Source organism: Elgaria multicarinata, chromosome 2 (genome assembly GCF_023053635.1).
Source record: "Elgaria multicarinata webbii isolate HBS135686 ecotype San Diego chromosome 2, rElgMul1.1.pri, whole genome shotgun sequence".
In the NCBI taxonomy this organism is placed as follows: domain Eukaryota; kingdom Metazoa; phylum Chordata; class Lepidosauria; order Squamata; family Anguidae; genus Elgaria; species Elgaria multicarinata.
Window position 1 is genome coordinate 8,757,038 of NC_086172.1, and position 72,089 is coordinate 8,829,126.

At 44.6% G+C, this 72,089-nt stretch overlaps 2 protein-coding genes across 2 annotated transcripts in view; one reads left to right on the plus strand and one right to left on the minus strand.

The window, feature by feature from the left end:
- Window positions 1–7,689: 7,689 nt before the first annotated feature.
- Window positions 7,690–37,315, minus strand: LOC134392037 (uncharacterized). Its single transcript, XM_063115995.1, has 8 exons — window positions 37,076–37,315; window positions 28,137–28,250; window positions 23,732–23,876; window positions 16,133–16,246; window positions 15,429–15,573; window positions 13,899–14,047; window positions 12,239–12,378; window positions 7,690–10,065 (listed from the first exon to the last, which is right to left on the minus strand). Exons 2-8 carry the CDS (start codon window positions 28,240–28,242, stop codon window positions 9,953–9,955), a joined length of 912 nt encoding a protein of 303 aa, XP_062972065.1. The 5' UTR covers window positions 28,243–28,250; window positions 37,076–37,315; the 3' UTR covers window positions 7,690–9,952.
- A 29,866-nt stretch (window positions 37,316–67,181) lies between these two features.
- The window catches only part of LGALSL (galectin like), a 12,218-nt gene continuing 7,310 nt past the window's right edge, over window positions 67,182–72,089 (plus strand). The window contains exons 1-4 of the mRNA XM_063115985.1: window positions 67,182–67,334; window positions 67,958–68,029; window positions 68,149–68,237; window positions 68,771–68,948. Coding sequence (XP_062972055.1) covers window positions 67,302–67,334; window positions 67,958–68,029; window positions 68,149–68,237; window positions 68,771–68,948 — 372 coding nt within the window. The 5' untranslated portion in view covers window positions 67,182–67,301. The remainder of the gene's footprint in view (window positions 67,335–67,957; window positions 68,030–68,148; window positions 68,238–68,770; window positions 68,949–72,089) is intronic.

Below are 72,089 nucleotides of genomic sequence, written 5' to 3' on the forward strand. Positions count from 1 at the left end.
CATTTAGGTTTGTATATACTATAGGGTTTAGGTTTGCATACATTTAGGTTTGTATATAATATAGGGTTTAAGTTTGCATACACTTAGGTTTGTATATACTATAGGGTTTAGGTTTGCATACATTTAGGTTTGTATATAGGGTTTAGGTTTGCATACATTTAGGTTTGTATATAGGGTTTAGGTTTGCATACATTTAGGTTTGTATATAGCGTTTAGGTTTGCATACATTTAGGTTTGTATATAGGGTTTAGGTTTGCATACATTTAGGTTTGTATATAGCGTTTAGGTTTGCATACATTTAGGTTTGTATATAGCGTTTAGGTTTGCATACATTTAGGTTTGTATATAGCGTTTAGGTTTGCATACATTTAGGTTTGTATATAGGCTTTAAGTTTGCATACATTTAGGTTTGTATATACTATAGGGTTTAGGTTTGCATACATTTAGGTTTGTATATAAGGTTTAAGTTTGCATACATTTAGGTTTGTATATAGCGTTTAGGTTTGCATACATTTACCTCTTAGCACCTTAATGAGTGGCTATCCCATCCCATGGCACCTGATGCCAAAAAACAGTGTGGCTTGACCACTGTGGAAAAGACCTAGTTATACATTTACCATCAATACATAATGAAAGTGTTGAACTATACACTTGCCATCATTGCATTTTTCTCAAAAGAAAAAAAGAGGAAATATTGAAATAAAATATTGAAATAAAAGTTCTAAAATGAGGACTTTTGTGTATCATCCAGTGTATAAATCTTGCAATGAAATGCCCTTCTTCTGTTTTTCGGAGATAGGTTTTCATCCTTGTCAACAACATTTCCTTATCTTTTGGAAAGTTTGCTTGGGGACTTGTATGGCATGCTGCTAAACTAGGCGTTCTTGTTTGTGGAAGCTAGATGCTATCTGGTGTAGGTTTCTACATGCTTTAATCGTACCAATTAGCTAAAGTGGGTGTGCTTGTTTCCAGTCATTTGCAAAGGGCTCCCAAGTTTATAATAAGGTATTGAGTGCAGGTATATTATGATAGCACTCTTCAAATACTTGAAAGGTTGTCACACAGAGGAGGGCGGGATCTCTTCTCGATCCTCCCAGAGTGCAGGACACGGAATAACGGGCTCAAGTTAAAAGAAGCCAGATTCCAGCTGGACATCAGGAAAAACTTCCTGACTGTTAGAGCAGTATGACAGTGGAACCAGTTACCTAGGGAGGCCGTGGGCTCTCCCATACTAGAGGCCTTCAAGAGGCAGCTGGACAGCCATCTGTCAGGTATGCTTTAAGGTAGATTCCTGCAATGAGCAGGGGGTTGGACTCAATAGCCTTGTATGCCCCTTCCAACTCTACTATTCTATGATTCTATGATTCTAATAATCTGGATTAATAGAATTCCCCGAAATCAAATATGGCCAATTTGTGCACCATGCTCTAGTCTGGGATGTCTTGTGGCTTACTGATGCTGCTCCTCACTCTCTTTCTCTACATTGCTGACTTGCTTGATAGGCAGAGAGCCAATGAGCAAGTAGGCATCGGCATCATCATCATCATCATCATCATCATCATCATCATCGTCATCATGGTTGCCTGGGCCAGAGCGAGAGACAAGCAGGCTGTAATGGTGAAGAAGAGCCGCAAGTCCAGGGGGTTCTTGTCAGTGGGCCCCTGCTGGGGTGTGGGCCCTTGGCAGGTGACCAACCATACCTACTCTTGACGCCTTCCCTCACCAAATGGGAGAGCGCGCCATACAACACTTAGCCCCAGGCAGCATCATGCCTTCAGCTGCTGATGTTTGATAGGCAAACACTTCTGGCATTGGGAGAAGACAGGGCAGCACTGCTGTAGCAGCATTGGTACTGAATGGATTCCCAGCCACAATGGTCTCTATGTTCTGCTGCTGCCAAGCACCTGCAGCTGCTGGATCTGGCCTGGGGAATGGTGCCTAGTTGGATCAGGGAGTGCCAGACCATGGCCACTTTTTCCCAATGGGTAGCCACATCCCCACAACATGGCTTCTGTGTGTGTGTGTGTGTGTGTGTGTGTGTGTGTGTGTGTGTGTGTATATATATATATCAGATTACTTGTGTAATACAGATAATAATTTATTTATTTATTTATTTATTTATTACATTTCTATACCGCCCAATAGCCGGAGCTCTCTGGGCGGTTCACAAAAATCAAAACCATTCAAAGTATAAAACAACAGTATAAAAGCATAATATAAAATACAATATAAAAGCTCAACCAGATAAAAACAGCAGCAATGCAAAATTACAAATTTAAAACCATGTTATTTAAAATTTATAGATTGTTAAAATATTGGGAGAATAAAAAGGTCTTCACCTGGCGTCTAAAAGCATATAATGTAGGTGCCAAGCGAACCTCCTTAGGGAGCTCATTCCACAGCCGGGGTGCCACAGCAGAGAAGGCCCTCCTCCTGGTAGCCACCTGCCTCCCTTCCTTTGGCAGGGGCTCACGGAGAAGGAACCCTGAAGATGACCTTAGGGTCCGGGTAGGTACATATGGGAGGAGGCGTTCCTTCAGATAACCTAAAGTTAGTTATTATAAAGTTATAATAACATAAAGTGATGTGATGGATGTGAAGGAATGACAACTGATTGCATTCACTTTCCTGGCAACTCACCAGAGGATCATCAAACCTGGGTAAGCCTTCCTTCGCCCCCAGCCAGGGGGCAACTCAAATGGGACTATGTCTGAAGAGACATATTTAGGATCTTTCTCTTAGTAGCAATTTAAACGGTATGTATACTGTACAGAATGCTCTGCAATTTTATCTGCCTTTAAAGAAAAACCCAAATGCATTCAAAGACATGCTAAACTCTTAGCAGCCCCATTTGTGATTCAAACAGCAACCCCATTTTCATTAGTAGACACTTTTAAATATTCCATTTAAAACGTCCACAGGGCTCGGCTATGCTAGTGCCTTAATCTTCTGAAAGCTCTGTTGATTTCTGTTTGACATTCTCCGTCATGGATCGGTTTTAAATAGGTTAAAAATAAACCCTGTTTGTTCTGTTCAAAGATAATTCTTAATTCCATCTCATCTGCACAAGAATGTTGGTGGCGGCCCCTGTTGTTATCATGATATCTGAACCTGGGACAACCCAGAACTTAACCCACCATCACCCATGGTTTGTTGCTGAGTTAAAATCTGGGTTGGTTAACCCCTAAACAATCCAAGAATTGGTATGATATACAAACCATCCCAATATCTATATTCTTTCATTGTTATTTTTTTCAAATATGCAAATAAAAATGCGTTGTGTAAATGAGACAAACACTATTGGAAACATGAGTGTAATGAGCACACAGTGCTCAGCGAGGATTGTGTGCAGTGTCCACTGAGCGGTAAACCTGAGTTTGTTACCATGTCATTGGTGGAATGGCCCTTTGGAATAACTTATTTTCTATAGTAACAAAAATAAATGCTTTTTTTCTGGCCCTGAGAGATCAGAATTTATATTTCTTTCTCCTAATTGCCCCTCCATTAACATCTGGGACATCTGCCACACAGGCTCCTATTTTTATATATCCTGATATCAGATTTCATTTCAATCCTTCATACAATTTCAGAGGGAGGAATTTTGGCCTCTCTCTCTCTCCCCCCACCCTCCATTGAATAGAAGCATTGGCACTATGAGCTCCATCACATCTAGATAGAAACACGCGGCTCCTTTCGCTTCTCCGTCATCGCTTCGAGGTCGCTTCCTGAAAACAGGAAGTAACGAGGCCCATTCAGTCTGGCAGGAGAGAGCAGCAACTGGACTTTTTCTGGGGGGATTTGCGGCGTGAGAAAGGCCAGAAGGGGCGGAAGATGCACAAGAGGCAGACAACGTCATGTGAGCAATCAGTGAGTGCCCAGTAATGAGCGTGCAATAAAACGCTCGTTGGATGGAGCTCTACGTTTCTATACAGTGGAAGTGAAAGCAAAGGAGAAGAAGGTAATGCAAGAGCATATCTCCTGCAGTCTCTTTGTGAGATATGGAGCTCCACCCGACGAGTGTTTTATTGCACGCTCATTACTGGGCACTCATGGAGTTTGCTCAGGTCCCTCCCATGACATCGTCTGGCTTCCGCGCGCGTTCTGACCCTTTCTAGCCTTCCTTGTGTGACAAAAAAAAAACCTCACTAAGTCCAATGTATTTTTAAATACGGAATTACTGCTCTCTCCTGCTGTGTGCAGGAGAAGCAGTGCCATTAGAACAGCGGACTCTAGGGCTGTGCAGCCACCCCTCGATCTGCCTTGGAGGCCGATCCGGAGCCCCTGAAGCAGACCCGATCTGGCTCGGGGCTGTCTCGGGGGTGCCTGACCCACCTCGGCGCCTAAGCAGAGGCGAGATCTGGGCCCTCTGAGGTGACTCGGAGTTTTCTGGGTGCCGGCTGCACAGCTGGCACCCCAAAAAAGCTCCCCTCACACACCCCCCACCAGTCTCCTTACCTGCTGCCTCTGTCGTCGCCACCACCATCTTTCTTCTGGCGGCTTCCAGTGCTGCCAGCGGAAACTGTTTAGTACCTCTGTGGCCACAAACTACAGTGGCCATAGAGGTACTAATCACAGCTGAGTCCGTGTAATATCTTAAAATTGTGTGACCTACTCTCTTTCATTTCTGGCAGCTGCACCGGAAGCCACCAGAACCAAGATGGCGGTGGCGGCGGAGGCAGCAGGTAAGGAGACTGGTGGGGGGCTGTGGGGTGGGGCCAGCTGCGAAGCGCTGAGGTGGTCCAAAGCTTTGAAGCCAATTGGCTTTGGGCCGCCTCAGCCTTTGCCCAAACCACCTTGGATCCAGTTCAGTAGGGTCCAAATCAGATTCGGGGTTTGGATCTGAGGTGGTGCATAGCTCTACCGGACTCAATGGGCCTCGTGCTCATTGTGTGCTTCCTCTTTTGAAAGAGGAAGTAACTAAGGAACGAAAACACGGGTGGAGAAGCAACGGTAGGGAGCATGGTTCCCCCTGGTGTGATGGAGCTCATATATACCTCTTTTTTTTTGAATTGCTTACTTTTTCACCAAGGAACTGAGAGAGGTTTAAAAACATCACTAAGATTGCAAAAGTGTAGTCCCTTTTACTGAAACAGTGCAAACAGCAATCCCCAACACATATGAGCGTTTTAGGACCATCGCTGCAGAGAAACTGGTGGCTGTAGGCCCTTTCCACACATTTATTTATTATTATATATTTATTATTATTATTATTATTATTATTATTATTATTATTAATTACATTTGTATACTGCCTCATAGCGAAGCTCTCTGGGTGGTTTACAAAAGTTTAAAACAGTGAACATTAAAAACAAATATACAAAAATTTAAAACCATCAAAAGCATAAAAACAGCAATAACAACAACAACAACAACACATTACATAATAGCAAATTTAGGTTTGCCACCAATTAAGTACCCACTGAAGAAATCCATCCACTATCATGACAGTTTCTGTATCACACCCATTTTCCAAGTGCTTGTCTGTATCATGCACACATTATTCCATTAGGCTTTCATGTGTGAGGCCCATCAATACTTGAAATATGGGGTTGGGGGGGGGGGCTGGCAGAGGAATTCTGGCTCTCTCAACTTTTGGGGCAACCTCCTTAGCTGCTGATTTTAGAAGGTTACAGGCTATATGGTTTGGCTGACACAAGGGGGAAATCAGGAGTTGGGGCTTATGGAGTTTAATGAGCTCCCCCTGTCTTTCTGATCATAAATAAAGCCCTGGCTGGAACTTATTGATATATAATATATTGTGCCATCAGGTCTGTCTCCGCCTTTAAAAAAAATGTTCTACCTTGATAGTGGGTGCTTCTTTTTCTGCAATGGCAGCACACGCACCTCTGCCAAAACAGAAAAGTAAAAGTAATCTTGATACTGTGTTCCTGTTATGTAAATTTAGCTAATTTCCTATGATTTCCCTTCGTCCATTCTCCACTCCCCTTCTTCTGTCCAAGATCCTCCACTTCCCCACCCCAAAATGCCATCTTTTGGGTGATTTCTAAGTGATTTAGATGAGTAGAGTAGACCGTTTACTCCCAGGTAGAGAGGAAAACCCCATTTACCTAGTAGAGTAAGTCCGCTTACTCTCGTGCAAAGGGGGCAAGCTCATTTACAAGCAGTAGCGAAACCTGATCCGGCACCATGTTTTGGGACAATGGCTTAGTTCTAGGGTCTCCTCCTTCCTCCTTCTCTTTTCCCACGGTTCGGTGGGAATCAGTGAAGGAATGGTGAATTGGGATTGGTTAAGGACAGCTGAGGCAGGAAAACTTCTCTAGACAATGGGATACGTGAGTAATCTAAGATAGGTATGTCCCAGGATGCATTGCTGGAGGGATCAAACGGGGTTGGAGAACACACAAAGTTAACCGATCTTCTCCCCATCTGAGCATGTCAAGAATCCTGAGTGACACCAGTTGTGATGGGCTACCAGCCAATTGTAATCGTCTGAAGTTCGTCCCTTGTATAAAACTCAGAGTTAATATCTGATCGGGGTCTCTCTCTCAGTTTTGGTCTTGAGAGAGGGAACCCTTTGCACAAAGGTTTTCCATTTTTACCTGGAGTGTTGGAATAAAATCTTTTTCTTTGAAACCAAATCTTCTGCATCCGGATTGCTTTTATTGGATTTAAATCACAAATTGGTTCGTATTATTCCTATTTTTTATAACATTCCCCCGCAGCAAGCAAGGCTAAGCTTCCACAGCAAGGCTAAAAGCTGCCCTAACTCTCAAGGGAGAGAATCTTTGGTCTGGAAAAGTCATTGGGCTACTGGTATCTTCAAGTCCCCTTTTCCAAAAGGGTACAATACTATCACCCTCTGGACGATCTTCTATGATTCACAGCAAATACCCACGGCACATCTGGGGGGGATCTACACTACTGCTTTTAAAGCGCTTTGAAAACGTTTTGAAACCTGTATATGCAGTGTGTCCTGGGCCCCAACAGTTGTCAAAACTGTTATAAAGCGCTTTAAAGCAGTAGTGTAGATCCCCCCCCCAGGTTGCACGACTGGGTTCATTTGCCAGCTCCCGCCACCCAGGTAGGTACATGGCTGGCTGCGTAGCTCTTCTTTCATTGCTGCAGGACTATTTCATTTTCCTCCGGACATACTAGCTTCATGCAACCGTCACGTCTCTTGGACCATCAGTAAAAGGGCAGATGTAGGGAACTGAGCCAGCTGGCTTTGTCAGCAGTTCTGGAAAAGCACATCCACGGAGAAGCATTTTCCACCAAGTGCTCCTCATTGCTCCCTTCAGAATTGCAGACACGTGGCTTCTTACAGCGCAGATCGGTTTGCTTATGCAATAGCCTTTTGTAACTGGTGTGTGGGGTGAAGAACCAAATGAGAGGAATTAGCTGTGCATTTGTGCATGACTGCCCAAGAATGCTGATATGTATGTTAGTCCATGCCAGCGGAAGAAATCTGACATATCAACTTGCTTTCACCTGATGAAACACTCTACTTCTCCTGCTTTAGCTTTGTTGGTTGTCAGGTCCTCAGGAAAACAGGGGAAATGGGGCTTGCATTTTGCAAAGTCATTAATAGAAGAAGACAGTGGTTTTAAACCTCCTTGGGAGGTTTATCAGGGGAGAACATGAGTAATAGTGGACAATGTTCCCTGAAACAGACTTTGCTCACCATTCTTCTCATGCAATGTGGGGCTGTGGTAGTGTTGCATTGTTGTTTATTCGTTCAGTCGCTTCTGACTCTTCGTGTTGCATAAATTATGCCAAATCCAAGTGAACCAAAGTCCAACATCGAAACACTCGCGAAAGATCACAGACAAGGCGTTGGGCACCAAACATTTATTCTTGAGAATAGGTGATGACCTGGCGCTCACGCAGCAAAGGCAGGGTCACACGGAGCTGAGGCAAGACAATAGCTTATATACTTCCATGCAGTGGTCAGTTGGAGAATTGCAGCTGAGATTACTCGGCCGCCATCGCCATGTGCTCTCCCAGGTGTGCTTTGCACCTGTAGCCCTTCCCCTATTGGTGATGTGGCTAGGGGTCAGTCCTAAGGACGTGGCTGGGTTTGGCTATTCAGTGTCATTTGAAACTGACCTAGGGTGTTAAAGTGCACCTAAGCAATGTCTGGGCAGTTAGTCAGTGAAGTGGATTCGGCAGGATTAACTTAATCAGTGTCCCTTGAAGCTGACAAGGCTAAGGGATTTGATGTGTGCTTACGTGCTGCTTGCATGGGGGTAAATGGAGTTCTTACTGGGGCATCTGGCCACTCCCCCCTTCCTGACTTGTGCGCCTCTTTACCTTTTCTAGGTGTCCCCATGCGTGTTCCTGGAAGGGAAGCGGGGCTTGCGAAGGGGAAAATGTCAAGGGGAATGGACGTAGCTCTCAGCAGAATGTCCTGAGGGTGGGGGGGTGCAGGTGTGTATGCGAGTGTGTGCTTGTGCGTACACGTGTGCGGGTGCGAGTGTACACGCATGTCTGAATGTCAGGATGCGTGTCTTCGTGTCAGGATGCGTATTTGCATGTTTGCGTGTCAGGATGCGTGTCTGCATGTCAGGATGCATGTCTGCGTGATAGGGTGCGTGTTTGCATGTCAGGGTGCGTGTTTGCGTGTCAGGGGAAAATGGACATTCTAGATTTTACATCAGTAGGCTTTGTGATGTATTTTAGGCTATGCTTTTGTTTCATGTGGATGGATGGTAAGGCCCCACAGGCCTGCCTAGCACCCTGTTGATCTGAGGCCTCGTTCCCACTGAGATAATAGGACTGCATTTGGGCTTTCCTTCCCCCACCCTTCCTCTCCAGCCCTTTATAATGGGTGAGGCACAAGTCTGGCAATGTTCCCAGGAGCTTCTGTGCTACTCGTGTGTCCCAGCTTTACATCTGAGCAGAAGCAGCATCAGAAATGCCTCTGAGTTTTGGCACCATTTCACTTAAATCAATGGATCACTTTCCCCCCCTGGCATAAACGAGCCCAGGATCAAGATATTTAATTAGAAGAGTCTAAGCTCTCTATGTAAATACCATAGTATATGAAGAGCTACAGAATTGCTATTTAAGAATTTTAGCACAAATTTAAAAAGATATACCTTTGATGACAGTGCCCATTTATTATGAGGGGGCACTAAGCCAATAATGGGACCCCAGATTAAAATGTGTTATGGGGTGGGGGGGGGGCAAAATACCCTTGAGGTTCCTCTATTTCATTGGTTTTGGATACTCATCTTTATCCTTATGCACCCTGCACTTTTAAAGTGATTTTGCATAGGGCATTTCTGGCCTTGCCATACTTTTCCCCAGAACTTTTCCAGAAGATAACTGTGCAGGTGATAAACATGACCTACAAATGGTAGATATATGTAGTAGCTGTCACTTGATGTTCCAAAAAGTTCTGTGCGTAGGACACTTATTTTACTTCTCTGTTGAGTGAGGCTAGGTAAAAGAGGGGATTTTGTTTGATTTGCATTTTAGTGAAAACTTATTTAACTAAGAACTTTTAAATCTATACGTGCACCAAAATTCAGTTATCCTTCAAAATTTGCACTTCTTTGAATTTTGCATGGGAGTTCTCCAATAAAAAAGTGTACAAAATGCATATATACCAGGAAAGTGTGCAGAAAATGCATATATTACTGTGAATAAGTTCAAAAATGCATATTATGGAAAATGTCTTGCAAAATGCAGGCATTTAGCAAAATTGCATATAAAATGAGTCTATTAGGTGAAATTCGCACAAAAATGCATCTACATTTTTGTGCAAAGTATTTTTTAAAGTTCTCAGACTGATATGGAAATGGGACAAGCCAAACTTAAGTTTGGAAAAATGAGGAACTGAGAGAAACCAAAACTGACAGATTTGTCCATCCTCAGTATTAAAAGGCACAAGTGATAGTTGCACACCTGTGCACTGCTGAAAGTCTTGGACACTCGAATAAGTCTTTTTGCCTTCCCTTTAGGGACTCCATCCAGGTAATAGACCAATTCATGGTGTTGTAATTGGAGCAAGTGGTTCATCCAAATTGTCTTTGTCATGTTTCCAAATGACAAGGACCAGCCGAATACCAAATGTGACACACACCACTACCAGCAGCACAGCTAGGAGAAAAAGAAAACGTTTTTTGTCTACTTATGGAGAAAGAAAGAGAACACTCCCCATTGTGGCTGTGCCATTGCTAAGGTGTGTTAACTTTTCTGCCAAAAAGAATACTTCATGCAAAGATCCTCCCCCACTGCCCCCTTCTCTGATTTTAGAGGGTTAAAAATGGGGATTTCCCCTATGGAGATGTGACATCTACTGAATATCATGGGTGATCGTTGCACCTCACAAGTAAGTCTGAGATTCCCTGTTAAGATTGTCTAATTTAGGTTATTATCTGACTTAGCTCTTTTGTTTCTTTTTATGTTGGCTTATCTTTATGTTACTAACCTATGAAATCTTCCCATAAGTAAACAAGTGGTAGGCTGCACTCCTTGAACCACCTTGTCCACATCCTCAGACCACAACAGCTGAAAGTCATCCCATAGAACAGAACAAGACAATTCACTGGTCACTTGACTGAACTTTACAGCCTGTAGCATCCAGGTCAAGGCAGACCTTCATAAATCCACCCTCTAAGTCAGCCTTCCTCAACCTGGGGCGCTCCAGATGTGTTGGACTACAACTCCCAGAATGCCCCAGCCAGCTGGGGCATTCTGGGAGATGCAGTCCAATACATCTGGAGCGCCCCAGGTTGAGGAAGGCTGCTCTAAGTGCTTAGCCAGAGGAGTTGAGGTGAAGGCTGATGCCGCCCCCCTCACAGTCCTTCAAAGCTGGATGACATCATGGGATGTGGCCATGCCCATTATCTCACAAGGCATGGCCGCACCTTCATTACATTATGGGCCATGATGTCATCATTCCCTGACAAGAAGCATTGGTGCTTCAAGTCGTCAGTACTTCACCCTCATTGCACCATCCCCAATTGGGTAAGGCATGGTGAAGGTGAAGCACCCCCAGCTGAAGCTGCAGGCTTTGCCTACACCACGTCCTGCCTGATAGGCAAAGGCACAGCGCAGGCAAAGCACTTACTTTGCTAGTTCCCCCCCCCTCGCAACCGATTGGGGAATTCCTCTGTTATCTCTGATCCATGATCGGAGATAATGGGGGGGGGGATTCCTGACCCTTTCCCAAGTCCTTGGTAGGCTCTGCAGAACCTATGGAAGGAGTCAAAGCCTCTGCATGCCAGATGGGATTGTCCGTAGTTCAGATTAGCTTTACGGGGCAGAGATTACCCCCTCTAAGCATCTGTTAGTTATTCTGCTTCCACCTGCCTCATTCATGACATTTTAGTGCAGGGTGGCTGGGGTCCAGATGTAGTCTTCATTTTGCAATCCAGCCATATTTTTCCACTACGTCTTCCTCCTCCCCACCACCTCAATAAATCCATGAAGGAGGAAAAGATGGAATAGCTGTGCAATGCCTTTGATTGGTAATGCTAGGACCGTACCACCTGGAAGCACCCCAAGAAAGTGGTCTTGTGAAGGTGGTTTGTAATCCACTCCAACCAACCACCTTCACCGGGTTCGGAAGTCACAACACTTATGCTAATTAGATGGCTTGTGACTGACATGCTCGGGCAGGCAAAATAAGTCACCATATCTTATTTGCCTGTGTGAACCTAACCAGTCTTCTGAACTCCATTAGTAGACTAGTAATGCTACATTTCTAAACTCCATTCATTTTCATCCGTGAAAACTTGTGATAAATTTCTCTTCTCCATCATCATAGTTTTGTACTGTCACTTAAAGGGCCTTTCTACACGAGGCATTTATTGTGCACTCATGATTCTTCACTCATAGAAGCTTGTGGATGCTTTATATGACGTCATCACTGCTTCCATGCTTTGCAACCGTGTGTGTGTGTGTGTGTGTGTGTGTGTGTGTGTGTGTGTGTGTATGTTTCTAATGAGGAAAGTCTAGCATTTCTGTGATGATGGCATGAAAGCCTGGTATATATGTGCAGTTCCACTATACCACAGTGCCTCCTAGTGGTTATATAATGGAACATAGAGAAAGGCAGAGAAAGAAACCCCCTGGAAAAAAAAGTATGTGTAAAGGAGCTGATGTTAATCCCACAAAGAATCCGGAAGTAAAAGCCTCAGTAAAGTGGCAGATTAAAAGCCTCATGTAGAAAAGCCTTTAGTGGAGAGGGTGAACTTTTGATCTGTTTCATAGGTACAGCATGTAGGCATCTGTTCAGTAACACAACAAACAGATAAAGAAGGCTCACCTGTAATTATGCTGCTAGGATTTGGAGAGAATGTAATATTGCTCTTCTGTAAGGTGCCACTTAATGCTACAATGACCACTGGGTAGATAGTGAGGGTATAACGTACATACTTATCAAGTAAGAAGTTCTCCAGATAAAACCTGGTGGCAAGAATATTGAAAACAGAATTACAAGTCCATCTTTTCATTCCTATAACCAAACCCTTCAAGGATCAGAATGGACATGGATGCAAACCCTATTCATGCCATCTCCCCTGATGCAATTTCAATGGCATGAGGGTGAGGGCAAGTCATCACTGGCCCCACGCTCTGTGTCCCATCCCTGCTGCCCATCATCCATGGGTTGGGCACAAAGTTGGAAAAGAGGAGCCCATTTACACAGTTCTCTGCATGGTTCAAAGCCTGGTCATGTAGGATTCCAAATCACATGGGGGAAGCCTACGTATGTAGTACAAGGTCTCTTCTTCAGACACTTCCCCCAATCCATGGACTGCGGGGAGGCACAGAACCAACAGATGGAAGGGGGGAGCCCAGCATCTATGCCCCCCTCCCCTTCATGCGAGCGTAATCATGTGAGGGGGTGCTGGATCTGTCATCTATGCCACTGATCTGATTAAAGTATAAACTGCAAACAATCCTACAGCTTTCCTGGACTAGAGTCCAGTTAAGCGGATGCATCTGATCCCATAAGGTAAGAGTTCCAATGTTTTGAACTCCATTGCTGGCATTTTCTTTTTCCTAGTTGTTACTATCAAAGGTTTGGCGAACAAAGGGCTCGGTCAGCACACATTCCTTTCCCTACTTTAAAGACGATGCCATCAAAATATCCCGTGGGGGATCTGGCTGTATTTCTGTTTGCAGACATCGCCAACTTATTGTAAGGCAAAATAGGAAACTAATATTATTTCCATTATGCAACCTACTGTAGGACATTGACCCTGTCCATATAGTAAATGTGGATCAGGAGGGAATAATCACATCCATTGATTTGCCACAATCTGCTACCATTATTTGTTGTGCATCTGGTTATTACATAGAACCTCCTCAGTTTAGCCAATTATGTTCAAACCAAACAATACCCATTAAAATGGCCATTTGACACAATTGCATAGGCAAAACCACAATTGTGCCACTTTCGGTCAAAAATCCTCACACTGTGAAATAACCAGCCCTGGAGGGATGCCAGCTTTTGCTGATGTTTTCTTGGCAGGCCTTATAGCGGGGTGGTTTGCCGTTGCCTTCCCCGGCCGTTATTCCCTTTCCCCCAGCTAACTGGGTACTCATTTTACCGACCTCGGGAGGATGGAAGGCTGAGTCGACCCAAGCCCCACTGAGGCCTGCCTAGCACTGACACTGTCATCTTTTCAGCACCAAGTTAAAACTGCCCTTTACTCGCAGGCATTTAATGGCATATGATGAGGCATTTATCCCTGCTATTCTGAACAGATTTATTATTTTAAAAATATTTATTGAAATTGTTTTTAGCTGTTTAAAGTGTTTTAAATTGTGTATGTTAAAAAAATTTAGACTTTTTTTATCATGAAGTTGTATTTTTAATGCTGCTGTTGTATTTTTTTTATAGCTTCGATTGGGGGGTGGTATCAAAATGAAATAAATAATACTAAAATAATAATGGTTCATACAGCCGGTTTCCCACTCACCATATAATCAGCTCAAAGAAAAGGATGCATAAAGAGGTTATAGTTGCGGTCCTATCAGACACATTCCCAATGTAGATCAAGACAACCGTGAAGTTCAGGAGGGTGGCTATTGTGGTCCAAGTGGCATAAACGGCAATTCCATTTTGCACCTATGATGTATAGAAGTTAAATAATAAGACAGAGGTGTGGGGGTGGAAAATGAAGGGAAGCCAACATAGCACAATGTTTAACTCCAACTTCTACCCCTTGCAAGGTTAATACAGTTGGACTTCATTGATGACAGGGGCAAAGAGTCTGCTAGGAGTCTTACAGGGGATAGCTTGGCTTTGTAGAACTTCCACACTGTTGCAAAATAGGGTTGCAAACTGCAGCAAAACCATCCATGCTTTACCTTCTTGAACTCCCTCAGTAGCCCAGATGCGTGGTGGCCTCATTTGCTGCTGCTCTGTCTGAGAAAGAGGGGCTCATCTTTTTACTGACTGCCCCTAACGTGTGATGTCATAGAGAGACAGGTTGTGAACTTGTGTTCCTTTAAAACAGCATGAAACCCCTTACTCTTGCATTAACTCTTTGAAGGAAGTTGGGGCTATTAGCTTACCCAAGGCATATGGAAGAACCAGTTCTCTTCACTCTTTTACTGGCAAACTTCCTCCTCTCTCGGTTTAAAGTACATGAGAGGAAGCTTCAGCTGAACACAATCTGTGCCTAATATGTTAAATTTGGTTGACTTACATTTGCTTTGTGTGATTTATTTGTGTGATTTGTAGATTTCCCCCTGCTTCCAGAGTTTGACTAACAATGCAATCCCATAATATCTACTCAAATGTAAGCCCCAGAATAGGACTACAGCCTAAGTTGCAGAATGTTGTGTTTTGACATGAAGAGAAACTTCAAGGTTTCTTGTCAGGGGCCCACAAATTTTGGCTGTCTTTGGTAGCCTACCATTATTTGAGGTCATCAAGGCCTTTGCTTCTTTGCCAAGTCCTCTAACAGATTTAGGGGATGTGTGTGTGTGTGTGTGTGTGTGTGTGTGTGTGTGTGTGTGTGAGAGAGAGAGAGAGAGAGAGATAGAGAGAGAGAGAGAGAGCAAACATACATCTCTCATTTTGTGCTGAATTTTGGAAATACTCAAAAGCATGGAGAATCTTCACTTCCTCCCCCACTCCCAAAGTTCTCTGAATGTGCCAAGGTGTGTGTACCAACACACACACACACACACACACACACACACACACACACAGTTGGTCTTAAGCAGTATTTAAGAAATCAAGGAACCAGAGGACATTTTTAAGAATAAGGCAGTGATTTTAATATAGGCCCAGAGAAAACTAGTTTGTGAGTTCACTAACTGCCCAAGCAAGTATAGCATCAGGACCTAGGTAGGATTGAAAGATAAATTAGGGGGACTGAAATATATGACCATTATGGTTGAATTAATACTGATTCAGGGACTTTTTTCCTTTCTTTTTTTACATCTGAATCCAGTCCCCCTATATGTAAACTTTTGTAACAAATATAAAATCACAGTACCAAAATCCGGATGAGCCAGAGGTCTGCTTTCCGATGCTTATGTAACCAAGCTGCATGAGGGTAAAAAGCCCGGTGTGAAACAAAGAGAGCAGCGTAATTGGTGAGAGTAAGAAGTGCCAGGACAAGCAGGGCTGGAACGAAATGCCTGGAAGTAGATAAGAGACAGAATGAGGCATCTTGATCTATAATTGTGTATTAATTCACCGAGACTTCAATAGAACCACTTCAACACAATAATCATCTGGTTTAGCCTGGCTGGAAGCTGAGAAAGAATGACATTGTGGAAAGTGGAATGAGTAACAGTGTGGTCTAGTGGCTAGAGTGTTCAATTGAGACTAGGGAGACCCATGGTGAAAATCCTGCTCAGCTGTGATGGCTGATCTTGGGCCAGTCACTCTCTCCCAACTTAAACTATTTAACTATTAGGTATTTCTCATTTATGGTGCATGGACAAAGGGCAGGATAAAAATATAATAATAAAATTGCTTGCTAGCCTGATTTTTGAAAATGTCTTGTTTTGGACTGCCATGTCTGCCCAGGCAACTGGGAGACACATCTCATTAAATGGGCCATGAAATACTCCAGGTTGCTTGGTCCAGAAAAGAACTGAGTAATGGTTAACTAGCAGCATTTTCAGGGGGAAACTGTGCAACAATATGCAACTATACAGATTTGGATGGAGGTTTCCCCCCACTCCTACTTACAGTGAATCCCACAGAAATAGCCATCCAACATTTAAAGCATTGTTCAGCATCCATATCAGGTAAAAGGAGAGTGGCAGTAAATCTGGCCACATGTAGATCCAGCGAAGTTCGTTCCTGACAATACAAAGGAACCATTTTGAAAAACAGCACTGTCACGCCTGTCCTACAACATCTATTCTGGTTGCCAAAGCAATCACCTTTAAAGCCTGAAATGGCCCGGTCCAGGATATTGAGGGATCACCTTTTCCATACCAACTTGCTCACTCCCTAAGACCTTTCTCTGTGTCCCAGCCAGGGTGGGGGCACTGTTGTTGATGATGGAAATAGGGCTTTTTCAGTGGCTGCACCAATACTATGGAACACTTTGCCCTGTGAAGGCCCCCCTTTCTCAGTGACTTTATTTTGTTGTGTATTTTAACCTCTTTCTTTCTTTTTTTTTACATTTCTTTTCCTAGGTTTTACAATGTTTGTTTTAAAATTTGTAAGACCGCCTTGAGGCCCAGTATTGGGCAAAAGGCAGGATACAAATAAATATAATAATAATAATAATAATAATAATAATTATTATTATTATTTATTGATTGGTGAAGACAATTTCATTCCAGCAGGCTTTTGCCTGTTAAGAGTGTGGTTGTTGTTTTTAAAGGTTTTTATCTCTGGTGTCTGCCTCTGTATTCTTATTGTGTTTGTATTGAATGCATGATTTCTTATTGCATTGTGCTTTTAAATTGTTGTGAGCTGTGCTGGGTGGTATATGACCACTAGAAGAAAGGGATACAAATTTCTATATAAATAAAATATATATATTTAATTTCTAGTTTGCAGCCAGAGAAACGATACTGAGCTAAATTGCCATCAAGGGATGCATGAAAAGGCTTAAAGGGAAAAAACCCACTTACAATATAGCAAATAGCTTGTAATCTGCAAGCGGATAGCTACATTAGACTGCAAACGTGTGTAGCTTGCCGTGTGTATATGCACCGAGAAGCCAGGATTTGTTAGGGCTTCCCATTTCATGTATACCAGATATATACAGCACAATACACATCAAGTGAATTATCAAATGTGATGGACTAACCGTGGGTTATCAACTGCTATATTCTATAGGAAATCCTCCCATGCAAGAATTTTGTTGTATAACTTAATCCAGTCAGACAGCTCATATATTCTTAAACTTGACATGGGAAACTCAGCTCATGGCCCAATTACTAGTTCCATTCCTATGTCAATTTTAGAATGTGAAAATGTTTCTTTTGGTCATTCCGTTTACTGTTGCAATTTGGCAGTAGGGTTTTGTCTTAATACAAGGTCCACATGCCAGCCCTTATTCCTAAATTGGCTGTGAAACTCCTTTGGTTTCTTGGGCTAAACGGATCCAGACTCCACTCTTGGGCCGTTTCTACACCTGCCTTTTTATTATTGTATTATTATTATTTATTGCATTTTTATACCGCCCAACAGCCTAAGCTCCCTGGGCGGTCCACAAAAACTAAAACCACTCAAAGTACAAAACAAACAGTACAAAAACATGACATGAAATACACATTAAAAACTGATTAAAAACATACCATACATGATTAAAACATCTTTAAAACATTCTAAAATTTCACTGGATAGTGAATTTCCAGGGATGATCCTGATGTGTGTAAAAGGGAATTTCATTCTGTGAGATTAGTCTATGCTCCAGGTGAAAGGTTAAGAACTGCCCCCAGCATTCCTTCATGGTGGATTCTAGGTGCATCTTAGACAAAGGAAAAACTTTCAGCCAATCAGTGTCGAATGTAAGCTGTGATGTATGAATTGTATGCACCTTACCTTATATTGGCAATGTAACCTAGTTTGTTAACAGAGCACGGACCAGTAAAGTCCATTAAAGATAAGAGCACTGACCAATTATGTTACTAACAAGTGATGTAACCAGAGCCTATATATTCCAGAGGATCCCTTTGTTCGGGGAGCTCTTAATTTGCATTTCCCACTGGAGCTCCAATGTTGCAACATTTACGAATAAACTTTAACTTGCATTCTCCAACCCGGTGTGTTTATTGGCAAAGTATACACTGAGGGAGCGGCCTGTCCAGCCCTCAGGTTTGAGGGCTAACAAATTGGCGAGCCAGCCAGGAGAAGCTGCTCAGAAGGCCTAACCTTGGTTTTCCTCCCAACTGCTCCTGTTGTCTTGGAGATGAGGAAAAATGACGAGCGCGCACCAGAACACTTTTCTGGGGTCACATTCCTCCTGTCCAGCGTTCTGGGAGCTGGGGGGAGGAGTTCAAAGGTGTATGCTTGGAGAAGCAAGCTAAAATCTGATGGGAGAGAGACAGACAGAGAGAGAGAGATCTTCTGAAACGGGTAAGTTCCTTTTATTTCTGGATTAAAAAGGGCCCAAGGGAAAAGTGAAGGGGCAGTGGTAAACAGATCTCACTGTAGAACATACGCTTAGGTAGAACGGAAAAGTAGAGGAAAGGCCTCCCTGTTCTCCTTTTGTTGATTAAGGAAGAATCAAAGCGTTTAAACAGGAGATAGCGTAGACGCTAAGGTAGAGTACCTGAATTCAGAGAAGGAAATCTGAAAGCTGAGCAACACTGCCCTCCTGTCGGAAAAAATAATAGGAACTGCCCAATCGAAGGTCCCTCTGTCCACTCTGTTAAAATTGTATTTGAAGAAAAATTGGAATGAAATGGTGTATGTAAGTGTTTTCATGTCTTTGTTTCGTGATGAATCAGCTCAAATGCCTTGTGGCTTGTGTGGGGGAGGGAAAGTGATGGTTTTGCATAGCGTGTGTGATGGTATTTTAGTGACGAGGTTTGCCTCAGTTTAGGAGGGGGGAAATGTGGTATTCTAGGTGCCCCCTTTGGCTCCTGTGATGCAGACACACACACACACACACACCCCTCAATGTGCAGCTCAGGTGCTTGATGTGAACCATGCAGCACCACAGAGGCAGGGAGAAGAGGGGGTCAAATCACTTACTGGATTCCTCTTCAGGTGCCTCTAACCAAGAGGATGGGTTAGAAGAGCAATTAGACAATAGGCAAGGAATCACCGAAAGCAGAGGAAAAGTTACACCCCCCCAGCGCCCAGAGTGCGAAGTGAAGACAAAAGGCACGCAAGTGATGAACGTTAGCCAGTCAATTGAAGTTGCATACAAAGTGTTTTCAAATCGTGAGTAAGCAAAAGAGAGAAAAGAAGATAAACGTGTGCAGAGACAGGAGTCATTGCCAGCAGCAGCAATTGTAGAAAGAGAAAGAGGATGTGAGAATGGCAGAACGTGTAGAAGAAAGGAAGGGGGAGAAGACATCCCCCCACCCTGTGAGAAGAGAAGTTAGAGAAAGCCCACCCTGTGGCCAGAGAGAAGAAGAAAAGACAAAGAAAAGGATGCTGTGCTAAGCCCTTGAAGCAAGCCTTAACTATGAGCCCCAGGCCAGATGTTCAAGCCTTGCTGAGCGCTTTGGTAGAAGATGAGAGAGTGAAGAAGTAGCCAAGTAGCAGAAAGAGAGAAGAATGGAGTGAATGTAAGAAAAAAAAAAACCCAGAGAGAAAGAAGAGAACGAGAGTGCGCCATCTGCAGGCAGAAAAAGCCATTATGTTGATGCTAAGAAAATGTTTCAGCAAAAGAAGTTTGGAAAGCCCAGATGCATTTACAGTTAAAGCCAGCAGAAGAGCTGTGCCAAATCACCAGCTTGGAAGAAGCCTTTGAAGAGCCCCAGCAGGAACTCAAAGAGAAGCTGCAAGACAGCGAGTGAGAACACAACAAAGCCCCTGGCCCTTCTAAAACCCAACTGGCTGGGACAAAGACCTACATCGAGAGATTGCTGGGCCACCCCAGTCAAAGTAGAACTGAAAGCTATTGTAAAGCAGTTTCTGTTGTATAGACTGCTTCATGAATGCCAATCTCCACTTAACACCCTGAATCCAGCTACTCGTGGAGCAAGAAGAAAGATTGCAACATGATTGCATCCAGATCATTAAAAGTGTTTATGCCAGCAGGCCTGATCTCAAAGATGCCCCGCTGCCCAATGCAGATGTAGAGTTTTATACTGATGGGAGCAGCTTCATGGAAAATGGAATCCAGAAATCGGGATATGCAGTGGTCACTTTGTGGGACACAATAGAAGCAAAATCTCTGCCTCCCAACACCTCTACACATAAAGCAGAACCTATAGCTCTTACCAGAGCTCTTCAGTTAGCAGATGCCAGCAAAAGCCCTGTGAAGCATGGGACAGAAATCTTGAACTTGCTTGAAGCTGTCACCAAACCAACTCAAGTAGCAGTGGTGCATTGTAAAGCCCACCAGAAGGATGACAGTGAGGTCACCAAAGGGAACCGGAGAGCTGACGCAGCGGCAAGAAAGCAGCCCAAAGAAGAACCAAAGAAGTCCCAGTGTTGGCCCTTGTGCCCCAAGTGAAGTTACCAGAAGAACCACCAGAGTATACAACCAAAGAAAATCAGCTTGCAGAGAAGCTGAGAGCCGTGGAAAAGAAAGATAGATAGTAGATCTAACCAAGAAGAACATCTGTTGGTGCCAAAGCTAATTCTCAGACCTGTGAATCCAAGAATACCATGAGAGCACCCACCTGAGAGCAGATGCCATGGCCCAAGGTCTCCTGAGAGTCATAGTGAGACCCAAGATGCAGAAGATTGCCGATCAGATAGTACAGAAGATGGCCTGTCTGTTGTACTAACAATCCCAAAGTTTCTCCAAAGCCCCCTCCCAGGGCAGGGAGACCTAGACTCTTAGCTGGTGAAATCGTGGCAAGTGGACTTTCTCCGGAGTCCCCAAGAAAAGACACTTGAAATACCTGTTGGTATTTGTAGATACTTTAACCAGATGGACAGAAGCCTTGAAAAGACAGTTAGCAAAAAATCTGTCAAGAGACTTACTTAAAATAGCCAGAAGCTTTACCCCTTGCTTTATTTAGAGTTCACATTGCCCCTAGAGCTAAATTGGGAGTTAGCCCATTTGAATTAAATGTATAGAAAACCCTATCCTCAGAGTCCAGTGGTGGTGCATGAGAGTCAAATGAATGTAAAGAGGGTAGTGTGGGTCAAAAGTTATTTGCACTCTCTCTCGGCTGTGTTGTTTTCTCTCCACAGATATCTCCACAAGTGACTTCCCTTGCTGTTGGACACTCCAGTCCATAAGTTCCAGATTAGAGATGAGGTCCTGATCCAAACATGGAGAGACGAGCATCTACAGCCTAAGTAGAGAGGGCCTTACTTAGTGATCCTCACCACACATGCAGCAAAAAGGTCCAGGGAGTAAAAGCATAGATTTATTATACTAGAATAAAAGCAGTTCCAGACACTCAGCCCAGAGGAAAAGAGGGTAAGAGTGCCACTCCGGAAGCTGGCACAAAAACAGGACAACATTGGACAGTTGAACCAATAGAGGGACTAAAGTTCTTGTTCAAAAAGCAATAATGATGTAGAAAGTAACTGTTCTCCTCTGCCTAATGGGAGCGGGAGAATGGTTGTCAAAGTGGTCTGTAACTGGACAAAGTGGACTGATGAAGAAATTTGAATCACACCAAAATGTGTGGGTACACATTGCTCAGCAGACAGCGAATACATCTCACTTCTGTTTGAAAGGGGGGACCTTGCACAATAGGCAGACTCACTATATGGCTACCAAACAAACCTCAGCTTTGCCCCCAACCAACCACACCATTCCATCGCCAAAAGCGGGGTGTGGTTTTAGATGAGTCATGTGACAGCAACATAGATTTACTGAGTAAAGCAGAAACAGTATCTCTGGCCGTGTCACTGGTGGGCGTCCCAGGCTTGGCTGTAGCCGACAGCATGCAGTTAAACAAAGTAGCCTATGCCCTGGCAAAAAGTCTGAACTACACATCACAAGCCATTGCAGCTCTAAGTGCAGACATACAAAGGATAAGAGCTGCAACCCTGCAAAATCGAGCAGCCATCGATTATTTGTTGCTAAGACACAACCATGGGTGTGAAGAATTCGAAGGGATGTGTTGTTTTAATTTGTCTGACAATTCACAGTTGATAGAGTCAAAGGTGCGGAAATTACACGATATTGTGTCACACATTACACAAGATCAAGGACTTGATTTCTCATGGCTCACCTCTTGGCTTCCTAATTTCTCATGGTTAAAGCAACTTTTTGTCTTCCTTATAGCTTTTATATGTATCTTTCTTATGATCTGTTGTGGAGTACAATGTGTGCCTATCTGTTGTAGTGTCTTTAAACCTCATCTAACCGTGTATTGCTTGCAATACCAGCTACCCAGGACCCAATTCAGAAGAACAAAGAAGACGCGAAGAAATTCCTAGAGATGCAAAATATGGTCAAGGGATATAAGTCTGTTTTGTAAAAAAAACATATATACCTTGAAGGGGGGATTTGATGTGTGTAAAAGGGAATTTCATTCTGTGAGATTAGTCTATGCTCCAGGTGAAAGGTTAAGAACTGCCCCCAGCATTCCTTCATGGTGGATTCTAGGTGCATCTTAGACAAAGGAAAAACTTTCAGCCAATCAGTGTCGAATGTAAGCTGTGATGTATGAATTGTATGCACCTTACCTTATATTGGCAATGTAACCTAGTTTGTTAACAGAGCACGGACCAGTAAAGTCCATTAAAGATAAGAGCACTGACCAATTATGTTACTAACAAGTGATGTAACCAGAGCCTATATATTCCAGAGGATCCCTTTGTTCGGGGAGCTCTTAATTTGCATTTCCCGCTGGAGCTCCAATGTTGCAACATTTACGAATAAACTTTAACTTGCATTCTCCAACCCGGTGTGTTTATTGGCAAAGTATACACTGAGGGAGCGGCCTGTCCAGCCCTCAGGTTTGAGGGCTAACAATCCCTGTGCATGCAAATGACACACAGGGGATCCCAGGAGCAGGCAGGGACAATCCCTCCATTTTCCTGGGATAATCCTTAGGTTTAGAAAGGGCCAGAGTGTCATCTGCTGAGCCACCATTTGGTGACCTAATGTTCATTTCATTTCCATCATAATGGTAAAGCTAAGTTGCTGTGGACCTGAGCAGTACCTAGATAAGAAGCCACTAAGAGGCCCACCTATGCTGTTCTAAGCTTTCTAAAGGAAGAGTGCAAAATAAATAATAGATTAATATAGAATTCATTTAAAAAAATTTTTTTTTTGCAGAGATAAAGAGTAGCAACAAGAAAATGGTGTTCCCTGTAGAATCCTGCCTCCAACAACTGCTTCATGGTGCAGCCAGCCCTTCTTCTGACGTTGTTGTTGTTGTTGTTGTTGTTGTTGTTGTTGTTGTTGTTATTATTATTATTATTATTATTATTATTATTATTATTATTATTATTTCTTATCCCCCTCTCCATTTTGATTGAGGCGGGGAACAATAGTAAATGTAAAATACATAAAACTGAATTAAGAACACAATAAACATTGTTAAAACATCCTAAAAACATTCTAAAAACATCCTAAAATTCCCCTGGATAGGCCTGCCGGAAGAGATCAGTCTTGATAGCTGATAGGTACAACTGAGATAGGTGAGAATCCCTTGTAAGCTGCAATAAAGCCACTGGCACAGTATTACTTAGCTTGAGAAGCAGTCTCATTCCAAAGCAATGGAACGCAAGTACCTTCTGCAGAGTCCTGATACTGCATAACCCAGCCAGCTATATTGCCACAGAAAGATTATGTTCCAAATGAAGAAGGTCCAGGTTGCAGGTGTGAGTTCAGTGTCATGGTGGCGAGAGATATTGCCAACAGTGGTACGAAATACACCTAAAGAAATGAATATGAGTAGACTGTTACACACTTTTTCCTTATAGGATAAGAATATCCTATAAGAATATCCTATAATCGCTGTGGCACCCCGGTTGTGGAATGAGCTCCCCAGAGAGGTCCGCCTGGCGCCTACACTGTACTCCTTTCGTTGCCAGCTGAAGACCTTTTTATTCGCTCAGTATTTTAACACTTAATTTTAACTTAAATTTAAATTTTACTGTTTTAACTCTGTATTTTAATCTTATATCAATTTTGCTGCATGGTTTTTATCCTGGTTGTGCTTTTTATACTGTATTTTGTATTTGTGCTTTTAACCTGTTGGTTGTTTTATTACGGTTTTAATTTTTGTGAACCACCCAGAGAGCTTCGGCTATTGGGCGGTATGAAAATGTAATAAATAAATAAATAAATAAATAAATAAGAAGAAATCAATGTTCATCGATTGTATCATTAGTCACCCTACTTTCCAGAGCGGCGAGAAGTTCCGGGACCACAGCACTTCCATGGGTTTGGTGTCCTTTGGAAGGAGGCCTCTAAAGACGTGTCAGTGTTTCATAACCTTTGAATTTATTCATAATAGATTTAAGCCCAAGAAGCAGCTTAATCACTCCAACAGCAAATCCCACTGCCTCACCTCAGATCCCAAAAGAGAGGCAGCTCACCAGCCAAAAGGTGCTTCCCAGAGCTCAATGTAACCCAACCCTAACCCCACCCCCCACCATCTCTTTCTTTGACCCACTCAAAAACTGCAGTCTGTCTACCAAAATGCTTCTCTTCTTCCCATTTTGCTGGCCTCTTCCCTTTGGCTGGACAGGAGGAAATAAAGATGAAGCATCTTATTTATTTATTGCATTTTTATACCGCCCAATAGCCAAAGCTCTCTGGGCAGTTCACAAAAATTAAAAATTATACTTTGTTCAAAGTATAAAACAAACATTATAAAAGCATGATATAAAATACAATATAAAAGCCCAGGGAGCTTCGGCTGTTGGGCGGTATAAAAATGCAATAAATAAATAATAAACAAATAAACTAGGATAAAATCAGCAACAGTGCAGAATACAAATTTAAAATACAAAGTCAAAACAGCAAAGTTAAAATTAATTTATATACCGTTAAAATGCTGAGGTCTTCACCTGGTGTCTAAAAGAGTATAGCGTAGGTGCCAGGCGAACCTCCTTAGGGAGCTAATTCCAGAGCTGGGGTGCCACAGCACAGAAGGCCCTCCTCCTAGTAGCCCCCTGCCTCAATTGCTTTGGCAGGGCTTCACGGAAAAGGATCCCTGAGGATGTTCGTAGGGTCCAGGCAGGCACATATGGGAGGAGGCGTTCCTTCAGATAGCCTGGCCCCAAGCCGTTTAGGGCTTTAAATGTTAATACTAGCACTTTGAATCATGCCCGGACCTGGACTGGCAGCCAGTGAAGCTGGAAAAGGACTGGTGTGATGTGGTCTCATTGGCCAGTCCCTGTTAGTAAATGTGCTGCCCTGTTTCGTACCAGCTGAAGTTTCCAGATCGTTTCCAAAGGCAGCCTCACATATAATGCGTTGCAGTAATCCAAACGAGAGGTTATGAGAGCATGGATAACTGTATCTAGGCTATCTTCCTCAAACATCTCCTAGTTTTTCCCTGGGCTACTTTATCTGTAATTTCCCTAGCAGAAGATGCACATGGCAACTTTGCCACTGACCATTAAGAAACATTGGCCATTCACACTGGCTCCATTAACCATAACGCAACATTATTGTTACAAACAAATCATGGTTAGACTATTGCCATGTGCTCTATGTGGGATACATACAAAAAGCCTAATGACCCCACCTCTTCCTGGAATTGCTATGGGATGCTTTTAGCTGTTAAATGACCCTGAGGCCCTGGAAGGGATGATTCCTCCTGTTGAAGCTCTCTTGAGTATGGTGGGTGTTAGCTGAGGAAGTCACCTCTGGCTGTGCCACAGGAGACAGACAGGACCGGTGCTACCATAGAGGCCACTCAGGCGGCTGCCTAGAGCACCAAGCTAAGAGGGGCGCTGGGCACAGCACAGCACTCATGCGCGTTGGCTGTGAGCCGGCCCGGCCTGAGGATTCAGCTGGGCCTGGGCGGGTGAGATGGCGCCCCACGCCCACCCAGCCGAAGCGAAGTGGGGTGGGGTGGCTCCACGTTCGGACTTCTGGAACGCACCAGGAAGAAAGAGAGAGAGAGAGAGAGAATGTATGGGTAAATGGGGTGCATGGGGGTCTTTGAGTGAATGCATGTGTTCATGTGTGTGTTTGTTTGGAGTGAGTGATGCTGAGTGCGTGTGTGCGCATGCGCGTGTGAGTTGGGGGGGATGATTTGGAGGTGATATTCCTATTAAATAATGCATTTTAGACCCATAGACGTTCCTTTCCAATTTGTTTGCTATAATTGGCATGACGTATTTCTTGCACTTTAAAATAAATTTAGCAGTTTCAAGTTTTGTGCTTCTTATTTTTTCCAGGAAACATATGTTCTTAAAAATCAAAGTTGGCATTGTGTGTGTGTGTGTGTGTGTGTGTGTGTGTGTAAGTAGCTCACCTTGCCTAGGGCGCAAAATAGTCTGGCAGCAGCCCTGGAGACAGGGGCCCTTTCTACACCACTGTTTTGCCCTGGAGTTGCTCCAGGGTCATCCCTGTGTGTCAAAATGATGCACAGGAGATTCCTGGGTCAACCAGGGAGGACCCCCACGGACCTTGGGGAAACAGAAACTGGGGATTTCCCAGTTTTTCTACAGTCCCGGGACCATCCCAGGACTGCGGGAGATGTGTGGGCACCTGCACCTGCTTTGTCCTGCCTCCTCGCGAGTAAACATGAGGAGGGAAACGGGCATGGAGCACGGAGCTATTTGGGTGCTCCATGCCCCATGGGGGGGGGGGGAAAGTGGGATCGGGTTTGTTTGTTTTTTAAAAAACCTTACATTTTTGTTTGGAGCACAATTATGCTCATCTCCCCTATTTAAAAAAATATTAAAATAGCATGTGCAACAGCCATCCTTCCTCCCGGGATGTCACACATGTATGGATCCAGGGGGAGGATCTCGCGAGCAAAATATTGCAAGGTCCTCCCCCCCTCCCTCCCGGAAGGCCATCAGGTGTAGAAAGGGCCAGGGAATCTCCAGAACTACTGCTGGTCCAAACTGAAGACTACAGGGGAAGCCTGGTGAATAGCCTTTAAGGTTCCAGTCTGAAGTCAAACACTACCAGAGAGAAGACTGCTTATAGAGCCCTAATTGCTAGTTACACCAAGCAGGATATAACACTCTGAAAGCGGTTTGAAAATGGTATAAGGAATGTGTTATGGGCCCCAACAGTTGTCGGTGCACTTCAATACTGTTATAAAGCAGTAGGGTAGATCCTGCCCTGGTTGGAGGTAACAGTAACAATATAGAAACATTGTTCTTAAACAATAAACTTTCCTGTTTTATTTCATTTTAATAAAAGCATATATCTTCCTTGTTCCTGATCTGTCTCATGCCTAAATGACCAGCTACCATAGATAAAGGGGGCATATTAAATAAAGGTATATAGATTTATGAGGGCAGTGAAGTTAATGGTGGGACTGCCCAATGAGAAGGGCTGTTTCTTCAGTTTTGGTGGTAGCCCTGGGATTGCCCAGTGGTGAGAGGTGATCTTTCACAATTGGTGGCTATAGAGGGTGTGTTGCTCCAGTGAAAAAAGGTGTTCCTTCACACTTGTATTTTTATTTTCAACTTCTTTCATATTCATCCCAATACTAGGTTTGCCTTTTTCACTGCTGCTGTACACTCTGGGCACGTCTAGACCTCCCGGCTTTCTGGGAGGAATGGGGGAGGATCTCACAATATGCTAATCGTGAGATCCTCGCCCTCAGTCCATACGCAGCCGCCATTTTTTTTACTGAAAATGAGCGTGCGAGTGTTCGAACGCCACAATAAGTTTTCTTTTTTAAAAAATACCCCACTCCTGCGCCCTCCCAGCCACCCCCGATGGGCATGGAGCTCCTGAAAGGCTCTGTGTCCCATACCCGGTTCCTTGCGTTTACACCTCCCGCGGTCTCAGGATCATCCCGAGACCGCAGGGAAAACCAGGATAGAAGTGTAGGGCCATGCCCGAAGTGGATGTTTTCAGTGATCCGCCCACTATAAGTGGCAGACTGAAAATTGTCAGGCTCAAAAATGTGAGCTGCAGGGTTTCTTTGCAATTACAGTTTCACACACACACACACACACATACACTTTTATAATTTGTATCTCTTTACATCACCTTTGAATGCTCCTGAACCAGCTCCTGCATTCATCACTATCATGACTGTGTAGGTGACCAATGTCAGTAGCATAATGAATATCTTCAGCTTGTGGTGGGCTGGCATGCTTGAGGCTAGAAAAGACAAACCCAAACAGGAGACAGCAGCAAGGTGAGCTCTTATGAAATGATGGCATGTTTATATAATTCCATTCAGCAGCTTGACGGCCAGCAGAAAGTTCACATCTAGCTTAGGGCCAACTCTGCTATTGTGCCAGAATATGCGGTGACTCCCCACGCTCATTTCACATTGGCCTGTGAAGCAATGGGTTGACCTCTCAGATGACGTTCAAACAAAAGTTGAGGTGAGTGAGTGCGAAAAACTTTTTAGCTCAATATGCATTTGCTTACATAGGCCAGACAGCGACTGCACTATTGAAAAGAGCCTAAATACTCATGCATGAAGAGGGTTGCAGGCATGGGATCGTAGCATAGTTCTTAATGGAGGTGAGGCACTTGCCATTGGACTCCCCTCTGTTTTTAAGGTGTCCATTTTAGGGCTGTCCAGTTCAAATCTGGTTTAAAAATAAAGAATCATCAGAAGGAAAAGCTGGGCCTTGAAGTCCCATCCAGAGACTTCAAGGCCCAGCAGACTCAGCAAGGCATACAGGTCACCTGGGGGGATCTACACGTCATCCTTGAAGTGCCTTCTCTTGATGTATTTTCAAGACGATACGTAACGATTCAGGTCACACATATATCTCCCTTCCGTAGCATTATGGTGACATGGGGCTTTGCTAGACTTACCGCCTAATCCGGGCGGGAGGAGTGGTGAGTCCGTGTTACAAATAGCACAGGCTGTCGCACCTTGCTAGATGTGGATGCGACGGGGGACAGAAAAGCCCCGTCGCGTCTGCCATTTTTTTTTAAGGGGCCGGACGCAGGAACGCTTCTGCTCTTAAGTAAGGCCCTTTAAAAAAAACAAAAAAAAAAAAAAACAACCCTTCTCCCCGCTCCCCCCTCCCTGGCCTTGAGTCCCTAAGGTTTATCACAGGATCATCCCGGGGTCATCCCTGTTCATGTAAATGACACACAGGATATCCCGGGAGCAGGCAGGGACGACCCTGGGATGATCCTGGGGGATAAACCTTAGGTCTAGCTAAGGCCTTAGTCATATTTAGAGTAGATCCATTGAAATCAATGGGACCATTGGTTTCAGTGGGTCTAATTCTAAATATGTAGGGTGACCATATGAAAAGGAGGACAGGGCTCCTGTATCTTTAACAGTTGCATAGAAAAGGCAATTTCTGCAGGTGTCATTTGTATATACGGGGAACCTGGTGAAATTCCCTCTTCATCACAACAGTTAAAGCTGCAGGTGCCCTGCCGTCTTTTAAATCTGGTCACTCTAGTATAGCTCCTGCACTTTAATTGTGATGAAGAGGGAATTTCACCAGGTTCTCCAGATATACAAATGACACCTGCTGAAATTCCCTTTTCTATGCAACTGTTAAAGATACAGGAGCCCTGTCCTCCTTTTCATATGGTCACCCTAAAATATGACTATGTCTGGATTCAACCCAAACAGAATTGGGCGGCAGGCCACATGTCTAGGTAAGGGAACCAAGGACTCTTGGACAGAGGCATAGTATATTCAAAAGATCTTGTATTCTTCACCTGCCAACGATGTAGCAAGAAGCAGAGCTTATATCACTGAACCCCACCTTGTTGAGGAAGCTGTGCTTCAGAACACTGCCACTGTGTTTACTTGTATTTACTTGCCAGCTTGTTTACACAAACAAAATTCAAAGACTGCTGTTTAATCCCAGAAAAATAGTAATTGTTGGTTGTGTGTCAGCCACACACCCTTGCAAACTCCCTTGGGTCATTAGCCTTTCTCTATGGAGCTGTGTACTTCACCTCGGATAGATAACCTCTGCTATTGTTTATATGATCACTCATCCTGGGATGAAAGACAGACTAGTCTTCTAATCCCGTGGACTGTCTTCATCTCACTTCAGCCTCTGATTCACCCCTTGAATGTATTAACAAATCAAAGAATCAAAAGAGATTAAGGAGTGTGATCACACACACACACACACACACACACACACACACACACACACACCCCCATGTTGATTGCAAACACCCACAACTACCAAGAGGCAGTTAATCTATTATAGGACTGATTTTTACATGTGTACTACTTGTTTACAATAGCATCCAACAGTGATTTCTAAAGCTGGGCAGCGGGTGCAGGTAGGGAGAACCCCTCACAAATTTATTTATTTATTTATTTATTTATTCATTACACTTATATACCGCTCCCATAGCCAGGGCTCTCTGGGAGGTTTACAGAAATTCTAAAATTAAGATAAAAATGAGGATACAAAATTTAAAATTCTAAAACACAGAACATACACACATAAAGCATTAAAAACCGTTAAAAAACTAAACATGTGGGTGATTAAGATGTGCCACCATATGCCTGGGCAAAGAGGAAAGTCTTAACCTGGCACCGGAAAGATAGCAGCGTTGGTGCCAGGCGAGCCTCGTCAGGGAGATCGTTCCATAGTCTGGGGGCCACCACCAAAAAGGCCCTGTCCCTCGTTGCCACACTCCAAGCCTCTCTCTGAGTAGGCACCCGGAGGAGGACCTTAGATGTTGAATGTAGTGACCGGGTATATTCACATTGGGAGAAGCGTTCCATCAGGTATTGTGGTCCCAAGCTGTGTAAGGCTTTATAGATCAAAACCAGCACCTTGAATTGGGCTCGGAAACATACAGGCAGCCAGTGCAAGCGGACCAGAGAAGGTGTTATATGGTCAAACTTTCTGGTTCCCGAAATCAATCTGGCCGCTGCATTTTGCACGAGCTGCAGCTTCTGAACCGTCTTCAAAGGCAGCCCTACGTAGAGTGCGTTGCAGTAATCTAACTTGGAGGTTACCAGAGCATGGACAACTGAAGCCAGGTTATCCCTGTCTAGATAGGGGCGTAGCTGGGCCACCAACCGGAGTTTGTAGAAGGCACTCTGTGCCACTGAGGTCACCTGAGCCTCAAGTGACAATGATGGATCTAAAAGAACCCCCAAGCTATGAAATTGTATTGAGCCTGTGACACTGGAGGAAGTTTTCCATTTTCCTTTTTCTCCTTTCCATTTTCACAGCTGAAGTCTCCTCCAGCAACTATTTTCCCCCAGGGAGCAACACATGCATGTCCTCACCTTCTTCCAGGATGAAAAGAAGTAAACATAAGAATAGCCCTGCTGGATCAGACCACCATCCCATTTTACAAACAGGCCAAAGATGCATCTGGGAAGCTCACAAGCAGGTCATACTGCAATCCTTCTAGGAAGTCTCAAATGGGATGCTCCAGTTAACTGGGGAATTATGGTTAACGGGTTCAGATAAAATCATTATATTTTCGACAAACCCCTATATTTTGATGTAGCTCAACAGTGCCCCCTAGAGCATCTGGTAAGTTGGCACCATGTTGTGATGCCTAAATAGGCTTATCTCATCTCTTTCTTACCCAATACGCATCCAAAAACCCAAGCTCTTTTTTTATTTTAGAATAGGCTAACTGGTTCAAGCCATTTGAGCCTTCTGGGATGTTTGCAGTCATTTGGAAGGTGAGTCCAACCACTAAGTAATTTTCTGTTTTTCTGGCTAGCCCATAAACTGCCTGAAGCAGCTCAACAGGTCAGGGGTCCCCAACCCTTTTCTACCTATGGGCACATCTGGAAATTCAAGGAATGCCCAATCAGTGGATCGCTGCCTTGGTGCCTACCTGTTATGTTTATGGATCTTAGTAGTGTTGTGCTGAAAATTTCTCCCATGAGAATTTTGACTATTCTCATTCAATCTGATAAAAAAAGAAATTGCTTTTGAAAAGAAATTCAAAGGAGAAGAAATTTTGGAGAAATTCTCATGGGTTTGGTTCAGGGTTCTTGTGCTTACCTTACTTATGAGATGGCTAAAGAGTGTGTGTGAGTGCCCTGTTTTTCATTGTACAGTCATCTCTCTCACAGACTGTAGCCTCCTTGGTTTCCTGCACCTCCTGCCCAGGAGAAGACACCATTAATTTATTCCTCCCATAGGGCAGACCAGGAAGTGCAGGCAGCTTGGGAGACTGTAGAGCAGCCTTCCTCAACCTGGGGCGCTCCAGATGTGTTGGACTACAACTCCCAGAATGCCCCAGCCAGCATTCTGGGAGATGCAGTCCAACACATCTGGAGCGCCCCAGGTTGAGGAAGGCTGCTGTAGAGCAATGATGAGTTGTGTAATAGAAATATATATATATATAGATAGATAGATAGATGATAGATAGATAGATAGATAGATAGATAGATAGATAGATAGATAGCACCTTCAGCTACTTTACAGTGATTAGGTAAGGTCAAAAACACCACCAACACACATTCAAAATAAATTATAAAATGCCCTGAGAATGAGGCAGAAAAATGGAAGCCCCTTTCATGGGAGAAAGATTTTTTTTAGGAAATTCTTGAGATTTTTCTTTTCTTACCTCCTAGAAATTAAAGGACACTTTTCAGAACTTTTAGCACATTTTCTTCATTTTTTTTTTTTTTTTTGGTGTGTCTGATGGCTGCACTCCCTCCCCTCAATGCCCTGGAGTGATGCTAGGGCATTGTGGAGGATGCAAAATGGAGGCCAGGATACCAACCCAGTTGATGCAGTGCAACCCCCCCCCACCAAGAACCCTTAGAAAAAAAACAGAAAGAAGCTGTTCTTCCATCCTTGCCAATGGTGATGCCTACCTGTGAGAAATTGTTGGAGAATTTCTCCTTCCCCTGGAGAAATTCGGTGAAATTGTCCCTCCAGTTTCTCTACCGACAAACAGGGTGGAGAATTTTGAGAGGCTGTGTGCGCACAGCTCTAGATCTTAGGCTGTGGCTGTTTCTACACCAGCCCGAAAATCCGGGCTGGTCATGGCTGAGTTCACACACAGGGATTCCCAGGAGGGATGAGAACAGGTTTTCCCAGGGATAAGTACTCCCTGGGAAAATCCGATTCTTCCTGCAGTCTCGGGATTGTCCCGAGAACGCGGGAGATATGGCCACCCACCCCGGCTTCTTCCCTCCTCCCCACGAGTAGCGGGGATCAGTACAGGGAAGGAACTGGGCCGGGTTGAATCGGGGGGGGGGGGAGCAGAGTCGGGGCTTTTTTTTCCTTTCTTTTTTAAAAAACTCACTTTTTGTTGGAGCGCATGTGCGCTCAGCTCCTTTAAAAAAAATGGCAGGCGCGACACTCTCCTTCCTCCCGGGATGTCGCGCTCGCATTTAGACTAAGGGGAGGATCTCGCGATCAGAATCTCGCAAGATTCTCCCCCCTTCCTCCCTCTACACTGGGCTGGTGTAGAAATGGCCTGTGGCTTATTTAAAAAAAAGTGTTTGTTTTGTGTCTAGTGGACACTGCAACATCTCTTTAATAAGGGCTTGTGAATTCACAGGCTTGGTTCAACATATCATGTCACCTCAAGTGAGGTGTTGTCGTTGCTGCCATCAGCAACTTGAGTGCGCTCAACAGCTCCAAGCCCCGACGGTCATGGTAAGAAGAAGCAGAGGCACACCTGGCAGGTTGCTCTAGAGAGTCCTGCTAGCTGCTCTCTTGCTGTGGCAAATGCCACAGCGGGAGAGCAGCTGTTGGGCTCCCCAGGACCCCCCAGGCCATCAATGGTGGGTACTCCTGACAGGGGTAAGAGAAGAGCAGTGCAATTTGCCACTCTGTCCACTGTGCTGCCTGTTGCAGGTGCATGAGCCTGCATAATGATAGGGCTATAGCTCTGGTAATTTGGCTAATTGCTGGTGGTGCAATACAGCTAATGTTTCTTTTAAACATATGTTTTGGCAATTTTTAGTACTTGCTTCTTTGGGGGAGGAGGTTATTACACAGGTGAATTTTGTACTGGAACAGTCTTTAATAATCACTGATTAATGCACTCTTTTAAATTATTTACCTACTTCATGGAAATTAACAAATGGTCAGCATAAATAGATTCTTTATATCCTTTTGACCGCTAAAGGCTCACATTACAACATTGGAAGGATAAATGCTCCCCTCCAATAATGCAAAGGGTTGAGGATCTTATAATACTTTTAATATTTGAATGGGTGGCATATAGACACCACTTTCAAATGGATACTTAGGCCTTAGCTAGACCTAAGGTTTATCCCGGGATCATCCCAGGGTCATCTCTATTCATGTAAATGACACACAGGATATCCCGGGAGCAGGCAGGGACGACCCCGGGATGATCCTGGGATAAACCTTAGGTTTAGCTAAGGCCATACTTGGATATTTGGTCCACTTTTGTTGAAGCCTATATATAATTGCTAGAAAGTTGTATGCATTTCATATGTATTCATTACTATGGATCTGTACAAATCCATGTAGGTCTGGGTTTTTGTTTTTAAACATATATTTAAGAAACACATTTTTAAAAAATTTGGTTGCCCATTGGTGCCATGTCAGGAACCCCTTCACAGGCGCCATTGGAGGCGCTGATGGGCACCATGTTGCCATTGGAGGTCCCCACAGGCCTACATTGAGGACCCCTGGACTAGGCTGTGTCCAGAGGTTCATTCTGACTGGTGGCAGCCTATTAGAAAATATTTCCCTGGGGAACACTTTTAAAGAAAGGACTCACTTGTATGGAAAGTTGTCCCCTCCTCTCAGTCCATAATAATATTAAACCAATTTCAAAAAGTGGTTTAATATCCTGGGTTGTTCCGAAGCTAGTAATAATATTTCTCCAGTTTGGAGAAACAAGTAACTATAGTTAATAGAAGATTTCCTGGTTTGTTTGCAGGCTTGCACAAAGGGATCCTCCCAGAGTGCAGGACACGGAATAACGGGCTCAAGTTACAGGAAGCCAGATTCCGGCTAGACATCAGGAAAAACTTCCTGACTGTTAGAGCAGTACGACAATGGAATCACTGACCTAGGGAGGTTGTGGGCTCTCCCACACTAGAGGCCTTCAAGAGGCAGCTGGACAACCATCTGTCAGGGATGCTTTAGCGTGGATTCCTGCATTGAGCAGGGGGTTGGACTTGATGGCCTTGTAGGCCCCTTCCAACTCTGCTATTCTATGATTTTATGACTGTGTGCTAAGGGGGAAATCTCACTCATATTATTAAGCAGAGATAGATCACCTGAACACAGTCATAGAACCGTACATGGACACGTAGTGTGAGCATTTATGCACCTATTCCTATTCTTGTTTTTAAAGATCCTATTTTTTCATTTTTTTGCATGCTACTGTTCTTCATTTTTTTATATTGCTTGAAATAAGGTATGTGTGATAGTATCATATTTGAAGAAAAGTCACTAGTTCATCACCCAACATTTTCTTTGTTTTATTTCCATGTACTTTTGTTTCTTCACTTCTTTAATTGTGGTACAGACTCAATTTTTTTTTATCATTATTATTATTGTGTCACACCTTGCCAGTATGTTTTGTCTGGAAATCAGTTGTGATGCCCATTTGATTTTTGATTTATTTTTTTAAATGTGGAAAGACAATTCTAAAGCCTTTCGTTAAAAAGCAACACCACCTTAACCTTTGAAAAATTGACCTTCTGTTTAGTTTAATAAATTTATAAATTCAGATGTTTTAAAACTGTCTACAATTAAACTTAACCTAATTACTTGTTGAAAATAAATCAATAAATAATTTAAAAATATGTCTGATGCTTACATCTAGTAAAATAATAATTGTGGGCTGATATATATCTTTATATGCGCAAGCTCTCTCACACACATTTTTATTTATTTATTTAAGCATTTTTATGCCGCCCTTCAGCCAAAAAAGGCTCTCAAGGTGGCTTACAAAAGTATTTCTTAAGACAGTCCCTGCCCACAGGCTTACAATCTAAAAGACATGACACAAAAGGAAAGGGGATTGGGAGGGAGGAGGAGGGGGGGAACACACACATTGTGTTGTTGAAAGGTGAAATGTTTTATTCATTTATTTATTTATTATTGCATTTATATCCCACCTTTTTTCCTCCAAGGAACCCAAGGCGGCGTATATAATCCTCCTCTTCCACTCCATTTTATCCACACAACAACAACCCTGTGAGGTAGGTTGGGCTGAGAGTGTGTGACTGGCCCAAAGTCACCCAGTGGGTTTCCATGGCCAAGTGGGGACTAGAACCTGGATCTCCTGACTCCCAGTCCAACACCTTAGCCACTACACCACACTGTGTCATTTTAAATAAAAAATTCCCTAGGAAAATTTAAATAAACTAAACTTGCCTCAGGAAATAATTGCAAATAATTAATATTGATTGAACAAAACTTAACTTATCTGCATCAAATTGATGCCATTGAAATCTCCTTGTGAACTGATTTGGCCTGATGGCGTGAATGCCTCTTGTTCACACATCAATGAATAGTCATTTTGTGCTTTGTTCCTGAGTTTAACTATAGTCAAACACAACATGGAGAAGTGAAGAGGAGGGGCTTGTTCCCACCCCCAATGCAAGAACAGTGAGGTTTTGTTAAACTATTCCTTAATGTGAAAAGACCTTTTATATTCACTCTGCTTCAGTCTGAATCCAGAGGAGATGACCTTGGTAAAATGATATGGAGTCTGGTCAATTAGATTGTTCTTACCCAAATCTGCCGTCCTTCATGTATGTTACTCCAGCAAAGGTATGCTGTATCCTCAGCGACAATCTCTGTCTGCACAAACTTTATTCTAGCATATTTGAAAGGGGTTTCTGAGAAACAACACCCTGCTGCGGAATTCGGCAAATAAATGTGGAGATGATTTGGAAAGCAAATGTGATTTTCAGCCGCAAAGGGAACTACAACCCACATTATTTCCCTCTTCACCTTTTAATTCATTCTTGCCAATTAACATATTTTCCAGAAATTATTGAAGATCGTATTTCAACGCATCCTATTTAAAAGAGGGTTTAAAATGTTACTCACGCTGTTACTTTAATGCCAGTGTCTTCCGTAAATCTCTCTCCACGTTGATTCAGTTATTGTCCAGACTTGCTCTGCTCTTTGGCTCTAGTAACCATGCCTTTCGGAATTACATTTTGGACAATGTAAACAATGCTAGAAAGATCGATAACATTTGTTCCTTAGGCGGCGATCTGCTGTTAAAGAAGCTCATTTAAAACAGTGTATTTATTGGAACTTCGGTTTGGCTCGAGCCTCTGGAAAGCAACAGCTTATGCAACAGAAATGTTACTTTCACTACTAAACATCCTGTTGTGTAGTACCTAGGGAGCCCACATTGTATAAGCTTCCTCTTTCATTTTTGTCGTGCAACTGTAATTAATTGCCATTGTGGAAGAACATAGGATGCAGCCAATTGTGACCAGATGACTTTTACATTAAAAGGTGCAAAAGGATTGCCTAGGTCTATCTCACTTTTTGTGTAATACCAAAATCTAATTTTAAAACCTATTTGACATTGTCCCAGTGGACTACTACATTTCTGTTGCTGTAAAAATATTGGAAGGAACACTCTGTTCTTGCTGGAGATACATTTTGCCAGAACCCACTCCTGTTTTTGCAGCTGAATGTGACTTTTATAGGTTACCAGCACACACATGAAAAACAAAGCAATTCAATGTCTAAATAGCTCTCCCAATATTTTACGGAATCATAGAACTACTCTACCATGGAAGCAAAAATATGTATCATAAACCCTGCATTCTTTCATGTCCTGAGTCTTTCAGAGATCTGTATGATCCAATGAACTTAAAAAGCTGATTACAAATCTAAGCTGCATGAAGATGACTTGGCTTTTTAAGGAGACACCGTGTTGCTGTTTGTTAATGTAAACTAGAACACATTCAGGCTTTTTTGGGGGTGGGGAAGGGTAGACTTAGGCAAACTACTTCTCTCCCCCCCTTTAAAGCCTTAAATAGCTTAGGACCTGGCTATCTAATGAACTGCTTGTCTTGGTATGAACCTGCCCAGGTATTAAGATCTCAAGAGGAGACACCCTCTTGAGGATACCACTTCCTGCAGAGGCCTGTTTGTCAGGCACACATCAGATGCGAGCAACACATCAATTGTGTTGCTCCCAAACTGTGGAATGTGGTCCCTTAAGGACGTCTCTCTTGGCTTTTAGATAGGCTGTGAAGACACATCTTTTAATTTAGCCTTTTAAATTATAGTTATTTTAATGTTTGCCATTTTAAATGTTCTTTTTTGTGTTATGCTTTTATAGTTTTATACTGTTCGCAGGCTTGATGGCTTTTTTATAGCAAAAAAGGCAGTATATAAATGTTAATAGTTAAAAATTAACAATCCTTCCGAATTGTTATATATTGTTTTCATGTTGTAAGCCGTTGTGAGAGCCTTTAGCAGCTGAGCATTTGAGTGGTATAGGTATAAAAACTAGAATGCCCATATGAAAAGGAGGACAGAGCTCCTGTATCTTTAACAGTTGTATTGAAAAGGGAATTTGAGCAGGTGTCTTTTGTATATATGGAAAACCTGGTGAAATTTCCTCTTCATCACAACAGTTAAAGCTGCAGGTGCCCTGCCCTCTTTTAAATCTGGGCAGGATCTACACTACTGCTTTAAAGCGCTTTATAACAGTTTTGAGAACTGTTGGGGCCCAGGACACACTCCATATACAGTTGTCACAACTGTTATGAAACCCTTTAAAGCAGTAGTGTAGATCCGGCCTTGGTCACTCTAGTATAGCTCCTGCAGCTTTAACTGTTGTGATAAAGAGGGAACCCTGGAGAAGATGCTGATACTAGGGAAAGTGGAAGGCAAAAGGAAGAGGGGCCGACCAAGGGCAAGATGGATGGATGATATTCTGGAGGTGACGGACTCGACCTTGGGGGAGCTGGGGGTGGCGACAGCCGACAGAAAGCTCTGGCGTGGGCTGGTCCATGAAGTCACGAAGAGTCGGAAGCGACAAAACGAATAAACAACACTCCATTATACAAATGACCCCTGCTGAAATTCCCTTTTCTATGCAACTTTTAAAGATACAGGAGAGCTGTCCTCCTTTTCATAGGGTCACCCTAATAAAAACAAAATGATAAATATATAAATAAATAAATAATTAACAGTGCCAGCCTATGAATCATTTCTCTTTCTCATAGGGCTTAGTCTGCTACCTATGGTCCATTCCACAAGCCCTTCCTAATGGATGGCACTTTTACTTTCAGTGTTAGAGACTTAAAAGCTGAGGTCAGTTTATCAGCACAAGCCAAGCACCCTGTTGAGATAAGAACCTGTGGGCCTTTCCTTTTAGTTCTGAAATAGCCTTAGTTAACATGACCACTTAATTCCAGCTTTTGTCTAACTCCGCACCACCATCCACAATGTAACCTTTCATTTAAACCCTTGGGGCAGGAGGAAAAGGCAGAAAGAGTAACAAAAGCAGTTTTGCTGGCACAGAACACGGAGAGGGAATCATGGATCACAATTCCGTTGAATTAGTTGCCTCCTCATCTGCAATGCAAACTTAATTGGCATTCCTTCAGAAGAGACACAGGTTGCTTCCAGATGGAGAGCTCCTAGGCCATCCTGCAGCCATTCAGTAATTACTTCCTTAACTTATTATATGTGTGAAGGCTACAAGTGGAAAACAACATCTTTTATGGACCCTCCTTAAAATTCTGTGAATGATGCAGATTAAAATCCTCATCTGGAAGCACCCTCAGTTCACACAATTGTCTGCCTCTGATTATTATTTTTAAAGGCTGGGCACATGCAATATACGTTTCAGATGGGCAGCCTCATTAGTCTATTATGGAAGAAACTACAACCAGGGCTCCTGTAGCATCTTAAAGATTTACATATTTTTATTGTGACCTATGCCTTCATGTGCCAGAGCCTGCTTCATCAGATACATTAAGTGGGTAGATGCCCCCTGTAAAGAAAGAAAAAGAAGAGGAAAAGTTAAGCAAACAAAAAACAAATAGACCAAATGATTTTTGAAAATGCTGGAGAAAATATATTGGGTTGAAAATGAGTCTGAGGCCTTAGCTAGACCTACCGTTTAGCCCGCAACAGAGGAAGGAACATCCTGCAATGTGTTTATCACGAGATCCCTCCTCTGTTTACATGCGACATGCAACGACCTCAGAGGGAGAGGCGTCGCGTCCGCCATTTTAAAAAAAATTAAAGGGGCGGCAATGCACAAACGCTCATGCACTAAAAGTAAGGTTTTTAATTTTTTTTAAAGTACTTTCCCCACTCCCCCCACCCTACCCCCGATGGGTGCAATGCTCCTGAGGAGTGCTGCGCTCCATGTGCGGCTCCCGGCTCCTCACAAGGAATCGCACGGAGCTGAGTCAACCCACGGCGGCCGGCCACACATTCCATGGTCTCAGGCTCAGCCCTGGACCATGGAAAAAATGGGGCCAAAGGGGAGGGCGAGATCCTGGGGCAAGGGAGGGATCATACCTCCCTGATCCCAGGATCCCTTGTGCATCATGTAGATGCACAGGGATGATCCCGGGGATCACCCCAGGATAAAGCCCCATCTAGCTATGGCCTGAGAAGCACACATTTGTAGGACATTGGTTTGGGTGATCCACTGTTATCTTTTATTGTTTGTACTACAGTATTTATTTATTATTTATTTATTTATCATACTTATACCCCGCTCCTCAGCCAAAAAAGGCTCTCGGAGCGGCTTACACTTAGCAAAAAAGACAGTCCCTGCCCTCAGGCTTACAATCTAATAAAGACATGACACACAAGGAAAAGGAGTCAAGGAGGGAGGGAGGGAGGAGAGAGAAAGAAAGAAAGAGAAAGAGAGAGAGAGAGAGAGAGAGAGAGAGAGAGAGAGAGAGAGAGAGAGAGAGAGAGATCATACAGTAACAGTGGAGAACTTAGTTAAGACCAGAACCCTACTGTGCTGTGGCAAAGGGATATTTGATTTGGAAACAGATTTAGCCATACTTAGAAGAGATCCATTGAAACCAATACTAGTCATCCCACTGATTTTAACGGGTCTACTCTGAATATGACTAAATCTAGATCCAACCCATTACATATGAGCAATGTTTATTTTGCAACTTCTTCATAGAATACCTACAGTTACCACCTCTCTCTTTGGCTCCAAGGGTTGCATCACGTGGTGCCAGAGTCCGTACACACACACACACACACACGTTTGCTTGCACATGCACATACACCAATCATACAAGCCTGGGGAAAACCCAGGAATTCAGTTCTAGCAAGGGAATCCCTTCCTTATCTCTGAAGAGAGTTTTTAATATAAAAACTCAGGCAACAATATAGACATAGAGAAAGAGAGATGCGTTAAACCATAAGGAACCTAAACCTAGCAGATTTGAAGAGTTCCCATAGCAAAAAGAGCTCCCATATGATTCTCAAGTGCAGTTCATCTACAACACACTATGCACATTTACTCAAAAGTAAGTACTATTTTGTACAATGGGTTTCATCTTCTTAGGAAAGTGTGCAAAGGAGTGCAGCCTTAGTTTCCATGATCTTCACTTTTGGCTATAGTGAAATATATATAGTGAAATATCATAGACTCATAGAAAGCAGAGTTGGAAGGGGCCTACAAGGCCATCAAGTCCAACCCCCTGCTCCATGCAGGGATCCACCCTAAAGCATCCCTGACATCCCTGATATATAATTTCTAGTCGAGGCATGGGAATTTGGCTAAACTTGTCATGATAACTTCATCAATCTTGCAAAGTCATTACACTAACATCAATAAAGGAGGATGTCTTCCAGGTCTGAAAAAGTCAGTGACCTAGCCTCCAATAATGTCTCCAACAAGTTCCAAACTACATGGACTAATCTTCTAAAAACAGCTCAGCATCTTAATCTTGCACACAGTTAATCTGGGTGCTTTTCGTGGCACAGATTAATATCTTCCCTGGCTGCATGGGATGGGATTTGAGTTGGTTCGTTGGCAGCGGCCAGCTTGCAGAGTTTAGTGTATCTAGGTTACACTAGATTTTGGTCACAAAAACAACAGCTGTTTTTTTAAATTTCTCATTGGCAAATATATGACTGTATTCCATCTTCTGGCAGCTATGAACATGGAAAGAAATCTGGAGAAAAGCAAATGCCAATCAACTAGAATCCTGGGCCCATTTCTCTCATCGGATTGCTTGATAAAAAACAAAAAAACTCACTGCATTTGGCCTACTGAACCTTCTGCTGAAACTCTGGATTTACGGAGCTGCTGTCTGAAATGTATTACTAAGCTTTTCTTTTTCTGTGAAAAAGGGAGGGTCTGTTGCCAGAGACTGGGCTAAACCCCTTCCAATAGAAAAGGGATGGGATGGGAGAATGGCAGGTTTGTGATCCAGCCAGGAAGGGAGAACGTTTGTTTTACACTAAATATGAAGCAGAAGTCACGAACATGAATAGAGCAAAAAAAATAGTCTGCAATGTCTCAAGGCTAGAGAAGGCTTTTTTTCTGTGTTTGAAACAAACTGTCATGTTAGAACAGTGATGGAGAATTTTGGTCCTTTGATATTGTTGAACTCCAGGTCCTATCAGCTCCAGCCACAACAGTCAATAGTCAGGGATGATGAATGTTGTAGTCCACCTGCATCTGGAGGGCACAGATTGCCCACCCCTGCCTTAGAATAATCTGTGTTAGGAATAATCTATGGAACATTAAACACTTTGCATCAAATGCTTTGGTTATTCCTATTACATAAAATATTGTTCTAATCTCAAAGAGGCAGTAGCATGGACATGTCATAAAATTAGACATGAAACTACACTGCCATGTATTAGAATATGGTATATTTTCATCTAAGACTTCTCCTTGATGTTCGCAGGGAGGAATATCATAGCTATAAATATGTGTTAGCCATCAAAATCTTCATAAAAGTGTGATCTAAATATTTGCTAGGTGTGTGGTGTACTAAATTACTTCATGGAAAATATTAGTATTCAATATTTTGTTCATTTAAAAAAACAAAATCTCATTTTATGTACAATCAAATACAGAATTTAGATTTTTAATTTTGTTTAGTTAAAGGAAAAGATGCGCACGGACACTCGTGCGCAAAAGGTAAGCTTTTTTTTTTTTTTAAAAAAAAATCCCCGCTCCCCCTACCTCACCCCCGATGGGCGCAGTGCTCCTGAGAAGCTCTGCGCCCCGTGCGCAGGTCCCGGCTCCTTGTGAGTAACTGCAAGGAACCAGGACAAACTGTGACGCCCGGCCACAAATTCCACAGTTTCGGGATCAGCCCGGGACTGTGGAAAAAACTGGCTCAAAGGGTTGAGTGAGATCCCGGGACAAGGGAGGGATCATCCCTCCCTGATCCCGGGATCCCCTGTGCATCATGTGAACACACAGGGACGATCCCAGGATTTCGCCCCGGGATTTCGCCCCATCTAGCTATGGCCAGTGTCAGAGACTTCTCTGAAAAACAATTAACGCAATTATGATTAGAACTAGTTTTTAAAAAAAATAGATTTCCAGGATAATATAGTTTCCCCCTTTTGGCCTTCAAATACTGAAGGTACATGTACAATAAAAAAAGAAATGAAAGTGGAAGGAAGACGTGTACAGCAAAAATAAACAACATTTTACTGCATTCTCATGGCAAAAGAAAACTTGCTTCTGATATGCCCTTGCACCATTTCAGTGTCAAAGTAACCATTGTTTAGTCAAGATGTTGTCTTACTCTTTTTATATTTTATAATTTTAAAAAACAAAAGTTAACAGTCTACATTTGATAGAGTTAGATGCTATTATTTCCTTGTTTATTAAAGGAAACATAAACGTGTCCCTTGTTTGTGGATAACAGCTGTCAAATCTGGATTGAATTATACAGATGTAAACTGAAAATCCCAAGAGTTCTGAAAGAACAGTATGTGTAACCAAGGGATGCACTTAAATCAGATAAATGCTCTGAAAGTAGCCGTTTTCTAACAGCAGCCTTGCTTCTTGTATTTAAAAAAGGCAGAAATGTGTAGGTCTGAAACACGTTAGTATTTTTATGTGCATCCCTGAAATTTGGAAGAAGGGGGTTTCCCTTAACTTCAATGTCTTTGCTAATCATATGCATGTTTACTTAGAAATAGGCCCTACTGTGTTCAGTGAAGCTTATGCCCAAGGAAAGTGTGCATCAGATTGTAGAAAGGGTGCATCAAAATATTTGGTATGTCACTTTTAGCACTGAATGTGCAGTTGGCAACACAGTTGTGTATTGATAGCTCTGTCTGAGTGCCTGCTTCCTCTCAATGCATCAATTTACTAATATTGACTACAGAATAGACCTCCAGGCAGCCAGTTCCTATTTCTGAAATGCCATACACTAAATGGTAGACCTTGTACCAATGTCAACCCAGCTTGGCCCAATGATGTTAGGAGAAAGCAATTCATCTACTCCAGGGCAGATTCTGAAAACTTTATTGGAACTGGTCAGAGTTCAGTTCCAGCTTCAGTTTTAGCATAATATATACAAATAGTGAACTCATGTTCAGAATGGCGATCCCTATGTAGCCAAAACATTATGAAATCAGCCCAGTGAGCAGCTGCTGAAGACAAAGCAAACTCCATATATTAGGCATAATTAGAAAAGAAATTGAGAATAAAACTGCCAATATCATACTGCCTTTATACAAATCTGTAGTGCAACCACACTTAGAATACTGTGCACAGTTCTGGTCACCACATCTAAAGAAAGTGGGAAAAGTGCAGAAAGGGGAAACTAAAATTATCAAGGGGCTGAAGCATCTCCCCTATGATGGAAAGTTGCAACAGCTGTGATTGTTTTGCTTGGAATAAAGGAGGCGAAGGGGAGACATGGTAGAGGTGTACAAAATTATGCATCATATAGAAAATGTGGATAGGGAGACATTTCTCTCTCTCTCTCTCTCATAATACTAGACCCCCGGGGCCATCCCATGAAGCTGATTGGTGGGAGATTCAGGACAGATAAAAGAAAGTACTTCTTCACATAGCACATAGTTAAACTATGGAGTATACTACCTCATATGTAGTGATGGCCACTTAGGCAACTTCTTGGAGAAGGCTATCAGTAGTTCCTAGTGGCTATATGCTACCTTCAATATCAGAGGTAACGTATATGTATACCTATGTATACCTTAGGGTGACCATATGGAAAGGAGGACAGGGCTCCCGTATCTTTAACAGTTGCATAGAAAAGGGAATTTCAGCAGGTGTCATTTGTATATATGGAGAACCTGGTGAAATTCCCTCTTTATCACCACAGTTAAAGCTGCAGGAGGGCACCTGCAGCTTTAACTGATGTGATGAAGAGGAATTTTCACCAGGATCCCCATATCTACAAATGACACCTGCTGAAATTCCCTTTTCAATCCAACTATTAAAGATACAGGAGCCCTGTCCTCCTTTTCATATGGTCACCCTACTCAGGTGCACCTGTAAAGATAGCGGGATGCCCTGGTGATCCTTCAGAAAAAGACCAAAGCAACATTTGGATATAGGGAAGAATTGTTACACAGAGTTAAATATGAATTAGAATCACAAGAGTGTTAATAGAGGATAATGAACTTCATACAAAGATACTAATTTAAGAAATGTGTTATTGCTTACTCCTATTAAGGTAAGTGTATCCATTAAATGAAATCCAAAACTGATCATACACTTTGTGCCAGATAGAAATAAACATCTTATTAAATAGAAATGTGACTGTATCCACCCATTAGGGTAACACCCCAAAAGATGAAGGACATCTAAATTGGTTCTGAATGGGCACTACTGGCAGTTAGGCCAATGATTAATTGGGTTAATGAAATATAAATGTAGCTGTAAATAGGTAGGTATAATTATACAATATGTTATTTAAGTGCAAACACTGTTGTTGACTTCCTGTGGAGAACTCGCCCATTAGTAAAAACTTTTGGCATCTGAAACCAACATCTCAGAATTAAGAAAATGCCATTAGTAGGGTTGCTAAGAAGTGCTGGATCTTTGTACAGCTGCCCTGCATGGTGAACTATTGAAATCCAGGTGGCAGCTATCCCAGGGAAGTATCCTCTGTCCTGTACTGATTCTGTTTACTCAGGCCTGACGTTGGTTCCTCCTGGTCAGGAAGGAGTATAAAAAACCTTCTTGGTGCAGCTAATTCTTGCTTGAGTGACAAAGGTTTTCCTGAGCTGACTTCTGGCTTCCTTCTCAACTTTTTGTCCTTTGATCCTTTAATCTTTGGTCCTGACTACTGGCTTGTCTCATGGCTCTTGGTTCCTGGCTCATATCAGATTGCTGCCTAATCCTGGCATTGAGAAGGATACAAGAACTGAGTAATAGGATATGTAGTAGATGCAAGCTGCAAGCAAATCACTATCATTGCGTCTCAAGGAGCTACAACAATGTCAGCAAAAGGCTACGTTGACAGCCTGTATTGTGGTGCTGCTTAGAACCCTGCTGCCAAGTTGTTGTTGTTGTTGTTGTTGTTATTATTATTATTATTATTATTTATTTATTTATTTATTTATTTATTTATTTATATAGCACCATCAATGTACATGGTGCTGTACAGAGTAAAACAGTATATAGCAAGGCCCTGCCGCATAGGCTTACAATCTAATAAGTTCCTGGGTCTCAGGGATATTATTGTACCAGTTCTAGATCAGGTTCTAGAGTACAGTGCCATGGCAGGTTTCAGGTTTGTAGCAATTTTTCTACCTTTGCTAGAAGATAGCCCATCATTGTTAGTGTCCTCTGAAAGTGGTTACATAGAGTGACCATATGAAAAGGAAGACAGGCCTGCCGTATCTTTAACAGTTGCATAGAAAAGTGAATTTCAGCAGGTGTCATTTGTATATATGGGGATCCTGGTGAAATTTCCTCTTCATCACATCAGTTAAAGCTGCAGGTGCCCTGCCCTCCTTTAAACTTGTCATTCTAGTATAGCTCCTGCAGCTTTAACTGTGGTGATGAAGAGGGAATTTCACCAGGTTCTCCATATATACAAATGACACCTGCTGAAATTCCCCTTTCTATGCAACTGTTAAAGATACAGGAGCCCTGTCCTCCTTTTCATAGGGTCACCCTAGGTTACAAGGCAACTTTCAGAGTTCCCTACTCTAGTAGCTGCTCAAAATGTCTGTCATCACTTCAGTAGCATGTATATGGAATAGAGGCTGCCCTGTTTGCCACCCAAAATTAAGGCAGTTGTTTGTAATCCACTGTGACATTGCTGTTGCCTCAAACTGACACTGATTTGTAAGTATAAAAATATGGTATAATAATATTAGTGAAAGCCTTCTGTAATTACAGGTGAAGTTAATACTTGTTGATCATGGTTGCAAACAGAAGTCATGAGTTAGTCACATGGACACACAGGTTTAATGGTAAATAGGGTGACCATATGAAAAGGAGCACAGGGCTCCTGTATCTTTAACAGTAGTATTGAAAAGAGAATTTCAGCAGGTGTCATTTGTATATATGGAGAACCTGGTGAAATTTCCTCTTCATCACAACAGTTAAAGCTGCAGGTGCCCTGCCCACTTTTAAATCTGGCCACTCTAGTATAACTCCTGCAGCTTTAACTGCTGTGATGAAGAGGGAATTTCATCAGGTTCTCCATATATACAAATGACACCTGCTGAAATTCCCTTTTCAATATTACTGTTAAAGATACAGGAGCCATGTCCTCCTTTTCATATGGTCACCCTAATGGTAAAAGGATAAGGCCAGGAAGGGGGCAGAGTCAAGGCAGAGCATTGCTGAGGGAAGCTGCATTGTACAGGAAGCTAATAAGTTATTTACCTTGCCAAGTTGTGGAAGTTATCGGTTAAAAACACCCAAACGTCTGGATAACAACAAAGTCCCTATGAGGCTGGCTGGCAGCAAACAGACTCACTGGTTTTTAAACACAGGTATAGTAAATTTCCTATAGAAACAGGGCTTAATTCTGGAAACATTTTGCAGTACTAGCCTACCTGTCCTTTAGACCGCTCTGGTGGCAGCATTTGCTGGTGCTGTGGTTTCGGTGTTCCATCAGGGCCCACAAGCACCTGCCCTGGAGGTAGGTGGTTAGGAGGTACATAGACCTTTTCCTGAAAAGACATCCCAAGCTATTTAGAAATGGGGAGCCCTATTGGATAGGGCTGTTAGGTCCATCTAGTCCAGCATTCTGTTTCTAACATATGCCAGCTCGGCTGAATGCTTCTAAGAACCAAACTTCATGTTACGCTAAACATGCAACATGTAATGGAGGTTAGCTTTTTAGTTACTCTTTGTAAGATGTGATTTGGATCAGGACCACTATGCAATGGGAGGTTGAGGATTAAACCTTCCCCACACTGTTTCTCCCTTAAAAAATCCTTCCTGGGCTGGTGTGGAGAGGATTTAAATAAAAGAGGGAAAGCCCCCTTTGGCATCAGTGAAGTCTCCCACCTTCTTTAATCTCCTGGGGGGTGGGGGGAAATGGTGTCCATGTGAAGTTGACCCCTTCCCTCCTGTTGTGTGTTGGTCCTGATCCAAATCAGGGCTACACATGCTTACACTTGAGTAAATAAAAAGCTATCCCTCGGTTACACTCCACCCCACACTATTCGCATGATGTGTAGTTTGGCTCCAAGAAATTCAAAGCAAGATATGAAGGCAACAGCCCCCGTCCCTTGCCTTCCCCCAGCATATGATGTTCAGATATAAACGCCAGGTTCTGTTTACCACTAACCATTGATAGACTAGTCCATAATATTTTCAATACTTTTAAAAGCTGCCTGGAAGGTGGCATAGGAGCCTAATGGTATTGATTTTTGAAATGTGGAGTGAGTCTGCATATTGAATGCAATGTCTTCGGTTGAAACTGGATACATATATATTTTTAGGGTTTTACCATTGCCAACTCTAAGCAAGGCATACAATGTAATAGGTGCCCACACAGAGAGACACCCACACCCTCTTCTTAGTGTATTAATGCATGCTTTTGCTGCAGGCAATCAAATAGAACATGCCCTGTGGTTCTATCCTACACAAAGCACTAAGGAAGTCCCATGTTTGTGAAATGCATTCTTTTTCATATGCAACATCATTAAGTAGATCAATGTAATATCACTGAACCTGGACTAAAAGCCTATTCTACCATAACGGTACTGTTTTACATTGATTTCTAATATTCATAGGCTTGTGGATTCTGAAATAGTACAGTGGTGAATTTGCACCACAGTATATACTGTATTTTTTCAATTCTAAGACACACTTTTATCCCATATAAACATCTCTAAAATGGGGTGAGTCTTAGAATCGTGGACACGTCTTTTTGTAGCTTTTTTTCTGTTGGTGATACTGAAATTAGTGTGCGTCTTACAATCGATGGCGTCTTACGATCAAAGAAATACAGTAATTCAAAATCAGGAGTTCGTTGGTCATCCCTTCTGGACTAGCTACCTTCCCATTGACCAATTCTCATGAAACACACTTCATTGGAAAGCTCTTGACATGTAGAATCCACAAATAACAATTTTCACTATCATTCAAAGCTGGAAGTTTAATTATGTCCATAAAACCCTTTTATATGAATTAGGCTATCTACTATAAAAATGAACTATGTTTTATTTTTAATATAAAAAAGTCAAGTATAATTAAACAAACATCATTAATTGCAAATTGAAGCAAAATGAACAGAAAAGAGTTTCTCTATAATGATGTGGCTCCTTGAGCAAGGGACCCTCAATAGGACCTCCTCCATTTGTTTTCTCACCATCATTATCACCAGCAGCTATTGCTCCTCAGCCTCTTTCTCCTCATTGCTCCCGCTTGTTTGCTTGACAGGCGGAGGGATAATGAATAAGTAGGCATTGGCTGCTTCTCCTCCTTACCACCACCACCACCACTACCACTGTTGACTGGGCCAGGGTGAAAGACAGGTGAACAAGCAGGTAGCAATGCTGAAGCAGAGGAAGAGCCAATTCAGGAACTCTTGTCAGTGGGCCCTTGCTGGAGTGTGGGTTCTCAGGAGGTGCCCAACCATGCCTACCCTTGATATTGGCCCTGGACCACAACTCTGAGCATTCCTGACCATTGGTCATGTTGACTGGGGCTGATGGGAGTTGTAGCCCAAAACTTCTGAGGGCATCAGTTGGTCTTTACTTCAACTAAATGAACAATCAACAAGGAGTCAAACCTGCTTTAGCACATAGAGGGAGAGGCCTTCTTCCTAAAAACAGGTAGTAACAGAACCACACCTGTCACTAGGTGCTGGTGAAAGTTTAAATTCCCCTTGACAGAATTCATGTCACACTGTATGCAGACATATTAATTGCCTTCTTGCTTCAATTGTGCTGGTATTACAGCATTTGCATTGTGGTTGAGTATTTGTGGGCGGTTGTGCACCGGGTGTGTTTCTATGAACATATCAAATGGTATGTGATGTTCAAGTTCAGGGGCCCAACCCATGTGGGTCACAGTTTGAAGAAAGGAGGGTCTGAGAAACCTGGAGATGACTTATATCAAAGACTTGCAGATGACATCTCCAGCTTTGCTAATGAAGTATTGCCATCTCCTTTTTGCTATGGTGGGACTTCCTGGAACATCACAATTTGATTCTTTCTTGGGCAGTGCTAATCCCATTAAAGATATATTGCTATCTGTGATCAGGGTGACTTAATAAAAATGATTTATTTGCCAAGAGCCTGCTGTTTAATTCAAGAAAAATAAATATGGACTTTGCCTGCACATTCTACATTCCCTCACTTCTAATACTTGCTTTTTTAAAAATAGGAGAAACACCATCAACATCTCAATTTCCTGTAAAAGTGCAGTAAAATATTCTGAGTCTAGCAGCCCTTGGCCTATCTAGTTTCTATTGTATATAATACAAAGATAAAGATTAATACATAGTATAATCATTTAAAACCATTAACAGCACAATCCTTGTTTATTCAGAAGGAAGTCCCATTGAGTCTGTTCAGTGGGGCTTAATCCTAGGTAAGTTTAAGATTAGCCTAAATCTATAATGTTTTACACAGAACTTCAAGAGCAGTACTGAGAAAAATAGGAGTAAACAATAAATATTAATAATGGGGGGGAGAGAACTAAATAAATGTAGATAATCCAAATCTGTTTAAGGAATTAGAAACTTTAGACTTAAATAGTAATTGGTTTCCAATTAGCAATTTTTTTGTTTTACTTTGTACTGAACACTAGTTTTTATCAGCTGATAACTTCACTAAACTAAGAAGCTCCTATATTTTACTAATGGGCAGAGCAATCCTAACTTGGCCAGAAATCCAGAGTCCTTCTGGAACACAAATGACCAAGGCAGGAGGTGTGTGGGTTGAGAGTGGGGTGAGGTTTTTTTGCTGGTTTTTCATCTGATGGACCTCTGTCTTTCTCTTCCCCACCCATGGATTTCGACAAGATAGGGGAGATACCCAACCAGTTTGGGGCTGGCATGGCTTGGGGTCCTGATCCTGTGAAAAGAGGGTCTTTGGATCCAGTGATGTAATTGGGGCCTTAGGGCAGATGGCCCCCACCACTGGCAGAGAGGGACCTACGCATCATCTTAGTCTTCCTCCAGCCAGTAGGTTGGGGGATTTGGATTGCATGAAAAGCCTGTCATTTCCATGCCCTTCCAAACATTATTTGAGCTATAGTCAAGGCACATAATGGTGGTTCTTGACAATTAAAGTAAAATGTATTTTTCACATAATTAAGCAAAATAACAAAGGCTCTACATTCAATAGTAGATAATGAGCTGAATATGAGCCAACAGGGTGATATGGCTGCAAGAAAGGCAAATGCTATTTTGGGCTGCATTAAAAGAAGTATAGCTTCCAAATCACGTGAGGTACTGGTTCCTCTCTATTCGGCCCTGGTTAGGCCTCATCTAGAGTATTGTGTCCAGTTCTGGGCACCACAATTTAAGAAGGACGCAGACAAGCTGGAGCGTGTTCAGAGGAGGGCAACCAGGATGATCAGGGGTCTGGAAAAGAAGCCCTATGAAGAGAGACTGAAAGAACTGGGCATGTTTTAGCCTGGAGAAGAGAAGATTGAGGGGAGATCTGATAGCACTCTTCAAATACTTAAAAAGTTGTCACACAGAGGAGGGCCAGGATCTCTTCTCGATCCTCCCAGAGTGCAGGACATGGAATAAAGCCAGATTCTGGCTAGACATCAGGAAAAACTTCCTGACTGTTAGAGCAGTACGACAATGGAATCAGTTACCTAGGGAGGTTGTGGGCTCTCCCACACTAGAGGCCTTCAAGAGGCAGCTGGACAGCCATCTGTCAGGGATGCTTTAGGGTGGATTCCTACATTGAGCAGGGGGTTAGACTCGATGGCCTTATAGGCCCCTTCCAACTCTACTATTCTATGATTCTATGATAAGATTAAGCATTTCCTTGATAACATTTTCCACCATTGACCAAAACTTAATGGACTTACTTATATTTCCACCACTTGTGAAGGAAACCAGTCATCAGGGATTTACAACGCCAGCACTCCCCATTCCCTCAATTATAAATCTGATATATTTTCCAAAGAATGAAGTGCAACTGGAGTCCATCTTCTCTATGTATCAGAGGAATGGGATATTGCAGACCTTTACTCCACTGATGCCAATGAAGACTTTTACAAAGCCTAATTACAGTGGGGAAGGGGCATTTTCAGGAGGTTGGGTGGGGTCTGAGCCACATGGCCCTGCTGGTGTGCACCTCTGATGTTCTTCCCTGGAACCAGTTTGGCCTTTGGGCTGAAAAAGGTTCCACACCTTTGCTTTACTGAACATCCTTCAGTCTTTCGACTCTCTGGTACCTGAAAGCACTACTCCCAACCAACTGGTAACACTACTTTCCTTGAATACCCCTCTCCAAATAATAGCCTTTTAAAATACGTATTCTGCCCTTTAACCCAATCCAGACTTATAACAGCATAGTGTTAGTAGGGTTGACACTAGCAGAAAATCAAAATTGTGTCCCTTGCCCCACCAGCAATTATGATAATATATGAAGCTCCTTGCAAATTATTGTGCTTTAGTAGAAACCAAAATTCGACATCAGAAGCTGCTTTTTTAGGGTAGGGCTAACCTTGAGTGTTCGTCTCCTGTTATTGCAGGAGTGCAATGGTAAAACCCTGCTGATCAAAGATTTCCCTGCCACACTGCCATTAAGTTCGCAGGGGGCCTATTCAGGTCATGTCTCATGAGGTGTGGAGCTCAGCTGCAGCACTTCTACAAAAGCATCAAGATTTATGGATCTCTTACAGTGAACATAAGAGATGGAATAGTGTCTGGCCATGGTCCGCAGTCACAAGGGAGAAACGGCCTTCCGCCGTCTCCACAGTTTGAACATCACCAACAGGCTTAACCAATCTCTGACCTTATGTTCTCATACAAAATTATAATTGGTCCTTGAACCTTAATTGGGCACTGCATTGCAGGCCGGACTATTGTGCTCTTTGAATTACAAATTGCCATTAAAACAGGAATAGGGGGCAATTGTTTTCTCAATGGTAGGAGGGCATTGTAGATTCTGTAATATTTGTTCCTCTAGAATTTTCCACATTCAAAACATTTTGGCTTGGCTCTTGTTTGCTCAGATGACTCGAATGTGTGCCAAACTTTCTTCTCATTCATTGCTCATGTTTTCCCGAATGTTGATACATCTTTCCACCCTGAAACCAAAGGAGGCCACTATGAAACCTGTGAACACTTCTAATCTTAACAACAGAACATGCTGCAGTAGGCAATGCAAGCAAGTCTTTAAGCACAGCAGTCAATGTCAGTTTGCTCTGGGGTGATACATCCAGAGTAATTATGCCACGCCAAAACCGATGGAGCGGCATTCCTTTTCAGGAAAGGGGAGCCAGAAACTAAATGCAACATTTGAGAACATCAACAGGAATGCTACCAGGGGCAAATCTTTTGCCTTCTGGGTTGGTTGAAGATTAACTTTGTGATAAAGGGAGGTTAAAGCATTTCTGATTTTTGTGTGGAAGATGCTACTTCCATAAATGTTTGTAGGGGAGGGGGACACACACATTGAATTTCCCCCAGCCATCTCGTCTTTGCAGTATCTACTTTATGGGCTCATTTATACATTGCATTCCTCCACTTCGTTGTGACTGAACAGATCATGTCAGTGGTCTGCCCCCACTCCCTAAACCACAAAATATGGGGCAGGCCATACCCATCCAATACTACAGTTCAACTTCTGTGGGTAGGGAGCCAGGGCTGGTGCCAGGCTATTTTGCGCCCTAGGCAAGGTGAGCTACTTTCACACACACACACACCCAAAAATGCCAACTTTGATTTTTAAGAACATATGTTTCCTGGAAAAAATAAGAAGCACAAAACTTGAAACTGCTAAATTTATTTTGAAGTGCAAGAAATACGTCATGCCAATTATAGCAAACAAATTGGAAAGGAATATCTATGGGTCTAAAATGCATTATTTAATAGGAATATCACCTCCAAATCATCTCCCCCAACTCACACGCGCAGACACACACTCAGCATCACTCACTCCAAACAAACATGCATTCACTCAAAGACCTCCATGCACCCCATTCACTCATACATTCTCTCTCTCTCTCTTCCAGGCGCGTTCTGGAAGTCCGAACGTGGAGCCGCCACACCCACACCCCAGCGTCCCTGGCTTCACTTCGGCTGGGCAGGCACAGGGCGCCATCTCGCCCACCCAGGCCCAGCTGAATCCTCAGGCCGGGCCGGCTCACAGCAAACGTGCGTGAGTGCTGCGCTGTGCCTGGCGCCCCTCTTAGCTTTGCGCTCTAGGCGCCCGCCTGAGTGGCCTCTATGGTAGCACCGGCCCTGAGGGGAGCTTGAAAGATGGGAGAAGTTGCTTCAGATAATATGAAATGCAGTCTTCTACATTGTCACTTGCTAGACATATACATTACCGCTTGCACAAACTGGAATGTGTGCAAGTATGCAGTGCAATCTAATTAATTGGTCCTTAATTATGCAACCACAAAGACAGCTTTACCACACAGTGGAAGAATGAAAAAGGCAAAACCCAAAGGTGCGTGCAGGGAAGGTTGCCAAATTTCCTGATGTATTTCAGACACATGCATTCTTCCTTGGGGGAAATTGCTCAGCAATTAAATAATGAACACAATATTCTGCTCTAATTCAGTCTCCTTCAGCTTACTTCACAGCAGATGAACTTATCCAACAGTTATCCCATTGCTTATAAATCTAGCACTGTGTCCTGTTGTAGACTTTTCTGGATTGAAAAGCAGGGTAGACCGCTGATGATGATAAAAGACACTGCTTTATCCCAGCCAGTCTACACCACAGATATAAACGCTTACTTATAGCACCCGTATTGTGCAATGGATTTGCAAAATCTCACTGCTGACATCTGGGAATGAGCCTAGGTGTGGTGTCAATAACTTGACAACTGTGTGTCTTTCAGGGGGGACTGGTTTTTCCAGCTCATCTGATTGTACCCAACAATATGAAAGTAGATAGAAAACCCGCAAGGTGGACATTGACTGTTGCATCTGTGGGCAGACACTGTCATACTCTTGAAAATAATAATAATCTCCCTTGCCAACTCCCTTTACTTCAAAAGGTTCGGTTTGTAGCTTTCATTTTTCTTGTTTACATTTTCTGCAATTATGCAGGCTCACGAAATCCTTAGGCAAGCCATTAGTCACAATAAAAGCAGTGCTTATAACAGATTAAAATGTTTTCAACGAAATGTTTACACAGTGGGAAGGCCTAGTAACGACAGGGGTGGGGAATGTGTGGCCCTCTAGATACTAGTGGACTGCAATGTCCATCAACCTTCCCCAGCACAGTCAATGGTGAAGGTTGATGGGAGTTGCAGTCCAATAACATCTGGACGGCCACATGTTCACCATCCTTTATCAAGTATGACAAAAACTGAATTACATCTAAGACAACTAGTTCGCTAGGATGACCTGACTTGTGTTGCTGGCATAGAAAACACTTCTAATGTGCTATCACTTAAAGGAGCAGCTGTACAAATGCAGGTAATGAGAACAGAAGGTTTTGCAGTTCTTGAAAATACAGCTCCACCATAACATGCAAGCTGATTTTCTTGCTCTCCTCCCCTGCAGCCTCCTTGTGAGGTTTACCAGTCTCTCAGGCAAGCACACGTTCTGGCAAACTGACACGGGACACCGGAATTGGTGAGACTTCTTTAATGCAGGAAATCCCATGGCAAAAGCTTAATGGTTAGACACTTCAGAAGTCATATAGCTGATGGACAGTAGCTATAGGCGCCAAGAAAGTCCAACAGAACGATCAAGCCCAGTCTGCCGGTGCACTGAGCTGACAACAAACGAAAACGCACAATCCACAGCAAACAAGAGTTCAAGTCTATGAAAGGCCTCACAGTACTATTCATGGCAAGTTCTTAGTAATCCAAAGTTCCACTTAGGACAAAGCATGTGCAGAGTGCCCCCAGAGTCACAGACAATGATGGATCCAAACAGGGAGGTTTTCTGGGAATTTAGACCAGATGTTCCAAGAAAAGGCTTCTTGCCTTTGCACCAGCTTAAAAAATGAGGCATAGGTAGGGTGACCATATGAAAAGGAGGACGGGGCACCTGTATCTTTAACAGTTGTATTGAAAAGGGAATTTCAGCAGGTGTCATTTGCATATATGGAGAACCTGGTGAAATTGCCTCTTCATCAACACAGTTAAAGCTGCAGGTGCCCTGCCCTCCTTTAAATCTGGTCACTCTAGTACAGCTCCTGCACCTTTAACTGTTGTGATGAAGAGGGAATTTCACCAGGTTCTCCATATATACAAATGACACCTGCTGAAATTCCCTTTTCTATGCAACTGTTAAAGATACAGGAGCCCTGTCCTCCTTTTCATATGGCCACGCTAGGCATAGGTGTCTTCCAGACCAGGGGCTTTTGGCCTTTCAGCTCACCAAGATGATGCTTCAGTCTGGATGATCCTTCTGCAAACTCCACCCTTTCTCTATCAAGTTCTCACAGACAGCTTTTCTGCCAAGGCCAAAACCAGCATGTGGCTGCAGGAATAGGAAACTGACAGAGTAGGAACATTGACAGAGTCAACTCTGACATATTTTAACATTCCAGAGGCTGAAGAGTCCCAAAGCCTTCCAGACTACTTCTAATTAAATCTTAGCTAAAAAGTACAAGACCACACAGCAGTGCCTTAACTATCCCTGACACTCCTGCACCCTTCAAAACTTCCCAGGAGGGTCCCCCAACCCTTTGGAGCAGATTTGGGGGGGACACAGGGAGTTGCAGAATGAAGGGGAGATCTGTTCTGCAAGCAGATTCCATTTTGCTGGTGGAAGCTAGGGCTTGATAAAACCGTTGGTGTTTTACTCTAGGCTAAAAGTACAACTACTGTCATACTGGACCAGATCAACGGTCCACCTGGACAACCTGTTTTGTGCAGTGGAATCCTATGCATGTCTACTCACTGGTAAACCCCACTTGGTTCAATGGGACTTATTCCCAGGTAAGTGTGAATCTTAGAGTGAGAACATACTGCAACACGGGTTCATAAGCAGGCCACCCTAGATGGGATTATACATCCTGTTTATTTGCACGCAGAATCTAGTGATCAGAACGTAAGTCAATGAACACTTATGAATTGCAAAGTTTTGTTTAGTGCAACATTACATTACCAAAATTTGTCAGACTCACAAGTAAGCCTTTCTTCCTGTTGATTTCCTTCTGAATGGGGAGGTAACACTTCTGAACATAATTGACAGTAGCCATAGAATATATTATTATTTTCATCCACTATGTTTTTAAAAACAGCATTTGTGACAATTAATTTCATAGTTTAAGTGCATATTGTGTGAAGGAGATGCAATTGACCTCTTCATATGTACATTATAATGTTATATTTGCCTTGAAAATTGAGATTTCAGAATGAAAGATGGTTGGCATGCACATTCAGAATATAATTATTCCCTTTAAGGTCAAGCAAGAGCTTGACCTCCACACCTGTTTTCAAGTGGGTGGAGGGAAAAATGCAGAATCACATAAACTACTTGTGATTCACTCTCTCATTCACAAGAGAGAGTGTCGCTTAGGCTCAGATGAAGTTTGCAGAAGTACAAAAAACTGTAGAAACCCACCCCCAAACAGATCAATGAGTATTGAACAGCGACACAGAATGCTGACTGACTGTTGTGGATGGGTGTGAAATGGAATGGAGTATTCTGAAAGAGGGCATAGCTGGCTAAACAGAAGCACTCCATACCACAACGTTTTGTTGCAGATACCACTGATACACTGAGCTTCACCAGACGGGGGAAAATCATGGTTCCCTACCATTGTTTCTCTGCCCCCGCTTCTGTCACACAATACTTTCTCTTTCTCAACTGAGAAGAGGAAGTAAACAATGACCACATGGCCGATTCAGTGGACTGTTTTGATTCCGCTGCTTCTCCTGCACACAGGAGATTGCGGCAAGTTCCATTTTAAAAAATAAACTGGACTTACCGGGGTCTTTTATTGTCACAGGAAGAAGGCCAGAAAGAGTGGGAGATGCATGGGAGGTGGGCGGCATTGAGAATCAGACCCTCGAAAATCCGTGAGTGCCCAGTAATGAGTGTGCTATAAAACACTTGTCTGATGACCCCCCCTAGTAATACCTTCACCTTGAACATGGTGATCAAATTAAAATAAGTATAAACGTTTGGGACACACACACATATGATTCATGTTTGAATCATAGCATCCCCCCTTCCGACTTGTTTTCAGGGGGGTCTAGGAAAGATATGAACAATGTAATCCGATCTCACTTGTGTACATAATGATTTGCTTGTAGTTCAAATATCAGCATGACTGTCACATCTGTTTTTAAGGAGGCAGAAAATATGATGCAATGTGATATCTGAAAAAAAGGCTGCTCAGTCAGTCATTGTGGGGGCTTCCACACACAGTCTTCGGGGCGCCCCGAAAGCGCTTCAGGGCGCCCCGAAACTCCTAGTGTAGCTACCTGATCAGAAGAGACGGAGGAAGAGGCGGCGGCAGCGAAAAGTTCCCAGGGCTCGGCGGCTTCCTTGCCGCCAAGCCCAACTCCCCGCCGGCCTCCTCCTGCTGCCAGCAAAAGAGCCACCTGGGTTGGAGAGCTCGGTGGAATCTTCAAGAGCCCGGGTGGCAATTTTGCCGGCAGCAGGAGGAGGCCGGCAGGGAGTTGGGCTCGGCGGCAAGGAAGCCGCCAAGCCCTGGGAACTTTTTGCCGCCGCCGCCGCCGCCTCTTCCTCCGTCTCTTCTGACCAGGTAGCTACACTAGGAGTTTCGGGGCGCCCTGAAGAGCTTTTGGGGCACCCTGAAGACTGTGTGTGGAAGCCCCGTGTGTTACTAGTAAATAAATATGTGCTTTTCTGTAATTAATATCATCATGAATATATACTCTGCCTCACCAGTACTCTGAAAAAGTATGTAAAGTCAAAGCAATGTACTATCCATCCCTTGTTCCAGTTTACAATTTAAAATGGGAGTCCCCCCCGCCCCGCTGAAATTCCAATCTCATCGTGCAACTTGTTGAAACCAATTCTCCCAGGGCTGAGAAAACAAATGCTTCATGTATCCCAGCTTCCGTAAATAAGTCAAAACAAATATTACTATCATCTTAAATTTATTTCTCTGCCTTATCCCATAAGTTTTATTTATTTATTTATTTATGGATTTTTATGCCGCCATTCAGCCAAAAAAGGCTCTCATGGCGGCTTACAAAAGTATTTCTTGACAATCCCTGCCCACAGGCTTACAATCTAAAAGACATGACACAAAAGGAAAGGGGATTGGGAGGGAGGAGGAGGAGGGGGGAAAGGAAAGCAAATTCAGGCACTACAATCTTAGTTGCAAAGTTCAGCAGTTACAGTTGACAGCAGGAGGGAGGGGGCTCTCAGCTGGAGCTGGAGCTGGACCCAGACACGGTGGAGAGGTGCCTGGCTGCTGCTTCCTCCCTCACTGGTGGCCTCTGCAGAGACAGTTGACAGCAGGAGGGAGGGGGCTCTCAGCTGGAGCTGGACCCAGGAACGGTGGAGAGGTGCCTGGCTGCTGCTTCCTCCCTCACTGGTGGCCTCTGCAGAGACAGTTGACAGCAGGAGGGAGGGGGCTCTCTGCTGGAGCTGGACCCAGGCACGGTGGAGAGGTGCCTGGCTGCTGCTTCCTCCCTCACTTGTGGCCTCTGCAGAGACAGTTGGTAGCAGGAGGGAGGGGGCTCTCAGCTGGAGCTGGATCCAGGCACGGTGGAGAGGTGCCTGGCTGCTGCTTCCTCCCTCACTGGTGGCCTCTGCAGAGACAGTTGGTAGCTGGAGGGAGGGGACTCTCAGCTGGAGCTGGACCCAGGCACGGTGGAGAGGTGCTTGGCTGCTGCTTCCTCCCTCACTGGTGGCCTCTGCAGAGACAGTTGGTAGCAGGAGGGAGGGGGCTCTCACCTGGAGCTGGACCCAGGCACGGTGGAGAGGTGCCTGGCTGCTGCTTCCTCCCTCACTGGTGGCCTCTGCAGAGACAGTTGGTAGCAGGAGGGTGGGGGCTCTCAGCTGGAGCTGGACCCAGGCACGGTGGAGAGGTGCCTGGCTGCTGCTTCCTCTTATTTATTTATTTATTTATTTATTACATTTTTATACCGCCCAATAGCCGAAGCTCTCTGGGCGGTTCACAAAAATTAAAATCATCATAAAACAACCAACAAGTTAAAAATACAAATACAAAATACAATATAAAAAGCACAACCAGGATAAAACCACGCAGCAAAATTGATATAAGGTTAAAATACAGAGTTAAAACAGTATAATTTAAATTTAAGTTAAAATTAAGTGTTAAAATACTGAGTGAATAAAAAGGTCTTCAGCTGGCGACGAAAGGAGTACAGTGTAGGCGCCAGGCGGACCTCTCTGGGGAGCTCATTCCACAACCGGGGTGCCACAGCGGAGAAAGCCCTCCTCCTAGTAGCCACCTGCCTCACTTCCTTTGGCAGGGGCTCACGGAGAAGGGCCCCTGAGATGATCTTAAGGTCCGGGTAGGTACATATGGGAGGAGGCGTTCCTTCAAATAACCTGGCCCCAAACCGTTTAGGGCTTTAAATGTCAATACCAGCACTTTGAATCGGGCCCGGACCTGGACTGGCAGCCAATGAAGTTGTAAAAGGACTGGCGTAATGTGATCTCGCCAGCCAGTCCCTGTTAGTAAACGGGCTGCCCTGTTTTGTACCAGCTGAAGCTTCCGGACCGTTTTCAAAGGCAGCCCCACGTATAACGCATTGCAGTAATCCAAACGAGAGGTTATCAGAGCATGGATAACTGTAGCTAGGCTATCACTGTCCAGATAAGGGCGCAGTTGGTATATCAGCCTAAGCTGATAAAAGGTGCTCTTTGCCACTGAGTTCACCTGTGCCTCAAGTGACAGTTCTGGATCGAAGAGCACCCCCAAACTACGGACCCAATCCTTTAGGGAGAGTGCAACCCCGTCCAGGACAGGGCAAACATCACCTCGCCGGACAAATGAACCACCCGCTAACAGTACCTCCGTCTTGTCTGGATTGAGTCTCAGTTTGTTAGCCCTCATCCAGTCCATTACCGTGCCCAGGCACTGGTTCAGAACAGTCACTGCCTCACCTGGGTTTGATGAAAAGGAAAGGTAGAGCTGGGTGTCATCCGCATATTGATGACACCTCAGTCCACATCTCCGGATAACCTCCCCCAGCGGCTTCATGTATATGTTAAACAGCAAAGGGGATAAAATAGAGCCCTGCGGAACCCCATGGCTTAGGAGCCACGGCACAGAGCAATAATCCCCCAGCACCACCTTCTGGAATCGGCCATCCAAGTAGGAGCGGAACCACTGCAACGCAGTACCTCCAACTCCCAGTTCAGACAACCTATCCAGAAGGATACCATGGTCGATGGTATCGAAGGCCGCTGAGAGGTCCAGGAGAACCAACAGGGTCGCACTCCCCCTGTCTCTCTCCCGACAGAGGTCATCCCACAGGGCGACCAAGGCAGTTTCTGTTCCAAAACCAGGCCTGAAACCCGATTGAAATGGATCTAGATAATCCGTTTCATTCAAGAGTGCCTGGAGTTGTCCTGCAACCACCCGCTCAAGCACCTTGCCCAGGAAAGGGATATTAGCCACCGGCCTGTAGTTGTTAACATCTTCCGGGTCCAGATTAGGCTTCTTCAGGAGTGGTCTAATTACCGCCTCTTTTAAAGAGGCCGGCACCACTCCCTCTCTCAAGGAGGCATTTACAACCTCCTGGACCCAGCCGGCGATCCCCTCCTTATTTGATGTAATGAGCCACGAGGGGCAAGGGTCAAGCACACAGGTGGTCGACCGGACTCTCTCACCGGTGGCCTCTGCAGAGACAGTTGACAGCAGGACGGGGCTCTCAGCTGGAGCTGGACCCAGGCACGATGGAGAGGTGCCTGGCTGCTGCTTCCTCTCTCACCGGTGGCCTCTGCAGAGACAGTTGACAGCAGGAGGGAGGGGGCTCTCAGCTGGAGCTGGACCCAGGCACGGTGGAGAGGTGCCCGGCTTCTACTTCCTCCCTCACTGGTGGCCTCTGCAGAGACAGTTGGTAGCTGGAGGGAGGGGGCTCTCAGCTGGAGCTGGACCCAGGAACGGTGGAGAGGTGCCTGGCTGCTGCTTCCTCCCTCACTGGTGGCCTCTGCAGAGACAGTTGGTAGCTGGAGGGAGGGGGCTCTCAGCTGGAGCTGGACCCAGGCACGATGGAGAGGTGCCTGGCTGCTGCTTCCTCCCTCACTGGTGGCCTCTGCAGAGACAGTTGACAGCAGGAGGGAGGGGGCTCTCAGCTGGAGCTGGAGCTGGACCCAGGCACGGTGGAGAGGTGCCTGGCTGCTGCTTCCTCCCTCACTGGTGGCCTCTGCAGAGACAGTTGGTAGCAGGAGGGAGGGGGCTCTCAGCTGGAGCTGCACCCAGGCACGGTGGAGAGGTGCCTGGCTGCTGCTTCCTCCCTCACTGGTGGCCTCTGCAGAGACAGTTGACAGCAGGAGGGAGGGGGTTCTCAGCTGGAGCTGGACCCAGGCAAGGTGGAGAGGTGCCTGGCTGCTGCTTCCTCTCTCACCGGTGGCCTCTGCAGAGACAGTTGACAGCAGGAGGGAGGGGGTTCTCAGCTGGAGCTGGACCCAGGCACGGTGGAGAGGTGCCTGGCTGCTGCTTCCTCCCTCACTGGTGGCCTCTGCAGAGACAGTTGGTAGCTGGAGGGAGGGGGCTCTCAGCTGGAGCTGGACCCAGGAACGGTGGAGAGGTGCCTGGCTGCTGCTTCCTCCCTCACTGGTGGCCTCTGCAGAGACAGTTGGTAGCTGGAGGGAGGGGGCTCTCAGCTGGAGCTGGACCCAGGCACGATGGAGAGGTGCCTGGCTGCTGCTTCCTCCCTCACTGGTGGCCTCTGCAGAGACAGTTGACAGCAGGAGGGAGGGGGCTCTCAGCTGGAGCTGGACCCAGGCACGGTGGAGAGGTGCCTGGCTGCTGCTTCCTCCCTCACTGGTGGCCTCTGCAGAGACAGTTGACAGCAGGAGGGAGGGGGCTCTCAGCTGGAGCTGGAGCTGGACCCAGGCACGGTGGAGAGGTGCCTGGCTGCTGCTTCCTCCCTCACTGGTGGCCTCTGCAGAGACAGTTGGTAGCAGGAGGGAGGGGGCTCTCAGCTGGAGCTGCACCCAGGCACGGTGGAGAGGTGCCTGGCTGCTGCTTCCTCCTTCACTGGTGGCCTCTGCAGAGACAGTTGACAGCAGGAGGGAGGGGGCTCTCTGCTGGAGCTGGACCCAGGCACGGTGGAGAGGTGCCTGGCTGCTGCTTCCTCCCTCACTGGTGGCCTCTGCAGAGACAGTTGGTAGCTGGAGGGAGGGGGCTCTCAGCTGGAGCTGGACCCAGGAACGGTGGAGAGGTGCCTGGCTGCTGCTTCCTCCCTCACTGGTGGCCTCTGCAGAGACAGTTGGTAGCTGGAGGGAGGGGGCTCTCAGCTGGAGCTGGACCCAGGCACGATGGAGAGGTGCCTGGCTGCTGCTTCCTCCCTCACTGGTGGCCTCTGCAGAGACAGTTGACAGCAGGAGGGAGGGGGCTCTCAGCTGGAGCTGGACCCAGGCACGGTGGAGAGGTGCCTGGCTGCTGCTTCCTCCCTCACTGGTGGCCTCTGCAGAGACAGTTGACAGCAGGAGGGAGGGGGCTCTCAGCTGGAGCTGGAGCTGGACCCAGGCACGGTGGAGAGGTGCCTGGCTGCTGCTTCCTCCCTCACTGGTGGCCTCTGCAGAGACAGTTGGTAGCAGGAGGGAGGGGGCTCTCAGCTGGAGCTGCACCCAGGCACGGTGGAGAGGTGCCTGGCTGCTGCTTCCTCCTTCACTGGTGGCCTCTGCAGAGACAGTTGACAGCAGGAGGGAGGGGGTTCTCAGCTGGAGCTGGACCCAGGAACAGTGGAGAGGTGCCTGGCTGCTGCTTCCTCTCTCACCGGTGGCCTCTGCAGAGACAGTTGACAGCAGGAGGGAGGGGGTTCTCAGCTGGAGCTGGACCCAGGCACGGTGGAGAGGTGCGCGGCTGCTACTTCCTCCCTCACTGGTGGCCTCTGCAGAGACAGTTGGTAGCAGGAGGGAGGGGGCTCTCAGCTGGAGCTGGACCAAGGCACGGTGGAGATGTGCCTGGCTGCTGCTTCCTCCCTCACTGGTGGCCTCTGCAGAGACAGTTGGTAGCAGGAGGTAGGGGGCTCTCAGCTGGAGCTGGACCCAGGCACGGTGGAGAGGTGCCCGGCTGCTGCTTCCTCCTTCACTGGTGGCCTCTGCAGAGACAGTTGACAGCAGGAGGGAGGGGGCTCTCAGCTGGAGCTGGACCCAGCACCTGGTGAAAAGCCCATTGCTAAAAGCCCTTCCTACTTATGCCTTTTGTGACTCTTGCATTAGTTTCACAAAATTCTCACATAGGGCCTTTTAAAAACTTCCAGTGGAGGGCATTCGAAAGCTGAAGGAGAGCCCCCCAAGAATGCCTCTCTACATGCCCTCACCAGTTGTGCAGAAGGTACTAGCCAGGGGCTGCTCCCAAGAGGCTGCTCCAGATGAAATCCTAGCCAAGCACTGAAGTAGGATGCTTCAGGGTGATTCAGCCTTTGGGTTGCATCTAATGGCGTCCTTTCATTTGCAAAACGGGTGGGTTGAATTCTCTCTCCCTTCTGTACACCCCACCCCCATCCCAAATCAGCACTGGAAGGTTGGGAAACCATACAGTGCAGATTTGGGTGCGTGTGCAGGGAAAGCAGGGGAAGGAAAGCTCCAATTGCACCAGTGGCAACCCAGTCATGTAATGCTGGATTTATTCCTTTGTGAGAGTTGAAACAGGGCTTCCCCCAAGTAGCTCAAAGCAAACTGGGCTTTGAGCTACTTGGCCATATGTTGTCCAGGGTGCCTTAGGTAAGTAACTCCATCTCTCTCTCTCTCTCTCTCTCTCTCTCTGTGGGTATAGTAATACTGTCCAAGATAGTTTGCTGCCTGACATGAAGGTGGTGTCTCTTCCCAGTTCCATGGACCGGCAGTTGAATCTTACTTTGTCATTGCCAATGGAACCGCATTTCCCACTGCACATGAGGGCGGTAGGCAGGCCCCAGGGCACAGCCAGCCCTCCAACTCCTTGCTGCTGCCCCTAGGATCTGCTGTTGTCGCATCTTCTGTGGCTGTCCTCTAGCATCTGCTGTCTAAGGCAGCTACCCCACTCTGGCTAATGACAGGGCCGGCGCCAATACTGGCCTACCTTAGCAAGGATGCATCGTTTGTCAGTGGGCAAGGAGGCAATTGTATCTCTAGCAGCTCTTTCTCACTGCCTTGTCTGGGCCTGGCAGGTGAATAACCAGGTTGCAAAAGAGAAGAAACGCTAGGGAGTCCTCAGTGGGCCCCTGCTGGGACGTGGGACCTTGGTAGATGTGCAGCTTGACTCCAGTCCTGAGTGGAACATGGAACCAAAGATCTCATTAGGTGGTCCTTTAAACTCCTGGCCCAAACGATAAAACTGATAACCAGCACTTTGAACTGGGTTCAGAATAAACCGGGAGCCAATGTATTTCAAAATAATATCAGAACAACATGTTCTGCATAACCGACCTGCTCAGCACCCTGCCAGCACCACGCTGTCCCAGCTGCAGTTTCCAAACATTTTTCAGAGTGTCTTGCAGTAGCAAAGGGAAGTTTCCGCTGGATTCTAGGGTGAAACCTCATAACCTGCAACAACCCTGAAAGGTTGGAAAACAGGGAGAACAGGAGCACTTCCTAGAATCGCTTGCCTGTATAAACAAAACTCACAAGAAGCAGCTGGTACGCTGTGTGTTTTTTGGGAAGACCTTAAGCAGTTAAAAAATAATAATTAAAACGTGTCCATGAAGGGTGCAGTCACCACAACAACGACATACTGAGTATTCTTGAACATTAGTCTATTTAAGCGCTATCCAGTGATTATTAAAAAGAACGAATCCTCCCCGCAGGCTTCAGAGTTACAAACGCCTCCACATTTCCGTGGGGCAGAGAAAGAACTGCGCGGAAAATTTATGTTAAACAAAAAAAGTCCTTCAAAGTGGCTCTCATGTCATGCCAACCCCAGAGCCACCCGGGCACCCCTTTCAGATGGGTCCTCTCCTTACACCTACACCCAGCGGGTGAACCCACGGGGTGCCGCCCGCTGAGCTGCCCGCCCAAGCGCGGCGTCCCTTCCTGGGCGCCTCCCTGGACGGCTGCGCGCTGCTGCATTGTCCCCCCGCTGAGCGGGCAGAGCCTGGCGTCTCTCTCTCTCTCTCTCCCTCTCTCGCTCCCTTCCTTCCTTCCTTCCTGCGTCAAAATAGCTGGGAGGCAACGCGCGATCAGAACAAGCCGCCACAACCTCGGCGCGTCCCCACCCCGCCCGGCTCCTCCTGGTCCCATGCCCTGCGCTGGGCTTCCCGGAGGCCGGGGGGGCAGGGCGCGATAGGCTGCCTGCCTGGCTGGCAAAGAGGCAGAGCAACGGGCGGCGCTGGCCTCGCCTCTTCGCCGCCGCCTTGCCGGCTTGGTGCGGCGCACTGGGGATCCAGGGCTTGGGACAGCCACCGTCAGCTCCCTCCGCCCTCCGCGCCGCCTCCTCCTCCTCCTCCTCCCCGGCCCGTGCGTTCCTCCCCTCCCTCCCTCCCTCCCTCCCATTCCCTGCCAGGTCAGCTCCGGTTGCGCCTTGCCCAGCGCTCGGCAGGCACGTCGAAGCCGGGCTCTGCCCTCCAGCAGCAACCCCGCTCCCTCCTCCAGCTGATCGAGGCTTAGTAGCTGCACCGTGTCTACAAGATGGCGGGATCGGTGGCAGAGAGGGACGCGGTGGTAAGTGGCCCGTTTCCGAACTACTTGGCGGCGGGGGCGAGGTGAGCGGTGGGCTTGGGGGGCTCACGCCGAGATCCCCTCTCGCGACGGATCGGAGCTGGAAAGAAGAGGGGCCGGGAGCTGGCCGGGAGACCTGTTTGCAGCGGCGGGATCCAGAGCCCAGAAATGCGCCTATTTAGGCTGAAAGGGCGGGCGTGGGAAGAGATCTTGGTGGATGCTGGAAGTAACCCAGCTGCTTATGTGCAATTCGTTATTCCTGCTCATTCCCAGGCTTCAGGTGTCATATTGGTGTGTGCTTAAGGCTGTGCTGCAGCTGGATGTGTGTGTGTGAGTGGGGGGGGGGGGAGAGAGAGAGAGAATATGAATGAGAATCTCTACTCAGTCTCAAGAGATCGTCATGAATTGTACCTGAAACACTTGCCTGGGGAAATTACGAGGCAGCACCCTTTGTTTTGCAAAGAGGCTGGAGGAAAAATATGGATTCTCTCTTCAAGACTTGAAATGAAATTGGCGCTCTGGGTTGCTTGGTGGGGCCTCCCTCTCTCCCCCCCCCCCGCGTGGGTCTGGGGCTGAACACAAAGGGTGCCTTCTCTGTCTGAGTGTGCGTTTGTTTTTGTTCTCAGAAAATAGAGGATGGGCATTTAAACAACTCCTTGGGATCTCCGGTGCAAGCAGAAGTGTATTTTCCAAGACTGGTAAAGGATTTTGGCTTTCTCTCTTCCCTGCCTTGTTGTAATGGGGCCTGATCTGGCCCTGTCTGCTCCCATGTTATGTAAAAGGCTATTCATTCTGAATCCTTGCCATCCTTTTCCAGATTGTCCCATTCTGTGGGCACATCAAAGGAGGAATGAGGCCGGGCAAGAAGGTCTTGGTCATGGGCATCGTGGATCTCAACCCAGAGAGGTAATAAGACCTAGGCAGGGCTTGCTTCCCATTGGCTGGGCTCCTCCGTTCCTGTCCATGTATTCCTTCTTGGCCAAAGAACTGCCAGAAAAGCTGTGTTCCCACAAAAAGAATGTGCCTGCCGAACATCCATCATTTCTGAAGACAGCTATTTTTATCTGTAGTTGTAAATATAGAACGCTGGTTTCTCCTTTGACCCAAAGAGGAGGGCATATTTTTACAAGGGAAGATCCTTGTTTCCCAACATTTCTCATGGGCGCAGTAAGGGTCGCTGTCTACATGACATGTGCTCTAGATGGAGATCTTCTCCATACTGGAGGTGGTGGGGAAACATATAATGTGATAAATGGTGATGAGAAAAAGATAGATTAGGGTGGCAAGCATGGAAGTGAGACTCCACATACTGTAATTACTTGCCAGCTTTGGCAAGGCCAGTTCGGATTTGTTTGTATAGGCCTAGAAGTCAAGTATCCTGCATCTTGGATTTGATTGCTCGTTTCGGATGAATGAGAGTTCTGCTGTTCCCATTACAGTTTTGACATCAGTCTTACGTGTGGAGACTCAGAGGATCCTCCTGGTGACGTAGCTATCGAACTGAAAGCCATATTCTCAGACAGACAGTTCCTCAGGAATTCTTGCGTTTCTGGCGAATGGGGAGAAGAACAATCATCTCTTCCTTATTTCCCATTTATTCCAGACCAACCCTTTAGGGTGAGTACTAAGAGTTCATAAAGCAAGCAATGCCTGTTTTTCTTTTTAATTTTGTGTGCATGTTGGAAAGAGCATTGAGCTGTAAGAATCTCTGCCCGTTTGAGTAACTCAACAACATGTAGACTCAAAGCTACTGGCTGATTTAAATCTATGTATAGGAATTTAATATTTTGCATATATGTCTGGTGTTTATTCATTGTGATGGCAACTCATCAGAAAAGTCTAGAAACGGCAGACCTAGGAATGCTACAATGCATGGAAGATGGTAGTATTTAGTGGTATAGCAGAGTTTCTGGGTTTGGTTATTACAACCATAAATTTAAAGCTTGAAAATTATGCCTCCATTTGAAGCAGTTACTGTATAATTCATATACTTATTGGTATGTCTCCATGCTTTTTGGTTTATTGGCTATAATGTGTCTCAATGTTGTAGTTTGTTGATGTGTTTTCATATGCTCCAGTAGAGATTCTCCCTGGATGACTGTAACTCATTAGATCCATAGTAAGCACAGGAATAACAAATAAATGAATGCAGCTACACACTCACACACTCCACACAATAATCATTTGTGTATTTTCATCTTACTCTTGTTCTGCTACATGCCACCTCCTCTTTAAAAGGGGTTGGGTAAGAAATAGCAAACAAACAAGAATCCAGAAAAGTATGAAAAGCAATATATAAAATCAAAATAATGTGGTATTTAACACTCTTTTAATTTTAAATATTGATTGCTCTTCAACTTTCAGATGTGGATCCATTAGACATTTCTTGGAGGGGAAAATATTTGTTTTTCTCGTTTTACCACCTCTTCAAACTACCCCCATGCTAAATCTAGCTAAGGATATCTGCGCATAAGATCAAGCTTCCAAGTTTGGGTTTAATTCATAGGATCAGACATAAATTGGATATACATCTAAATGAGGATCTGAACACAGCTGTCTGTTTACAATGCATTGCTTTCAAAGGAAGGCACAGCCAAATGCATTCAGAAGCCTCTTCGGTCTTGGGGGCTTGTCTTAGACTCAGGAGCTCAACCCAGCAAGTGATGCTGCAAAGGAGCTGGGGTAGAGTTGCCATGTACTGAATCCACAAAACCGGGACAAATTCATTCATTCATTTGTTTTGCCACAAGTTTCTACTGAGCACTACAAAATGGGAGAAGGGGGATCCAATGCCCTTGAAGATGAAAGACTGCAACTCCCAAAATGCCTCACGGCACAGCACACCTTGCAAGGGAGTCATTGTTCACATGAAGTACACTGGGGGTCAACCAGAAGAAAACATGCAATGGTTAAAAGCTCAACAGATCTCTGTGTGTGGCCATTAGGATAGAGAGAGAGAGTTAACGTAAACAAAATTAGAAGAGAATGAGAAGATTAAGACTGTAAATATATTACTTGGGAATAAGTCGAACGACCCCACCAGGCTCTTGCATCCTTCCTGCATGTTAATGAGAGAAGGCAGGACCGGTGCCAGACTATTTTGCGCCCTAGGCAGGTGAGCTGCTTTCACCCACCCACCCCGACCTCCATGTACCTGGGCGCAGGGCGCCATCTCGCCCGCCCAGCCAAAGCGAAGCCAGGACGCTGGGGTGGGTGGGGCGGCTTCAGAATGAAAGGAGATACTTTCATTAGAACTGTGGCACCGGGGTAAAGGGTTAGATTCCTCCATCCACACCACTGTCCTAATCCTGATTCACCTGCCAAAAAAAAAAAAAAAAAAGCCCAGACGTGTAACACAAACTTTGGCTTCCCAGCGCCCAACTCTGGTGGCCGGTGTGCTGCTCTCTGTTGCCAGGCAACCAGAGATATGTAGTCACTGAGTTCATTTCCTGCTGGATTGGGTCCTTGGGAGAGTGGGATGGAGTGCCCAGTGGTCTTTAAAAAAAGATTTCAAGATTTGTTTACGTATTTTAGGGCCCACTCTGGGACTGTTTCAATGTGTCTATTTATATATGTAAGGTAGCCATTTCGTTTATAGTAGTAGTATACTCTCAGTGATGGAATATTAGTGCAATGTAAGGAACAATGTTGAATTCTTCCTGGTATCCTATACTAGTTATCAGTTTACATTTATTATCTTTGGCTGATTTCCTTTGACATGAATGGCATTGGGAAAAGTAAATTGTGTGAATAGTGCAACCTGGGATTATGAGATTTTTAGTCTGCTGGTGGGAGACAATTAAATCTATCTGTATGCTAAACGTATTGCTTTGTCCCTCTTAAGAATGGATGAGTGCCCAGAGTGCAAGAGGCCCAAATTATAATCATTAGCGTTATTGTTTCTTATTAGTATGGCTCCTTAAGGAAGTGTGTGGGAGAGTGTAATTTAAAATGCAGGACAAATGGCAAAGTCATTTTTTGAGGTCAAATCAGGATAGTTGGTTACATCTGTCTAGAGGTCACAGGAACAACCTGCATTATTTTTATCTGATGCTATAGACTATATGAATGATGCTGTGTATATCTGCCCGGTCTTTTGGGTTCCTCGAGATGTTAATCTCGGAGAGACTTTTCCAGTTTATTGGACAATCCATGAGATTGTGCAAATTGGTTTGAGTATCATCATAACTGAATTATTTGTCGTCGTCGTCCCCCCGCCATCCCGGTAAAATGGATAGGGTTGAGATGTGGGAAAATCAGGAACAAATCACTCAGGGTCTTTGCAGATTTATGTATTTATTAGTTAGTAGCCATGCTCTCAAAACAAATGGCATACAAAGAAAAACATAAAAATACAGTCAGGTAATACAACCATAATCAACAATTAAAAGTGGTCCAAACACTGCATTAAAAGCCAACATAAAAATGATCACAGCACTGAACAAGCTGGGTAAAGAAGCCTCTCTGGGACGAGAGTTCCATAGGTGGGTGCTACCAGTGAAAAGGCCCTTTCTCCAGTTACTACTTGTCTTAATTTAGTTGGCAGAGTGGCATGGGGCCTCTAAAGCCAATCTTAATGGCCAGACAGGTTTATGTGGGAAAAGGCAGCTGGACTTGAGCTGTTTAGGGGTTTGTTGTTGTACTGCTCTAACAGTCAGGAACTGAAATCTGACTTCCTGTAACTTGAGCCCATTATTCTGTGTCCTGCAGGACATGGAATAATGGGCTCAAGTTACAGGAAGCCAGATTCCGGCTGGA

Bases quoted from the DNA above. Each gene is read 5' to 3' on its own strand.
- LOC134392037 (XM_063115995.1), bottom strand. From the start codon at position 28,242: ATGCCAGCCCACCACAAGCTGAAGATATTCATTATGCTACTGACATTG. The intron at 23,877-28,136 runs GTGATGTAAAGA...TCATTTCTTTAG, and splicing joins TGGTTCAGGAGCATTCAAAG to GTGTATTTCGTACCACTGTT. The intron at 12,379-13,898 runs GTGAGTGGGAAA...TCTTGCCACCAG, and splicing joins TTCTTTGAGCTGATTATATG to GTTTTATCTGGAGAACTTCT.